Source organism: Silene latifolia, chromosome Y (assembly GCF_048544455.1).
Source record: "Silene latifolia isolate original U9 population chromosome Y, ASM4854445v1, whole genome shotgun sequence".
Classification (NCBI taxonomy): Eukaryota; Viridiplantae; Streptophyta; class Magnoliopsida; order Caryophyllales; family Caryophyllaceae; genus Silene; species Silene latifolia.
This window is the reverse complement of record NC_133538.1, coordinates 17,556,634-17,628,722: the sequence shown is the minus strand read 5'-3', so window position 1 is coordinate 17,628,722 and position 72,089 is coordinate 17,556,634. Positions and strand designations below refer to the sequence as shown.

Here is a 72,089-nt window from a genome sequence, read left to right as displayed (position 1 = left end):
TTCGCGGTAATGTGGAAGAATTGGAGTATTGGTTATGCTAAGGATTGGTGGTATAGGTTAGGTGGTGTGTCGAATGAATTGAGGTATGAGAACTGTTAGAGTAGGACAGCCTTGGATATAGGAATGGTTGTAGGTGTTGAGGTTATAGACGGTTATCTTTGACATGCGGTGGTGATGAGGATAATGAGAAGATATAGCTAAGGATATAATATTAGTGAGTTACGAGGACGTAACATTTATCCTAAGAGGAGTAGGATGCGATAAAGAGAAGTTGATGGTTGTACATGTTGCAGTATATTTGGAAGTTTGAATGTTGATGTAGAATAAAGGATGGATTTGTGTTGTGGTTGATTTTATTAAAGGTCATGGTCGTGCTTGTAGTAGTATGATGTTTAGGAGGGTGAGTAAACTTCGATAGTGTTAACAGTTTGGACGATGATGTTTATGTGTATGAGTAAACTTCGAGAACGAAGTTTATTTTAACGGTGGTAGAATATAACATTCCGTTTGGTGGTTGATCTCGCTAGCTGGATTGTCTTGATATTGGCTTTGCTAGTAAGTAATATGTCAGTGAGACGGAGCCTTGTGTGGCGTTTGTGGATGGTATTCGGTAGTATATGGAGTTAGTGTCGGGAGGCTATAATGTAGTTGATACGATATCGTGAGCTATGTTGTGGAGGTAGGCATAGTTGGTGGAGTTAGTGTTAAGAGTTCATGTTTTATAAGTTGGGTTTGAACTTCGGGGACAGTTCATTTTTAAGAAGGTAAGACTGTAATACTACGGATTTATGAGCTGTTGGGTACTCTATCGAGTAAGGCTTACTCTATCGAGTAAGGCTTACTCTGTCGAGTAAGTGATTTTTGCATACGAAACAGTGTTCTATCTGATGGGTACTCGATCGAGTAGGGGCCACTCGATCGGGTATGGGGCACTCGATCGAGTAAGTCACTTACTCGATCGAGTAAGTCGTTTTACGGGTTGTTTTTTACGGGTTTTGTTAGCAATGCGAGAAATATATATAAACACTTTTTACCCTACTTTAACTTTCACAAAGATTAAAACAAGTTACGTTGCTTCTCTCTTTCGCATTGCTATGAAATCCCAAGGCTTGTGTCGTCGGATTTCTAAGATCTTTACGCCGTTGAGAGCGTCGCATTGTGGGTAAGATCCTAGTATGATTTTTATGTCGTTTCGTTGATTTTGACTGAAACCCTAATTGGGTATTTTGGGAGTTTTGGGAATATTGTGATTGTTAGATGGTAATTGTATGATTGTGTGATTGATAGGAGCTGATTTCGTATAGGAACGTTTCTGATTAGCTGATTTTGGCGATCTTGGTGATTGCTTTTCCAGGTAGGGTTTCCCTACTCAGTTATTGATTACATTGTATTAGATGATTGGTTGATTGTTAATGGTTGTTTAATGTTGTTGATCTATATTGTATTGTAATTGGTGATTGTTGGTGTATAGTTGGTTGTTTGTGTTTGTCTGTGGTTTGCGAGGTGCGTCCTCGGCTGAGTGGAGTCACTTGCGAGAGTGGCTTCACGCCCTTGATTCGCCCTTTGTGGAACCCGCCACAAAGGGGATGTGCACATTAAGGAACTTGGGTTTTCGCTCGGTATTGATGAGCGAGGCTTAGGTGGGAACGGCTGCAGTCCCCCACTGGCGGTGAGGATTGCTCGTTGCGGCGACTAGACCTTCAGGCTAGTCAGGTGATTGGTGATGTGATGGAGTTGGGAGTTTGTATGTATTGTTGACATTGCTTTATCTTATATTGTGTAATCAGGAACTGACCCCGTTTAAATGTTTTAAAAACTGTGGTGATCCATTCGGGGGTGGTGAGCAGTTGTCTAACAACAACAATCGTAGTCTTGTCCAATTAGCCATCATAGTCCCAAGTAGAGGCCGTTATTGCAACGGGCGGGGGTGCGTGTTTTATTAACGAACTTCCCATCGCGTACTTTCAACAACGAACTCAAATCTCATTTTTCAAAATGATTCCCAAATTTCCTTAAATTTGGTGGCGACTCCAAAACGATTTTCAACCCCGTGGATTATCAAATTCCCACATCCACACACGGAGATCCGCATTTTAGTTCAAGCTTATTCTAATCATGCACCGAAATGAGTTTGACCTGTTTCAAATCGATATGGGTTCAAATCAATTTAGTATTAAATCAAGTTAGATACGAGTTGGGCCATCACTGAATTAGATATAGCTAATTTCTCATTGGTGTCCGTATTTAGAACTTTTTCCGTCTAAAATATACTAATACAACATTTAAAATATTCCAAAGAAATGTGGTCGAAACGAGCAACACTCATGCAACTCAGACAATGAAGGGGTATTTATGAGAGAAAAAAGGACTATTGATTTAAGTATTTTTAAATTATTTTACTTCAGTTTCGTTATAATTTGGTTTGTTTGATATCAGTTTACTCCCTCTATTCCAGTGATATGTTTATACTTTCTTTATTTTGTTTAGACTTCAGACTTAAGTTTATTTTACCGGATCTCCTTGTACCTTCGGTAATCTTAGCTTTTCCTCTACCAATATTCAATAGTCTACTCTCCTTCAAAACGTGCGTCAGACTCTACCAACATTATGTCATGGATTACGTTAGGATAAATAGGGATTAATGGAAATTGATTATGCACTATCTGCATCCACCTCGTCATTGATTTTACCCATTAAGTGGTGCATTTTAGTTGTCAATGGTTGTTATCCGTGAGAAATTAAGAGGGCGGGTTTAGTAGGGACGGTTGTCACTCGAACTTATACACCTCCTGAACTGTATTTACGTAATAAATAATAACTAGTTTTTTTAAACTCGTGAAATTCACGGTCTATTTTAAACTTTGTTGATATTAACTCTATTTTTGTAGCTTCTCATTCGCTTTTTGAAAGCCAAAGTTTCTGAACTTTGATTGTAAATATGTTGAAAAATAAAAAATAAAATTTATAAAATAAAATATTTACGCTAATCATCAAAATATCTGTTGCTAAATATTTTTTTTGACGAAAAATATAATAATATAGAAGTCGAAAAATATGGTCAAACTTCTGTCTTAGAAACCATAATAAAACAAATGGGAAAATAAAAAAAATGAGGAAGTATTAAATAACATTAACAGTTTTGGAATTTATGGTGTACTTTGTACAATAAATATTAAAATTATAAAGCTAATGTATTCTATGAATGAGGTTTTTTTTAATATTAAAACAAAATAAAATTAGTTACGACTGATCTTCTCCTTATTAACAAAAAAATTTAAATGTTATTGGTCTACATAGTATTAGATAGTAGATGTGCCAACTTCATCCGAATTGCAATCTCTTTGGTCTAAACGGTTTTTTAATGGTCATAAACCCTTAAATCTTGACCTGTTACCCTAGACTACATTATAACAAAACGACCTGGTAATTTAGGAACAACACCTATACATGTCAAATTCTGACCAGGCTCGAAAACCAGACCCACGTGACCTCTTTTTTTCGAGGCTCAAGAGTCAATATCCGGAAAATCTCGAGCAACGATCCGTTCGACCTAAACCCAAAATGGCCAGCTAATTTAGGGTCGAAACCCGGCCTGAACCGGTAGACCTGTTGGGTCAAATACAATTCAAGAATTTTACTAATATATATATATATATATATATATATATATATATATAGAAGAAGGATCAAGTGAGTCCACCTTAAGTCATTAAGTCCATAAGTCCCATTTAGAGCCCTTAGATTGTGAGGATGAATGGCTAAGATTACACCAAAAAGCAACTTATAACATTATAATAATATGTAGACTAATTACCTCTCTCCTTAGGCTGTTAGACTTACTGTTACATTCTGCATGTATGTTCCTCCATCAGTCACTTGCACGTTATTCAACTTCCCTCCACTATCTCATACAACCTCCTCATAATTTCAAAAAACCGTCCTTCCTTACTCCTGTCTTTCATCTCACATTTCTTCATTTCTTTTCTACATATCCTCTTCCTTACCAAATACAACAAATCCATTTTCTTCTCTATATTTTATCGCATTCAAACCCTTGTAGTTCCTATCTTTGTTTCTTTACCTCACTTTGAATGTAATTCATTGATCATCCTTTATTCTTTTCTTTGTTGTAATTTTTTAATTTTGCAAATTATCCTAGAGTCGTAATTGTTATATTGGGGTTATTTCATTTTTGTATTTTGTTATTTATGAGTTTATGATTTTATTGCGTGTTTCAATTTATGTGATTTTTATTGCGTCTTTGAATTTTTAATTAAATTCATAGTGTAAATCTGAATTGATGGGTAGTGTCAATGTATTTGTTAGGGTTTTAATCGAGCCTGTTATTGGGGATTGTAAATGTGATGTAATTGGGACTGTGAATGTGAGAACAACCCAAGTGTAAATGTGAACCAAAAAAAAGTGTAAATGTGAACAAATAGAAAGTGTAAATGTGAATATAGGAGAAGTTTAAATGTGAATAAATAAAGTGTAAATCTGACTCAATTGGAAGTGTAAATGTGAAGATATTCAAAGTGTAAATGTGAGGATAGAGTAAGTGTAAATGTGAACACTAAAACTGTAAATCTGACTAAAATGGAACTGTAGATGTGAAGATAATAGAAGTGTAAATGTGAGTGTAGGAGAAGTGTAAATGTGAACAAATAAAGGGTAAATGTGAAGATACTGGAAGTGTAAATGTGAGGATAGGAGAAGTATAAATGTGATCAAATAAAGTGTAAATCTGTCTAAACTGGAAGTGCAAATGTGAAGATAATGGAAGTGTAAATGTGAGGGTAGGAAAATAGTAAATGTGAACAAATAAAAGGTAAATCTGACTAAATTGGAAGTGTAAATGTGAAGATACTGGAAGTGTAAATGTGAGGATAGGAGAAGTGTAAATGTGAACAAATAAAGTGTAAATCTGACTAAAATGGAAGTGTAAATGTGAAGATACTGGAAGTGTAAATGTGAGGATAGAGTAAGTGTAAATGTGAGCAGAGAATCAGAATCGACTAAATTGGAAGTGTAAATGTGAAGATAATGGAAGTGTAAATGTGAGTGTAGGAGAAGTGTAAATGTGAATAAATAAAGGGTAAATCTGACTAAATTAGAAGTGTAAATGTGAAGATAATGGAAGTGTAAATGTGAGTGTAGGAGAAGTGTAAATGTGAACAAATAAAGGGTAAATCTGACTAAATTGGAAGTGTAAATGTGCAGATAATGGAAGTGTAAATGTGAGTGTAGGAGAAGTGTAAATGTGAACAAAAAAAGGGTAAAACTGACTAAATTGGAAGTGAAATGTGAAGATATTGGAAGTGTAAATGTGAGGATAGGAGAAGTGTAAATGTGAACAAAAAAGTGTAAATCTGACTAAATTAGATGTGTAAATGTGAATATACTGGAAGTGTAAATGTGAGGATAGAGTAAGTGTAAATGTAAATGTGTAGACTGTTATAGGTTGACTGATATTGTGCATTTCTTATGTACTTTTTTTTCCTGATTCAGATGGTATCCGATGGAGAACACGAAAGCGAAGAACAACCACAAGTTACCCCTACTGTTTCCGTTAAGTGTCGCCCCAACAGGCTTCACAAGCTTATTAGTAAGCTTAACATTGACCAACGAGCCGTTGTACAGAGGATTGGATTTGGGGGGCTGCTTCATCTTAAACTCAGAACTTTCCCGCTTTCACATGTTCCTGAATTTCTTGAGGCTTTCAGCGATGGTTCTTATGTTTTCAGGGCGTCGGAGTTGAAGGAGTTTATGGTTACTAAGTATGATGTCTATGACTGTTTCATGTTACCTGTTGGTGAGAGAGAGATGGAAATAGTACCTACTGGACATATGTCTGGTGCTAAAGATGAAAAATATGTGCGCATAAAACAACTGTGGCTCAAAAAGTTCAAAGTGAAATCAAATTCTGATTCTATTCCTTTAGGAGACGTCTTCAATTATATTGAGTCAGAGCAATTGAAAGATGAAGGTGATGAATTCTGCCGCCTGTTTGTGCTTCTTAGTATTTCATCATTCCTTGCGCCGACATTGAACAACGGCATTGAAATCAAACTTTTGAAAGTGGTTGAAGATGTGAGTGCCATGCCGGAGTATGACTGGTGCTCGTATGTATTAGAATGTTTAGCTAATGCTGCAGCCGAGGCTCGCGGCGTGCAGTCACATCTGCTTGGTTGTATCCTTTTCCTTATGATTACTTATTTTCAGCGGTATGATTACCGTGGCAAGAGTTGCCCAGATGGCCTTCCACTTATTCAGCATTGGGATCTGAAAACTCTATCGAAGAGGTTAAAGGATGAGCTGGACGTGGGTCCACTGGATTGACTAACTTTATCGAAGGTGAAGTACCCGCGATGCCAAAACAAGACCCCTGATGAGAAGGACACTGGTAATACGATGTTGGCTATAGCTGGCGCGCTCAAGGCGCCATTGGCAAGCCCTACGCCTCTTCTGATTTCAACATCGGGTACATCACCCGATAAGAAGTTTATTCAGATTGAACTCCCTCCCGGTGTTGAAGATGACGATGAGTTGAAAGCTAGGGCTGTAGATGTAAGATTTATGTTATGAATGTTTAATTAATCGCATATTTTTTTTTTAATATATATATATATATATATATATATATATATATATATATATATATATATATATATATATATATATATATATATATATTGAGCAGGTATATTTTGTGTATCTAGACTCTTAAATCTTTTTTTGTTACCAACTGTAGGGGTGTACACGAGTTTGTACTTGAAGATTCAAAGGAACGCCGTGGCCTTCTATTCCTGGTATACGGATGCAGCTTCAATGCTTAAGAATTTAACAACAGGTGCTATTTCTTCAATCGATCTTGTTCCGTCACAAGCGAAGCAAGCTTTTTGAAGGTGCAAAGGTGAAGGAATATGTTGAAGAAGTTGGAAATTTAGCTTCCCAAATGAAGAAGTATAATGATAACGCTCCCTCATTGTTAGATGTTGGGAAAGTGGCCAAAAAAAACAAAGGCAAGCAAGAAAAAAAGACCAAGGTTCCTAAGTTCGAGTTTACGCCTACTGTAGAGCCTGTATCACTTGCGAGAAGATTCGATTTGGGTGATAAAGCGGGTGATGCGGCGATGTCACGAGTAATGGAGACCGCTGATTTCTACAACACCGAACTTAACGAAGCCCTGTCGACGAGAGAAAGAGGAATGCGGGCTAGATTTAACCGACGACTTGACTCAATTAATCGATCGACGATTCTAGAGAAAATTTATAGCCGGATGAAGTTGAAGAAGCTTACACAAAGCTCTCATTGAACGAGGAGCGGGGAAAGTTTGGGAGGGGAAGTGCGACACTAGTGGTGCCCCGAGAAAGCCGAACATGTTGTTGAGAAGTGTAAGTCGGAAAGCAACGAATAAGGTTGATGCGGATGTGGTAGGTCATCAATCGAAGATGGTTCATCTTGATTCAACTAAAATTTATTTCGATTTCGATATTGAGAACGTCTTTGCAAGGTTTTGAGATATTGGTCATGGTGGTGGTGAAGCGAGAGGGTTGCGTCTGAGATAGGTGAGGATGAGATTGTGCGGGGTATGGATATGGAGGGCTCAAGAACAGGGCCTGTTTCGGTGAAGGGGAGGCGTCTTTTTCAAAAGTAGCGAACAAGGTGGATGCGGATGTGGTAGTCCCGTCAATTGAAGATGGTTCATCTTCATTTCAATTGAAATTTATAGGGACAGCTGATATTGATAACGCGTTGAAAAAGTTGTCAGACAGCGGTGACAGTGAAGTGGCACAGGGTGGTGCACCGAGAGAACAGGACGAGGCTGTGCAGGAAATGGATATGGAGCCGCCTCAAGATCAGGGGACCCGCCGTGGGCCTCAATAAGTGGTGGTTGGACTAGTGCCTGGTGTGGATGTGGATGTTAGTGGTGCACCGAAAGACCAGGATAAGGCTGTGCAGGGCATGGACATGGAGCAGCCCCAAGATCAGGGGCCCTGCCGTGGGCCCGAACCACTGGTGGTTGGACTAGTGCCTGGTGAGGCTGTGGATGTTAGCGGTGCACCGGGAGTGGAACAGCCTGTTGACCGACGCCAAGGTTGTGGTACGAAAGTACCGGATGGTGAGCCTGGTGTTGTTTCGACCACAGTCCGTGAAGATGCATCGCAAAAAGGGTTAGAGATTGGTAGTGGCATGATCAACGAGCAAGGTGAGCGCCCTATTGCACAACCCGGTTGTCCTCGTTCATTTCAGAATGATGACAAGCCCATGGATGTTGTAGAGGGAGCAGATAAGGTGGTTGTTGAAGCACCCTCCTCTGAGTTTAAGTTGCCGGAATTTCAGTGTACGTTTATATCTACTGCAGAGCTAGCTGAGGCATTTAAGGGGGTTCCAGGTGAGGATTTTGGAACGATTGATGCGGCAGGCCCTTCTGAACCAGCCGTTCCTGCGGATGGCCGGTAAATTTATGTCCCCCGGAGTAATATGGATCACCACCCTTTCCTATTTCATTCACCTAAGCCCTTACAGTGCATAGAAGTGGTCCCTGAGAATCTGACTTGCACCATGAATTGTGGGGAACCCGTGCCCGAGCAGGGCTTTGTTACTGTAGACCTGCAGCTGAATAAGAAATTATTTAGGGGTGTTTTTAAGGAAAGGAAATACGTCGTGGACTACGTATTTAACAAATCAGAAGCTTGGTTGAAAGGGTGAGTCGATTAATTTCTATGTCAAACATATTAATACTTATATGTTGTCGTAACCATGTTCGCCTTATATAATTTTTTCTTTTTTTGTAAGGAAGAATTGACAGTTTTTTCAGACTTTTTCATCGTGTCACGGGAAGACATGTTAACCCTTGAACCTGGACAGGAAGTTATGAATTCTGTAATTGATTGTTGGTGCCTACTAATCAATAAGATGATGTATGACCAAACTGCACCAGTTGCATCCTCTCGTTGTTTCTTCGGGCTTAGTCACACCGTACTTGTCCTATCCTCACTCAATGCAATTTTTATAGTTCCAATTTAATTGTAACGTAAGTGTCTAAATTTAAGAGTGCTGCCCTTCGTTTGAACAGTCTTTCACTTTTGGATATTTGGAAAGCCAAGAAGAAAGGAATTGTTCTTGACAAAAAGGACGAAATCTGGGCTGGGTGGGATGCTTGGATTCAATCCTGTTTGTCTCCATTTCAACTTGGATTTGATATGGTAAGTGTTAATGTGACCTATTGTGAAGTGTAAATGTCATCACACCGAAAGTGTATATGTGTTTTTCACAGAAAGTGTAAATGCCTGGATGTGATTAAGAAGAAAGTGTAAATGTCATGAAATATGAAGTGTAAATGTCATGAAATATGAAGTGTAAATGTGATACATAGTGAAGTGTAAATGTCATGATGTATAGTGTAAATGTGATTATATAGAAAGTGTAAATGTGATGACATAGGGAGTGTAAAGGTGACTAAATAGGAAGTGTAAATGTCAGCACATATAAAGTGTAAATGTGAATATATGTAAAGTGTAAATGTCATGACATATGAAGTGTAAACGTGAGACATAGTGAACTGTAAATGTCGTGAGATATTGTGAAGTGTAAATGTAATGAAATATGAAGTGTAAATGTGATACATAGTGAAGTGTAAATGCCATGATGTATAGTGGAAATGTGATTATATAGAAAGTATAAATGTGATGACATAGGGAGTGTAAATGTGATACATAGTGAAGTGTAAATGCCATGATGTATAGTGGAAATGTGATTATATAGAAAGTGTAAATGTGATGACATAGGGAGTGTAAAGGTGACTAAATAGGAAGTGTAAATGTCAGCACATATAAAGTGTAAATGTGAAGATATGGAAAGTGTAAATGTCATCACATAGGAAGTGTAAATGTGAGACATAGTGAAGTGTAAATGTTATGACATAGGAAGTGTAAAGGTGACTAAATATGAAGTGTAAATGTCATGACATATACAGTGTAAATGTGAATATATGGAAAGTGTAAATGTCATGACACAGGGACTGTAAATGTGACGAATTATTGAAAGTGTAAATGTGAAATTTTACTGAGTATATCTTTTATGTCTTTGTTGTCACATCCGCCAGGTCTTCATCTCGATCTTATCTGGCAATAATGATCATTACAGTTGTGCATGCATAAACTTCGTTTCCGAGCAGATAGAGTATTTGGACAACCGTCGCTACGACAATGATTTTGAGAAGCTTCCATATTTTGGAATTTCCCGTATTGCGGTAATAATTATAAATAGCATACCTTAATTTGTTCTTTAGTGTATATGTATTCTGGAATTGTAAACACTGTTTTTAAATTGACTTTTTTTTTAAATTCCATTTACAGTGTGATTTAATGGGTGAGTATCTGGAGTCTAAAGGGTTTATCAGAAGTTCAAAGGTTGCCGGGTTCAAATTTGTCAATATCGAATTTAAATGGCAAGGTACGGGGTATTCTGCGTTTGATTGCGGGGTGTACATGATGATACACATGCTGCTTTTCAATGGGAAGCTATTTGACTGCGCCTTAGGTGAGATGGACGTTATCAACCTCGTCCGGGCTGAAGTGGTGTCGATCCTTATCCTGAGTGACCATAACAAAGTGAGGGAGAGCGTTCGCGCAAGGATAACCCAATTCAGGGAAAAGTATGGTCAAGGTCTGAATCCGGTCTCCAATGTTGCACAGAAGCGGAGTCTGGACGATGGGGAAGAGATTACGTACAGTAAACGTCCCCGTGTTGCAGTTCCACCCCCTACACGCGTAGAAGGAAGCCATGTGGTCAATCCTGTAGCCATATAGGCGGAAAGCAGCCCCGTTGTTGTTCAAGCGTCAGCGCAATCGTCAGGTAGCCAACCTTTGTCAGCCGTAAGGAGCTGTCCCCGGGGCGGGGGGGATGACTTGGGTTGCTCAATTGACTGTGGGGCTGCTGGTACGCAGACTCTTGTTGTCTCGACCTTCTTACGGAACAATCAAAGCTTGGTCAGGGGTGTTCGATCACGTCGAAAGCATGCGGTGGAATATTGCTTGTTAGACGACTACAACTTTGAAAATTCGTTAGTACCTGCCAGACTCTTATAACAGGGCCAATTAGTTACGATATTTAATTTGTAACTACTTCTCAATTTCTTACTATTATACGTGTGTTTCATTGCAGCGAATCAATCTCTTGGTACAGTAGGCATGCCGCTCTGCGCCGGTCCGACATCATGACCATGCTTCCTGAGGTTATAATGTCGCCTGTTGTCATTGAGTCGTGGGATGTTTTGCTGAACCATTTGGAGTCTGTTGAATACTTACTTCCTAGGATGGCCTTCTTTGGGATACGGCATATGGTACCCCCCCCCCCCCCCGCACAAAGCCTAAAAGTTATACATTAGTTTTTACTTTTATTATGTGGCTCACTCACTTCTCTGAACAGGAATGTATCATGCAGCTTTTAGATATACGTGAAGCAGGCTCATCCAGGACAGTGATAAAACTTTCAACCTGAATGCCGAGTTTATCTTCGTACCTGTCAACATTGGTGGGCACTTTGCATGCGTATGTATAAATTTTGGACAACAAACTGTTGATCTCCTTGACTACCAACATCATGCCAACTGGGATCAGTCTGAAATGTGCAATGTTACTCGCCAAGTGGCATCAGCTGTTAGCGATTATTTGGATGTCAGAACGGACAGGGGATATGAGATTACTAGCTTTGAGCATCGGCAAATTCCATTTAGGCGCCAAACACCCCTTCCTAACATAACAGAATCAGGGATTTTCTGTATGATGTATATGCTTATGTACGAGGGTCAACCTTTTGAGCATCCAGACTTGGAGAGGAAGAGGAATTGACGGTACTTGGTAGTCTAGTTGGTGGCGACGCTTGTTCTAGCTGACATAAATGTCAACAGAGACATTTTTGAAGCAAAGTTGAATGGGTTTATCGCTGGAAAAGAAGATTTATGGGCCAAGTTACAAAAGAAGCGCAAAATTAAGGCTGTGTTATCGAAAAAGTGAACAATTTGTGGACATATTTTTTTTTTGAAATGTATTTTGTTTGGCAATCTTGAACTTAGAAAAGAATGTTTTGTACTTTGGTTGGCAATGTTTGCAAGTGTAAGCTTTACAGTAATGAAGTGTAATGGTAAATTACACTAATGAAGTGTAATGGTTGACTATTTTTTGGCAGTTATAATCATAGTTTTTTCAAAGTGTAAATGTGACTAAATTGCAAGTGTAACTGTTATCACACTTGTAATTTAGTCACATTTACACTTAAAGTGTAAATGTTAACACACTTAAAGTGTAAATGTTAACACTGTCAGTGTCAACTTTATCATACTGAAAGTGTGAATGTAAACACACTGAAATTAAATTGAATGCAGTGTAAATGTGGTGACATGGGAAGTGTAAATGTGGTGACAGCCCAAGTGTAAATGTGAACAAAAAAAAGTGTAAATGTGAACAAATAAGAAGTGTAAATGTGAATATAGGAGAAGTATAAATGTGAACAAATAAAGTGTAAAACTGACTAAATTGGAAGTGTAAATGTGAAGATATTCAAAGTGTAAATGTGAGGATATAGTATGTGTAAATGTGAAGATACTGGAAGTGTAAATATGCTGACATGGTAAGTGTAAATGTTAACACCAGTTATTTAAAAATAAGTGTAACTGTTACTTGAAATAACATAAGTACTCCAAAATAAGTTCAAGTAACACAATGTTTGGCTATCTAATAAAACAGAGAGATTTTGGTCTTATGACAGTGTAACTCTAACGTTGGTGTTACTAAAAGTTACACCAACTGCAGTTCAAAGTTACGATGCCATGAGACCAATTCCTAATCGCCCGCTCCAGTTATAGCACATCAAAGTTTTAAGTTACACACTCAAAATATTTAGAGCAACACTTGACACTGATCTGACGTCTATTCTTGTTTTGACTCCAGCTCTTCCTCCTCCTCTCCTTCATCCTCTTCTGGTTCAGACGCCCCTTCGCACAATGGCGTGTGTGCTGAGAAGGGGTTAGGGCAGTTTCTCTTGTCGTGATTTGTCATTCTCTTGCCATTCTTACACTTACGTTTGGGTTTCCTAGCCAACACCATTGCTTTTGTTTTGGTGACAATCTTTTCCGGTCCCCTTGTTTTTCGAATTCTTTGGTGGCAATATCGTCACTACCTCACATGCCGTACAATTCAGAAATTTCTCCATTTGTTGATTTTTATTCAACACTTCCCCTAATTGTGACAGGGAGTGTTTAAATGATCTAATTACAGCGGAAAAGCTGTCAACATCAGCTACTCCTTTGTCTCGAAGGAGCCCTACAGCTTCATGAACTTCTCACCTCATTATTGACATTGCAATTTGTTTTTCATCGATGACTTGCATGTTTTCTGTCCCTTCACCATTATTATTGAAAATCCTTAATCGGAGATACTCTTTCATCCATCTATTTACAACATAATCTTCTGGTATAGTCTTTATCCCACTTGCTGAAAAAATCCATATTATATTGCGGCATAGGATTCCGGTTCTTTCAAACATCGTACAACTGCAGCTTGCTTTACGTGTACCTGTGTCATCAGATAAATCTATCATGTAAGTGTGAACGTTAAAAATAGTGTCACTGATATAAAGTGTAAATGTCAAGAATTGTAAAGTGTAAATGTTAAGTTATTAGAAGTGTAAATGTAAACTAATAGGAAGTGTAAATGTCATGAACTGTAAAGTGTAAATGTTAAGTTATTAGAAGTGTAAAAGTTAAGTTATAGGAATTTAAATGAGATAAAAACAGAAAGTGTAAATGTCATATGATGTAAAGTGTAAATGTCATGAATTGTAAAGTGTAAATGCTAAGTAATTAGAAGTGTAAATGTAAACTAATAGGAAGTGTAAATGATATGAACTGTAAAGTGTAAATGTTAAGGTATTAGAAGTGTAAATATTAACTTATAGGGATTTAAATGAGATAAAAACAGAAAGTGTAAATGTCATATGATGTAAAGTGTAAATGTCATGAATTGTAAAGTGTAAATGCTAAGTAATTAGAAGTATAAATGTAAACTAATAGGAAGTGTAAATGATATGAACTGTAAAGTGTAAATGTTAAGGTATTAGAAGTGTAAATGTCATGAAAGTGTAAATGTTAAGGTATTAGAAGTGTAAATGATATGAACTGTAAAGTGTAAATGTAAAGTGTAAATGTCATGAAATGTAGTGTAAATGTCATTAAGTGGAAAAGTGTAAATGTTAAGGTATAGGAAGTGTAAATGTCATATGATGTAAAGTGTAAATGTCATCAATTGTAAAGTGTAAATGTTAAGTTATTAGAAGTGTAAATGTAAACTAATAGGAAGTGTAAATGTCATGAACTGTAAAGTGTAAATGTTAAGTTATTAGAAGTGTAAATGTTAAGTTATAGGAATTTAAATGGGATAAAAACAGAAAGTGTAAATGTCATAGGAAGTGTAAACTACCTGGACTGTATGCAACTTCAAAATTCTTCTTTCTGGATGAATCTTTGACAGTAGTTACCTCTAGCTCGCCTCTCTCAGTGAAACCTCCTGTTCTGCATGTATCAATTGAGAAGATGGCTTCTTGTTTGAATTTGTGGAAAGCTGAATAGGTGTACACCTTTGCAGCATGAATCTCTAATGCCAGATGTGTTGACGCCGTTGCGGACGAGTGCTTATCCATGTTGTCAAGCTACTTCTGTGTATGTCTTTGTTGGTCCATAGCGCTCTCAAAACGCATCCAAAACTCAACCAATGTTCCTGACTTGTGCTCAAACCTCTTGAAAAAGCTATTTTCGCTCTCTGATCTTTGAGTTGTCCTCATAATCGACGCCATCCTCAAGTCTCTGCAATGCGCCATCACCCACTGTCCCCTTATATCATATGTATCTGCAAACCAATCATTTACGCCAACACCATGATCTTCAATTATTTGCTCCCAGATACCATCAAATTCTGCTGCCTCAAGCTCATCGTCCCATATAATGTCATTAATTTTACACATGAACTCATTATAATCACTCCTCGAGACGCCAAACTTACTGGGCATTTTGTTCATTATATGCCACATACAGAACCGATGGTGCGCTGTCTTGAAAACAAGAGGGACAGATTTGATAATACCTGGGTCCTGATCTGTAATTATGTACTCGGGTTCCTTACCCCCCATTGCTTGTAAAAACCGGCTGAAAACCCAATTAAGTGACTCATAATCTTCCCTTGCAATTAGAGCCCCACAGAAGGTCACAGATCGTTTATGGTGGTCAACACCTGTGAATGGTGTGAATACCATAGAATACTTATTGGTGGAGTAAGTTGGGTCGAATGACACCGCATCACCAAAAATTTTGTAATTATCTCGGGCGGTACCGTCCGCCCGTATGGCCCTACGTAGGCTGCCATCATCGTCAAGGTCATAGTTAAAGTAGAAACCTATTCTTGTTTCAGTCATTTCCTTGAAATGGTCAACAAGCAACTGACCATCCCATTCGTGAATGAAACATTTAACATCCCTATGGAAGTTCTTAAAATCATTTAATCTTGCTCCAATGTTTTCGTATCCATTCACTTGTTCTTTGCGGTTCGTATGTTTTTGTTGCTCCTATCTTCACCGCCAATCAATCATTAATGAGATACGTCATATAAATATAACATGAATGGAATTATTTATTTAGTATAGAGAGTGATTATGTATTACAAACCCTTGAGTTTGAAACGATTATCATCTTGTGATAATGTTATGTTCTGCGAAAATTTACGGAACTCTCTGCCCTTAAGTGAGATAAGCTCGTGATTGTGACCCTCGTGGAACCGGTCAATTAATAAAAGACCATTCTTCATATAGTCGTATCCTTGCTTTACACCCCACTCTAGTGACCCTGAATATCCTCAGTGACTTCTCCCCAACCAGTCCGTCATCCTGATCTTTACTGGGCGTCTTGTGAGCGAAACCTTCTCGATTGCAGACGACGAGCTTTGACTTGATCTCACCGCCACGCCATTTTTTTGTTGTGTACCTACGTACATCAAACCCACAAGCAATGGCGTATATCTTATAAAAAGTCACCGCATCGTCAACGCCCCAAAACTCCTGGCCGATGTACGATGTAAACCTCTTCTCGACCTCCCTACACAGCTCCTGCCTGTCAGGTTGAACTCCATTCTGTTTTAGCAAGTCTGTAAATGTGCACAGAGTGTAAGTGTAAATGTAAAGTGAATGTTCCATAAATGTAAATATTCCAAAAGTGTAAATGTGCAAATTATGATGTCCCAAAAGTGTAAGTGTAAATGTAAATATCCAAAAGTGTAAGTGTAAATGTCGTGAAACGAAGTGTAAATGTCTTTGATTACGAAAGTGTAAATGTCAGCAAAAGTGTAAATGTCAGCAGAAATGCAGTCTAAATGTGATGCTTTAAAAGTGTAAATGTCAACAAAAAGTGTAAATGTGCAAATTATGATGTCCCAAAAGTGTAAGTGTAAATGTAAACATCCAAAAGTGTAAGTGTAAATGTCGTGAAACGAAGTGTAAATGTCTTTGATTACGAAAGTGTGTAAATGTCAGCAAAAGTGTAAATGTCATCAGAAATGCAGTGTAAATGTGAACAAATAAAGTGTAAATGTTTTCAGAATGCTAACTCAAATTAAAACTATAATATTAGCAATTAAAAGGTGACTATAACAAATAAAAAGTGTAAATGTAAAACTATAGGAAAAAGAGTAAACATCCAAATGTGTAGCAGAAACGAAGTGTAAATGTGATTGTCTTAAAGTGTAAATGTTAACAAAAGTGTAAAAGTACACCAAAAGTGTAAATGTGAGCAGGAATGCTGTGTAAATATGATGCTTTAAAAGTGTAAATGTCAACAAAAGTGTAAATGTTGTCAGAATGCTAACTCACATAAAAAATATAACAATAAAAAGTGTAAATGTAAATCTATAGCAAAAGTGTTAATGTAAATGTTGTCAGAATGCGTTCATGCTACTCAAAACTCAAATTCATGAAAACTCAGCATGAAGATTTACTTCTAACAATAATAAAAACAAGAATGAACAAATAATAAAAACAAGAATGGACAAATTCGATGACATGCAAAATTTATCATTACCTTCATCCATCCTATTCAACTGAAAATATTAAAACGTGACTGAAAACAATGAATAAAATGAAGAAATACCATTGATGCTGATACCCGTCGTTGTGAGTACCAAAAATCATATTTATAAACCTATTAAAACTAACAGAAGCTAGTGGTAACAGGGTCGAACCACAGAGAGGCAGATGTAATTATTAGTTGTCTAAATTCAGTCCAAGGTAACAATGATGTGGGGGTTTGATTGAATTGGTCTATAACTAATGAGTAATGAACTAAAGAAATGTATAAAATCAAATATAAAAGAGGTACTAAGATGGTCGGTTCACTGTAGTTTCGGCAGCAGCATACTAAGTAGGTCTGAAATAAACACATGAGGCAGGAAAACAAGAGGTTCTCTCGGTCCACTCTCAACAAGTAGCGTCTTTCGATCTCGCTACGGGTCCCTAATATCACTAGTACTGACTCTCGTCCTGAAAAGTGACTAAAAATCTAAACTTTACCTATCTTTCGATCTTAGCATAGTTTAGTCATTTTAATTGGTAGTCTGACAACCTTCCCTATCTTTCGATCTAATGGGTCAGTCAATTACTAAACATTTAACTAGTCGCGTGCACTCGATTCGTCAAATATAGAATTTAAAACAATTAAAACGAAACAAAACCTCACGTGGCCAGTCGATCGACCAGGGTGTGCAGTCGATCGACCGGCATGCGACTCAGGTCGTACTATTCTACATGACTCCTCAGTTAGTGCGACAGTATGCACAGTTTCAAGTGACTTCTTTTTAGACAGTAATTGCTTCATAAATTTCATATAAGCATGCACTTGATTAACTAATTCTAGGAAAAGTACTTGTACGTTTAAGCTACGAACAACATTTTCAAATTTATTAAAAGATACATGTTCCTTTGTCGGCACCAATCTCTCTGGATAGGGGGCTGAAAGTAGCAACTTAGCCCTCTCCTCTAAATCTCTCATGCCGACATCGGTGGATTTAGGCTGAAAATCCACCACCTTCTCCTTGTAGCTTGACCCTTCTTCAGACCGTCTCAAATGTGAACCATTAATCGACAAAGGGTCGTACTTCGGAACCGGAACGGACCCATCAGCAGTCGGGTCTGTCCTCAATATTTTCGGGGCAGTAGTACCCCGAAACAAGTGATCCCTCAAGTTATCGGGCATCGGAGGACGAAAAGAATCACTATCAGCAGCGCTGTCAGTCAATCGACCAGGTTGGTCAATCGATCGACTGACTTCTACAGGAACAGTAGCTTCTGGTTGTCGCGGACCAGTCGATCGACTGGGCATGTCAGTCGATCGACTGACATACCTGTTGATCGTCTTTTTCTTGTTTTTGTTCGTCACAGCCTTCTCCTTGCTTGGTTCCGCCTCATCCTTTTCAGTGACATCCTCAACCATAACGGGCCCATCAAGGGTAGACCCACTCCTCAAGGTGATAGCATTAAGGGTCTCCTTTTGGTCCGTTTGAGTTGGTAAATGTCCCGGAGCTCGAGTTGTATTCTTGCTAGCCAATTGGGCAATTTGGCTCTCTAACATCTTCATCTCGGCCTCTCTAGCTTGGAACTCCTTCAGCAACAAGTTCTTCAATTCGACAAATTCAGAATTTTAGGATTGTTGTTGCTACTGAGGGACATACGAGGGCTTTTGCACTACAACAAATCATCACTTGCGCCACGAATTATGCCACGGGAACTCATAATTCGTGGCTAAATTTTGCTTAGCCACGGGAAAAACTTATTCATTATTTTGGAAAAAAATTTATGCCACGGGATAACTTTTCCCATGGCAAAAAGTCACTTCCGCCACGAATTAGGCTACACCCGTGGCAAATAATCATTTTAGCCACGGCCTATGTCACACCCGTGGCGAAATTTTAGTTAGTCACGAATTGTTCCGTGGCAAATATTTTTTTAGCCACGAACAAACAAACACCCGTGGCGAGTATCTTTTCCGACTTAAATCTGAATGAAATTTAATCAAATATAATAATATGAAAATACATTTGAATATAAAAATTTAAAAACACTTTGATTAATTTAATTAATAGTTTTTATTATTTTATTTACTTTAATAAGAAATTTTAAAATTTTATCAACTTATATGCAAGCAAAGAAAAGTTTATCGTCTATTTTTTGATTTTTTACAGATCAAATTTATGTTTTGTAGGTTTTTCAAAATATTGATAATTTAAAAAAATTGTTTTAATATATACTCTGTTTATTAAAGTCGTGAATTTCTTTTACTTTTTTAAATTAAACTTTATAATCTTGAATAACAATCTTAAATGATCATATCACATTTAAAGATATAGCATATCAAATTGACTAAAAAAGTTATTTACCATCTATCTTTGAAAATCCAAAATTAATATATTGTTAAACTATTTCATTCAAAATTTTATTTCCAACTTTATTTGTAGGATATTTATAGAAATATTTGAATTTGATATAAAATTTACGGAAATTTCCCATGGTACCCTCGAACTTTGCCAGATTACGCATGGTACCCCTTATTTTAAGTTTCTACATATGTTGCCCTTGTGTTTACCTTTTTCATTCCCAGAATACTCTTTGGGGAAATTTCGTCATAACGTCGTTACTCCTATAAGTAATTTGATGAGTAATTGTGTATGTTATGTTGTTATTGTTATATTATTTAGGTACTAAATGTTAGTTTATTAGACAAAATAAGGATTTAGGTATTATTAGATGATGAATTGATAGTGTATTAGATAACAAAAAAAGGCGTCACAAGGCATATGAGTAGCAGCGTTATGACGGAAGTTTGTCAAAGGGTATTCTGGGACTGAAAAACGTAAATACAGGGGTACCATATGTAAAAACTTTAAAAAAAGGGTACCATATGTAATCTGTCAAAATTCGAGGGTACCGTGAAAAATTTACGTAAAATTTAACTTGCTGAGAAAAAAAATTGGGAATTTTTTTTTCATTGAAAATGAGCGCATCACACGGAAAAATATATAAATTATAATAATTTAAAGTCACATGTGCAAATAATGTGAAAATTTTAAGAAAAGAAACGATAAATCATAACAAAGAGAAATCAGTTTAGGAAAATAAGCGATTCTTATGTACAATAATCTTTTTCGTGGTTTTTGGATAAAAAAGTGACTATTTTTTGGTTAATAGTGATCACTTTGGGGAAAAAAGACCTTTAATTATAAAAAGCGGTCATAATTTTACCAAAAAATGGTCTCATTTTTCATATCGCAGATACAACGGTTATACAATAGAATTTGCGAAGAAAAATATACGAAAAAATGAGTACATGAGAAATGAAAATAAGTATGTCGATAAACAAAAGAAATAAAAAAATGTTAGGAAAACACAATTAATTTTACTTTTTGGAGAAAATGGTTTACTGACTTGGGCAAAAAAATGATGTCAAAATCATTAATCAGGAGGTTAATGTCGAAAATTTAATTGTTTCGGCCAAAATAATGTTTTTCCCGCAAAAATTGTAAAACATGTAACATTTATGTAATTAAATAGTACTAAAGGTAAGATTTGAAAGGAAAAAAATAAACTTAAAAGGATTCAAAGTGCTAATTATATCAACAAAGGTAACATTCAATTTCGGTGGCACATCAAAATAACTCTACGGTTAAGCGTGCTCAGGTGAGAGTAGTGTTGGGATGGGTGACCTCCTGGGAAGCCTCTCCGATGCTCACAAATGCATGACTCGTGAAACGAAATAACGTTCAAATGAATCAAGTTAACTAGCGAAACAATTACCTAGATTGTCACGGTTCCGTATATGATATAATACCCATTGTGAAAAATAAATAAATTATTTTACGTTTTATTTATTTAATTTTCATATATATTATTTGCCACGGGAATTATTTTTTCGCCACGGGAAATTTCTTTGGCCACGGGAGTTATTAGCCACGAGAGAATCTGTGGCCAAAAATTCAATAATAGCCACGTTCTTGTTTTTCCCGTGGCTATCCCTTTGCCACGGCCACTTGCGCCACGGAAGGTATTCCCGTGGCAAAATGATTTAGCCACGGAAATTTAGTACTTGCGCCACGAATTTAGCCGTGGCCCAAGTGCTCATTTGTAGTAGTGTTGGTATTGTTGTTGCTTATGAGGGGGCACATAGTTCTGCTGCTGCTGCTGTTGCTGTGGAGGTTGAGTCGGATTCAAGACATTTTGGCTGCTCCACCTCAGATTCGGATGGACATTCGGCTCATAGTAAGTGTTTGTCTGCCTATAATGTTGAAAGGCAGCACAGGACTCAAAGGGATTAGGACAGTTGTCTGAAACTTGTCCCTTAGCTCCACATCTTTTGCAGATGAAAGGACCGTCTGAAACAGTGTTTACATGGTAGATCCCTCCTTTTGAAGCTCCACCCAACTCATACTTGTCAAATCTCGCCGTGAGAGCTTCTAATGCAGCTACAGAAGGAGATTCAGCAGCTCTCCTTTGATTTCCCCTGGAATTTCCATACTCAGCTTTGTGGGTGGCCAAATCATCAATGATCTTCCACCCCTTAGTCTCCTCCGTATTCTCCTGGAATCTGCCATTAGCTGTCGCGTCCAAGATAGCCCTCTGATCGTCATAGAGCCCATTGTAGAACTGATTGCATAGGCTCTAATTCTCAAACCCATGATGCGGAATGGTTCGCACCAGCTTCTTAAAACGGACCCATGCTTCGTGAAAGTTCTCATCATGACCCTGTTTAAAGCTCGTGATCTGAGCTCTAATGGCATTTGTCTTCAAGGCAGAGAAGTATTTCTTGTAGAATGCCAAGGCCAAAGAATTCCAGTCAGTGATCCCATTAGTAGCTCGGTCCAGGTCTCTGTACCACTCCCTTGCAGCATCGCGGAGTGAGAATATAAACATAGTCTCCTTTATCTGGTCCTGGGTCACGCCGGTTGGTGGGGGTATGGAACTGCAATAATCGATAAATATCTCCATATGCTTGTCTGCATCTTCATTTGCAGCTCCCCCGAATTGGTTTCTCTCAACCAAGTTGATATAAGAAGGCTTCGGTTCGAATTTCCTATCAGCCCCTGGTAATTCGAACCCCTTGTAAGATTTGCAGCTGTCGGCTCAGAAGTGACTTGCTATAGTTGCTTCTTCAGCCATCTCTAGAAAATCTGGAGAAGTGACGGTCTCAGCTGATGAAGTAGAAATAGGTGATGAAGGTGGGTCCTCCTCGAACAGCTCGTTCTCGTAGTAACTAGACAGAGTACTCCGCTCTTCCTCTGTCGGCAATATCCTAGATGATCGTCTCAACTCGCGCAAAGTCTTCTTAATCTCAGGATTGAACGGTACTAATTCACCACCCTGTGACCTGCGCATAAGAGGAAACTACAAAAAGAATATGAGAATAGTTTAAGGAACAAATGTCCCTTAAACTAAGAAGCAGACTAAAATAAAACAACTAAAAATTAGAACAATTGCCTCCCCGGCAACGGCGCCAAAATTTGATACCCGTCGTTGTGAGTACCAAAAATAATATTTATAAACCTATTAAAACTAACAGAAGCTAGTGGTAATAGGGTCGAACCACAGAGAGGCAGATGTAATTATTAGTTGTCTAAATTCAGTCCAAGGTAACAATGATGTGGGGGTTTGATTGAATTGGTCTATAACTAATGAGTAATGAACTAAAGAAATGTATAAAATCAATATAAAAGGGGTACTAAGATGGTCGGTTCACTGTAGTTTCGGCAGCAGCATACTAAGTAGGTCTGAAATAAACATATGAGGCGGGAAAACAAGAGGTCCTCTCGGTCCACTCTCAACAAGTAGCGTCTTTCGATCTCGCTACGGGTCCCTAATATCACTAGTCGACTCTCGTCTGAAAAGTGACTAATAATCTAAACTTTACCTATCTTTCGATCTTAGCATAGTTTAGTCGTTTTAATTGGTAGTCTGACAACCTTCCCTATCTTTCGATCTAATGGGTCAGTCAATTACTAAACATTTAACTAGTCGCGTGCACTCGATTCGTCAAATATACAATTTAAAACAATTAAAACGAAACAAAACCTCACGTGGCCAGTCGATCGATCAGGGTGTGCAGTCGATCGACCGGCATGCGACTCAGTCATACTATTTCTCCGCCTAATCTACAGTTCCCCTACATCCTAGCACGAGGTATTTAGCTACTCATGATATTGGTAAAAACAACAACAAGATTAACGAAATAGACTACTGAATTCATGCTTAAAATATTTAAATAACAATAAACGATAATCGGCTTCGGGAAACTAACTAGCAATTCTGTACTATGAATAAAATAGACAATGAAACTGAATAGAAGAATACCGAAAAGGAATTGCAGAGCGAGATCCAAACCGAAAGCGAAGGGAACTTTATTAATCGAAGAACAATAATCACGAACCCTGATTATGAAAAGTCGAACTATAACTAGATTAAAGCTTGATAAAAACTGGATGCTTATTCTCCAAACCTAGCTTACGTTATATAGAATACAACGTAGTTCTTATTTCCAAAACCTAACTACCCTGGGCTTGCTTATTCTCGATCTTTTAATTCACGTCAAAGTAGCGGTGTGGTCGATCGACCACTGAAGCCGGTCGATCGACTGGTAAAACCTGAACAGTGGCTCCTGGAACTCGTGGGTTGGTCGATCGACTATGGGCACCGGTCGATCGACTGAAGTAGCTGATATTTGACTTCTAACTTCTCGTGGATTTGTCTTTTGAGCCTCGAAATGCGCACCAAGCTCGTTCCTTGAGTAAATACTTCACGTCAAATGAAATGCAAGATACTCGGGGACGGATTTGGCTCAATATCTACTCATTTCCGCATAAATCTGCAATATTACATAAAAATACGAAAGTAGACGAAATGGGGCAAATAGTAGCCTTAAACTACATAAATGAGCTCTGAAATGCGTGTAAAATAGGGTGTAAAACATCATATAAATGACACACATCAGAGGCCATCTATTATTTGCATGTTTACGCTGATTTGGAGGATTTAGAGAGAAGTTTAGCTTCGTTTTCAGATGAAAGAACCCAGTTTTAGAGAGAAGAAAGAAAGAATAAAGTTGGAATAAGTGTGTTAAGGAAGGAAGAATGTGGGGAGTGTAAACATAGTACAAAGGATATATCCTTTTGTCCGCAGGAAATGATCATTGGTAAGGGCAATTTGCAGGAAATGTTGTCTTCTTTCATAGCCAAGCTTTTCCCTTTTTTTTTGCCTATATTTTGTAAAAAATCTCCACCATAGATGTTGTCCATCTAAGGGTCCTTATAAGGACTTAAGGACTCAAATGAGGTAAGGGACTCATTAGATCTCCTATATATATATATATATATATATATATATATATATATATATATATATATATATATATATATATATATATATATATATATATATATATATATATATATATATATATAAAATATATATATATATATATATAGTATTAGGATCAAGTAAGTCCTCCTCTTACATGTGAGTCCATAAATCCTCTTTAGGACCATTGGATGGGAAGGTTGGAGGGCTGAGATTGGAAGCAAAAAATAAGGGATTATGGCCTAATTAAACCCTTTCCCTCTCTACTTTTCTAATCCACCTTAATCTAACACTAATTTACTATATAACATTTTTTCTTCCACTAACTTCTCACTCATCGCTCACAATTTCAGTCCCCTCTCTTTCTCTAAAGCCCAATTAATTCAAATATCTCAAATAATTCCCCCAATTAATTCACCCAAAAAATCCAAAATAAATCACTCAAGAAATCCTTCCACCACAAACTGCCACCACCACCCACTGCCGCCACCACCACCCTAACAATACCCGACATCAACACCACCACCACCCTAACACACCCGACACCACACCACACCACACGACCCCCAGATCGCCTCCACCCACCACCACGATCGACAACACCATCCCACCCACCACCACCGAAACCACCCTACCACCCTTCCCCATCCTAGAGCTGTCGCCTGCTGCCACCCTCCCTCAACCTCTCCGCCTCACTGCCTCGCACCACCCTCGCCACCTCCCACCACCAACACCAACGGCCTTTTAATCTCTTATTTTCAAATCTGAAATACCGCCTCACAACACCTCACGACGGCAACATCATCACCACCGACTCCTTTTCTCTCCGACCACACCCCACGACAACCTCATATCAGATCTGTGTTTTGTCGCAGATCTCGGTTTTGGTGGGGGATTTGCAGCGCCGATGGGGAAGGAGGAAAAGGAAGAGCGTTGGTGGTTGTCGTTGTTGGCGTTTCAAAACATTTTTCAAACGAGATTTTTAAAAATTTTGTGACTTGTTTTGTGTTTGCTTTTTTTAATATTGTTGTGACTTGTTTTGTGTTTGCTTTTTTTTTTAATATTGTCATTGTTGGTGTTTCAAGTCATGGTTTTAATATTGTTGTGAGATCTTTTTAGTCATGGTTTTAATATTGTTGTGAGATCTTTTTAGTCTTAGATCTGCTTTTTTTGTTTTAATATTGTCTTAGTTCTTATTTTTATTTTATGAGATCTTTTTATTTTAGTCTTAGATCTACTAAATAGATCTAAGATTATTTGTTGATTTTAATCTTAGATATATTTAAAATATAGTCTTATTTTTAAGGTATTACACTTTTTCCATTAAAATTACACGTTTTTTAATTAAAATTACACTTTTTTCTATTAAGGTTACACTTTTTCTATTAAAGTTACACTTTTCTCTATTATTAAAATTACACTTTTCTCTATTAAAATTACAACTTTTTCTATTAAAATTACACTTTCTTCTGTTAAAATTACACTTTTCTCCATTACAATTACACTTTTTTCTGTTAAAATTACACTTTTTTCTATTAAAATTACACTTTTTCCTGTTAAAATTACACTTTTTCATGGTAAAATTACACTTTTTTCTGTTAGAAATTACACTTCTTCCGCTAAAATTACACTAATTCATTATCATACACAATTAACACCACTATTTATCTTATACTTCAAAGTTTATGAAAATTTTGTTAACACTTAACCAGTTTCAGTTTTTTTCCGTTTTTTTTTTAGACAAGTTTTCGACATTTTAGGATTTTACGAGTGTAATTCTAACAGCAAAAAGTGTAACTTTAATCTACGAAGCGGTTTTGACGGATATTATTTTGAAATTTGTAATTTTAAGGAATGTTTACGAGAATTTTGCGTCTTACGAGTTTAAGTCTTTTTTGACTGATTTTGACGAATAATATTTTAAATTTTTGTAATTTTATCACAACTTATTATAATTTTAGCATTTTTCGAGTGTTATTTTAACGACAAAAAGTGTTATTTTAGTCAAGGAAAGTGTAATTTTAGTCCAATGAGAGTGTTATTTTAGTCCAGGAAAGTATTTTTTTAGTCCAGACAAATGTAATTTCAGTCCAATGAGAGTGTTATTTTAGTCCAGAAAAGTGTAATTTTAGTCCAGAAAAGTATAATTTCAGTCCACTGAGAATGTAATTTTAGTCCATTGAGAGTGTAACATTAGTCCAATGAGAATATGACCAAGTCCATGGAGAGTGTAACATTAGTCCAATAGTAGTAAGTGTAATTCTAGCAGAAAAAGTGTAATTTTAGCCGAAAAAAGTGTTATTCTAGCAGAAAAAAGTATAATTTTAACAGAAAAAGGTGTAATTTTAGCGGAGAAAAGTGTAATTTTAACAGAAAAAAGTGTAATTCTAACAACAACAAAAAGTGTAATTTTAGCAGAAAAAGTGTTATTCTAGCAGAAAAAAGTATAATTTTAACAGAAAAAAGTGTAATTTTAATGAAGAAAAGTGTAATTTTAACAGAAAAAAGTGACAAAAAGTGTAATTTTAGCCGAAAAAGTGTTATTCGAGCAGAAAAAAGTATAATTTTAACAGAAAAAAGTGTAATTTTAATGAAGAAAAGTGTAATTTTAACAGAAAAAAAGTGTAATTCTAACAGAAAAAAGTGTAATTCTAACAACAAAAAGTGTAATTTTAGCCGAAAAAAGTGTTATTCTAGCAGAAAAAAGTATAATTTTAACAGAAAAAAGTGTAATTCTAATAGAAAAAAATGTAATTCTAACAACAAAAAGTGTAATTTTGGCCGAAAAAAGTGCAATTTTAATGGAGAAAAGTGTAATTTTAAAAGAAAAAGGTGTAAGTAACACCCATCTCTACACATAAAAAACCAAGACAAAATGAAAGGAGAGGAGGCATGCGTATTTCATCTTCATTTGTTGAAGATCTACACATAAACACCAATATACTCATATTTTAGTATTTATCTTCATTTGTTGAAGATCTATAAACTAAAATAACCAAAAAAAATAAAAAAAATTTAAAAACATTGAGGAACACCGATCTCTAGCACCCGATAATATATACCTAACATAATAATAACACCCGATTTTTTTTAAAGGAAAAGAAAAGGGAAGAGGACTACTAAAAAACGAAAAAAAAATGAATATTACACTCAAATCTGAAAAAGAGAGACCAACAAAAAAAGTAAAATAAAATAAAAGGAGTATAAAAGGAGAAAAGGAGAAAGAAGAAAAAAGACAAAACAAAGGAGACAGAGATTTGAAAAGCAAGCCGGAAAAAAGAAACAAAGATTTGAAAGAAGAGGAGAAAGAAGAAAAAGGTTGGATCTGAAAATAAAGATAAAAACTGAAAAACGATATTTGAAAAGCAAAACGGAAAAACGAAACTAAGGAGGACGTGTTCTTGTTGTTGGTGGTAGGCGGAGAGCGGGTGCAGATCTGATGGTTGGTCAGTGAGGTGGTGGTTGGCGCGGGTAGGGGCGTGTGAGGGGTGGTTTCGGTGTGTGTGCGGTGTATGTGCGGTGGTTTTGGTGTGGGGTGAGGGTGTGGTCGTGAGCGGCAGTGGTGGCCGTGAGTGGTGGGTTTGACAACGGTGGAGGTCGGGGTTGTGGAGAGGACGATGGTGTTGTTGGTGTGGTTGTTGTAGGTGGCGGTGGTGTTACATATTGTTGTTGTTGTTGATGTCGGTGGTCGAGATCTCGATTTTTTGAGGAGTCGGTGGTGGTGGTGGTGTTGTTGATGTCGTAAGGTGTTGTTGTTGATGTCGTGAGGTGTTGTGGTGGTGTGTGGCGGTTTTTGCGACGGGAGTGGAGTAGGTGTGGGGTAGTTTCGGTGGTGGTGGGTGTGGGTATGCGGTGGTGGTGGTGGTGGGTTATTGGCGGTGGGAAGGGAAACAGTGGCAGCGGGGTGGGAGGTGGTGGTAGCCGGTGGGTTGGGTTGGAGAGAAAAGGGGGGAAATTTTTTGATTTTTTGTTTTTGAATTTTTTTGGATTTTGAGAGATGAGAGGTTTTTTAGATAAAATATGAGGGAAATTGTGTGGATGATAGATAAGTAGGTGGGAGGAAAATGTATATATATTGAATTAGTGATTAATTAGAATTAATTAGTATGGGTAGTGAGAGAGTGGTTTAATTAGCTTTAATCTCCTTTTTTCTTGTGTAAATCTCAGCCATCCTTTTCCCTCATCCAAGGGCTCTAAGGAGAACTTATGGACTCACATGTAAGATGTGGACTCATATGATCCTAGTACTATATATATATATATATATATATATATATATATAGTAAGGTTCAAATGAGTCCCTTCCATCTATTGAGTTCCTAAGTCCTCTTATAGGCCTTTGGATGGAGTGGATAAAGGGCTGAGATTTGATCTAAATGGAGGGTCACAAATGAATTTCCTCTAATTATTTCTTTAACTCAATCACTTTCACTTAATCATCCCCTCCTTTCATTATCACACCCTCATCATCTCTCTATATTTCTCACCCCTCTCTCTATCTCATTACTCTTCCACATTCATCCCCCAGATTTCTCAAAACCCAATTAAATCACAATAAAAAAAACCCAAGCCTCAAAATCCATATTTCTCAAAACCCGATACAAACAACCACCCACCACGATCCCAAACCACCGCACCAAATTCATCACCGCAGCCCATCCTTCCTCCGGCCGCCCTCGACACACCACGACAGCCACCTCCCTTCCCGTCATTCTCCGGCTTCCGCTCTCCTGCCACCACCCACAACAACACCATACAACCTCTCCCTCCTTAACCTCACGCATCTCCTCCGTCGGCCACCACAACACCGACCACCAACACCCCAACGCTGCTGCCGCCTTGCGTTCCTACCTCCTCTCGTCTCAGATATGAATTGATGGCACGACCGTCTCAGAAGCCTTGATTGTCTCAGATCTGAATGTTGGTTACATTTATTTTTATTTTTATTTTTGAATTTCTTTTTAAATGGTCCGACATTTTTTTAATGTTGGTGTTTGTAAAAGATCTAATGGTCTGACATCTTTTTGAATACTCTTAACAAATGTTCTAACTTTTTTTTCTTTGTGGTGTTTCGCATTTCTTGATTTAATTTTTTTCTTTTTTTAAAATATCATCTTGTTTTATATGTATTCAAATCTTGCATTGTCGAAAATGGTCTTGTTATATTTTTTTTTTTTTCAGATTTTGTATTCAAATTTGTTGGTTTCAGATCAAGTTTTTTTAGTTCGTTTTTTTAGTTCTTTTAAAGTTACACTCGTATTGTATTAAAGTTACACTCATTTTCTATTAAGGATACACGTTATTCTATTAAAATTACATTTTGCTCTATTATGGTACTTTTTTCTTTTAGGTCTTGTTTTTTATTGGGTTAATTTTTCAAATCTGTGTTTTTTTTGTAAATCTATTTTTTTTAACTTTAGATCTTGGTTGAGACTAAAGTTATACATATTGTCTATTAAAGTTACAAATATTTCTATTAAAGTTACAGTTTCTTAAAGTTATACTTTTCTCTATTAAAGTTACACTTATCTATATTAAAGTTACACTCTCAATGGCTAAAGTTATACTCTCAATGGACTAAAGCTATAATTTTAATATGTACAAAATTTATAGTCTCCTCTTAATGGACTAAGGTTACACTTAATATGGACTAAAGATTGCACAGTGGACTAAAATTAACTCTCAAAAGACTAAAATTACACTCTCAAAACATTAAAGTTATATTTCTAAAAGAATACAGTTACACTTATAAGTCAATTAATCTACAATAAGTTAGGTTAAAATTACCAAAATTTCATAAGTGGTTAGTTTACAAGAAGTCTTTTATGAGTGTAATTTTAGTCTCTTATAAGTGTAATTTTAGTCTATTAAAGTGTAACTTTAGTCCATTGAAACTTGAAAGTGTAACTTTAGTCTCTTATAAGTGTAATTTTAGTCTATTAAAGTGTAACTTTAGTCCATTGAAACTTGAAAGTGTAACTTTAGTCTCTTACAAGATGTCTAATTTCAAATTAATATATAAATTGTATGAATTTATATATTCAAAATCATGTAATTTTAATTCTTTAAGGGTGTAACTTTAGTCCTTGATACTATAACTTCAACTGTATAGTCTGTTTTATACATTATTTTGATTTTATGTAAATCTAGCTTTTTCTGATTGTAACTTTAGTTCACTGACAATGTAACTTTAGTCCATAATATTGTAACTTTAATTGATTTTGATTAATTAATTGAAATTTATTTAATTTTAGAGCAATTTAATAAAACTTTAGTCCATAATAATATATCGTGTGTGTAACTTTAATATAGACGGTGTGTAACTTTAATAGAGAACGTGTGTAACTTTAATCTTAACCACCGACAACAATCACCACCAACTACCACTACCAATTACCACCACCAAGGAGGTAATGCGATTATTTTGTTCATAAATTTATTTTTTATCTAGTAGATCTAACATTAAAATCAACAAATTATATGAGATCTATTTTATTAGATCTAAAATTAAAATAAAAGGATCTCACAAAACAATAGTGAGATTTTAAAACACGAAATTTGAAAAAGATAAAAATGAATAACAAGACGATATTTGAGGGAAAAAAAGTATAGTACATATATAAATAAACTAAAACCAACAAAAATAAACAAATAGAAAAAAATGACACCAAATATCAAAGTTAACACAAAAAAAAAAAGAAAAAAAAAAGATCATGGTAATTTTGTGGTGGTTGAGTTGGCGGCGGTGGTGGTGGTGTCGGGTGGGTGGTGGTTGGTGGTGAATGAAGAAGAGAAGAGTATATGAATTATTTGGGTTTTTGATTTTTTGGATTTTTTTTGGGTGGTGGTGGTGGTTGGTGGTAAATGAAGAAGAGAAGAGTAGATGAATTATTTGGGTTTTTGATTTTTTGGGGTTTTTTTTTGGGTGGTGGTGGTGGTTGGTGGTGAATGAAGAAGAGAAAAGTGGATGAATTTTTTGGGTTTTTTTTTTTTTGGTTTTTGGGTTTTGGGTTTTTTATTTATAGGGGTTTTTGTTAGGATGGTAGAGAAATGAGAGAAGAGAGGAGAGTATTTTTTTGTTAGGGTAAGAGAGAAGTAAGCTTGAAAAGAATAAGGTAAGAAAGAGAGAGGGGAGGGGAGGGTAGTGGGATTAGTGTTTAATTAGGGAGTAGATGAGGGAGAGTCTTAATCACCCCTCATAATCATCATTTTGCCTTTCAATCTAAGCCCTTCATTTCTCAAGATCCAAGGGCCTCTAAGAGGATTTATGGACTCAATATGAATAGGAGGACTTGCTTGATCCTTATACTATATATATATATATATATATATATATATATATAGGGTCGGGATCCAGTGAGAACCACCCATATATTGAGAACCATGAAAACATATAAGGACCGCTGGATCATACACAATTCCGATATTTAGATTTGTCGGGAACATATAAAAGTTTAGACACTCTGTAGTCTTTATCATCACAAACCACACATTTATTTCTCCTCTTTCTCTGGCTCCTTATTCGATCACCGTACATCACCAGGTTCTCCTTCGCCAACCACCGCACATCACCAGATTCTCCGTCGCCGATCACTGCACATCACCGGATTCTCCACCGCTGACCACCGCATTTCTCCTTCTTCACTGTCATCGACCACCGTCACACTCCTACTTCACCGCCATTGACAAAGGTAAGTTTCCTGTTAAAATTTATTTAATTTTGTAATTAGAAGATATTATTTCCGTCTTATAACAATAGAACAAGGATTTTATATAAAACTTGTATGATTGATTCGATTTTAACCTAAATTGAAGCAACAATGAATTAGTTTAATTATAATAGAAGTAAATTACGGTTCATAAATAGTACAATCCAGAAGTACTTTGACTGTAATATCAGTAAAATAATTCAATTGAAATTAGTATATTAGGCTTTTTTTGGATTAGGTTTGTAGCTTTTTCCGAAGTAGCTGCTGGAAAGGTCCGTGCCTAAAGGATAGATTCATATTCTACCTATATAATGTTGGACCTTTGTTTCCATTATCATCAATAGCTTCGATTGCAACACCAGCAATTTCCACGTCTTCTAGACCTTATTCTGAAGAAGCTCCCTTTTCTTTTTGGTTTTTCTTGGCGACTACTTATTATTGTTGTTATTGTTCCAGAATAGATGCTTCACAAAGAGTAAGCATCCGTGGGTTCAGGAATGATAATTGATGAAACGCTATTTCTTTTTGTTTTTTTTATCATGATCAGGCTTCTTTATTCTATATTTGTCTTCTTCAAAAGTATCTTTCCAGGGATTGTCCATTAGACAGACTATTATAGAGAAATATTCCGCGAAAGTCAGATAATGTGAGGACTAAAGATTTGTTTCCACGGTTAGCTTACCATCTGGATTTTGTTCCTTTTAAAGTAGGTGCCCTGGATGATACCATTCACCGGTTCCCTTGCTTCACCCAGAGCTGGTTCCCTTGCTTCACCCGCAGCTGAACCAGAAGAACAAGTGTGAAACTGTGAACACATCATACATGTCAAGCTGAGTTTAATCCGTAAATACGTCTATGTAGATGTAGAAAGGTTCTTGTCAAATGGTGTGATTCAAAGTGGGTGAATTGCTCTCAATTTTTGCAGGCGTACATGAGGCCTATTCTCTTTAGTAACTTTTTGTTATTGTGAATTGAGCATCATTGAGAATTGACTTCCAGGTGTACTCTCTGGCTTGCAGGCAAAGAAAGAAGAATTGCATGCTATAATGTCGCCCTTAGGCTTGGAGAAATCACAATACCAAGATTTTATAACAAGGCCAAAAGTGATTGCTAATGCAGCTATGAGGTTCATGACTCGACGGGGTAAAAGGAAACCATCCAGGATCAGTTTAAGGTATATGAAGTGATCAACTATACTATTGTACTACTTTTTAGCATAAAGAAGAGCAAAGTGCACAAAATATCAGCTTTAATTGTCCTGAAACTTGATATGCTACAACATTGACTTAGAAAGCGCATCATTTGGGTCCAACTCTGAAAGCCAATTAGCTCAAATGGAAGAGCATTGTGCAATGTACAATATATGGGTTCGATTCCCATATTGGCTCTGAAACAACATTCTTTCTTTTACTTTTTTTTTTTTTTTGCAGTCAAAAAAATTTCCTATTAGCCCTTCTAAGTTCTAACTAAGGTTTAAAAAGTCCCAAATACAAGTTTCCTACAAAAACTAACAAGCTAGGATATGTAGCCTAATTACTTGAATGCACTAACTGATGATTACTATCTCATGCTCTCCCTGTGACAAAGAGTTACAGCTCATAAACTGACATAACAATATAACCACTGTAGATAATCTTACTGTGATGGAAAGAAAAGTTTCACAGTATAATAGTTATACCTTGTATGGGTATTGCACTTTGAACCCCTTCTCCAGCTGTTCTCTTGATTATTTTTTTTGCTGCCAGTACAACTATCTTCTAAAAATCCTCTTTGTGGGAATTCTTCTATTTCAAGTATGGCATGTGTGGGATGCAATCATGGAATTTGTTGTTTAATAGGCTATATAGGATTTGAACCCATATCTTTGTGCAAAATTAGCACCTCGCTCTACCATTGAGCTAATAGCCTTTAATATACGCTACACAAAGATGAAATGTGGGTTGTACATAACACAATTGCTCCAAAGAGATAAATCAAAACAAATAATTAATGTCCTTATAGGATGGCTCATAATCTAGCTCGTAATGCTACGTTTTGAGCTCATCTACGCACACTGTCAAAACTAATAATAATAATAATAATAATAATAATAATAATAATAATAATAATAATAATAATAATAATAATAATAATAATAATAATAATAATAATAATAATAATAATAATAATAATAATAATAATAATAATAATAATAATAATAATAATAATAATAATAATAATAATAATAATAATAATAATAATAATAATAATAATAATAATAATGTCCGTAATGGAAGTGGAAAACATTTTAATGCACGTGTAACCTTATTTCATGCACATATAATCTTATTTCATGCACATATAATCTTATTTCATGCCCATATAACACACTTATTTCATGCATGTACACGGTTATTTGATGCACATCTATTTGCTTTTTCATGCATCTACTAGGCTACTTCATGTATTGATAAGTCTATTGTACCCCAAACCCTAACCATTATTATTGGGACAACAACAATAGTCAATTAACATAATAGGGGATATGAGAGTTCTTTCTGATAGAGTACCTCAGTGAGAAGTAAACTCCCAGATTCCACTGCTTCATGAAGTCAATATATACAGCCTCTGATCTGAGCTTCGCAACGGCATATCGGTATGTGCAGTACCCTTGACAACAAAAGAATTACAAATTCAGGACGATACACTCTTGCAAAGGTGAAAAGTTTTTCAGAAGTAGCATTTTGACCAAATGTTACAAAGCACCAGCTTATTAAACTCTCAGGTCAAAGAATCTTACCTTCTAATTGAGACATAAAATCTAACCATGATTTGTAATTTCTTAAGTACTCAGTGGGTCGTCCAGGTGAGAGAGCCCTAGGTTTTCCTTTCCGAATTGCCAAGAGAACCTCTTTGAGAATCGGATTTGCTCAAAATTAAAATACAAGAAAGCCCGAATTCTCTGCTAAAAAATACTCCCTCCGATCCAGACAAATGGTAACATATGGAAAAAGTGGTTATTTGAGAAAAGGTGGAAAAGTGAAGGGTAAAGTAGGAATGTTTGATTGGGGCCACATGAGTTTAGGTGGATTAAATAAGTAGTTGGTGAGTGGGTGAGTGGATGGTAAAGTTGTAAATAGGTAGTGGATGTAAGGGTAATTTAGTTATTTTTTATGCCAAATATAGTATGTTACCATTGGTGTGATTCATCCATTTTAGGTAAGTGTTACCATCTGTCTGGATCGGAGGGAGTACATCATAATTAGAACGGATCAGCATCGAGATAACCCAAGGAAGTAAGGAACCAACAAAGACATAGTGCTCAATATTGATTGAGAAAAAATGACTTAATACCAAGTACAAAATCAAAAATAGCTGAAATGAATAGACTACATGACTAAGGGTAAAAAAGACTGAAAATTTAGAACATTCATATAACACCAACAACTACATCAGTACCTTAAGAGGTCCACACAACGGGTTCATTCAGCCTAAAGAAATATGAACTTGATTCCCCATACAACAAACAAAAAAAGATTCATACATACAGAACAAATAAACAAACAAATTTGAAGCCCTAAAGGGCAGAGTGAACCCTTTCCCTTAAGCCTTAAAATTCGAATTGACGACCTAATCTCATTTAATATGTCATGCATACACATGGTTATTTCATGCACATACAAGGTTACTTCATGCACAGATAAGACAAGTATTAAGAAACCTGAAAATGTGATTAATTTAATTATTGTTTCTCGAAATTCTGTAATTAAAGCTAAAATGAAAATAGTCCAACACTAAAATGTGATTAATTTAATCATTGTTTCTCCAAATTTGAACCGGTCCGCCTAATCCAACCCTAAATCCTTTCCCATCCTAAATTTTAGGATACCCATCCCCTACTTTTAATCCCGTCCTATATTTTAGGATACCCATCCCCTTTCACTTTTTAATGCACATATAATCTTATTTTATGCACATAGAACCTTATTTTATGCACATAGAACCTTATTTCATGCATGTACGTGGTGGTTTAATGCACATATATTGTTTTTTCATACATCTACAAGGCTTTTTCATGCACTGATAAGTCTATTGCACCCTAAACCCCTGCCATTATTTTTGGGAAGGGATCAAAGACAAAAACTATGCAGATATTCATACTCGGATTACTTTGCTCAAGTCATTCTTGCTTGCAGTTTTTGATTTTGGTGGAAAATAATCTTTACGTGACCCAACTCCTATTACAGGTGGTTTTTTCTTTAGTACAACAGTGTTTCGCCACAAATTTGTCAATGATTTGAGTGATATTTTCAGACACTTAAAAGACAAACGCAAACTGCATAGAAATGTAAACAATTTCAGCAGCAAGTTGATAAAATCCAGCTTAGTAACAACTCGAAATGTAAATAATTTCAGCAGCAAGTCAACAAAATCCAGCTTAATTAACGACAAAACATCGATTCCAAGGAAAAAAACACAATAAGCGACAGATTGAAGAATTTGCTATTAATAACCGAATTTTCAGACTATAAACTGTAGAAAAGTGAGGTAATCAAAACTTCAACAATTTCCGAGCATAAAACTTATCAGCAACAACTAACTCTAAACAAAAATTTATAAAATAAATAATCAAAATAGATTGTAATGTGAAAAGGAGTTTTATACCAGAAACAGTGGTAGGTGATTTCAGTTGAATTCACTATTTTGCGTTGCTACCTGCTAATTTCATAAAGAACAATTCATAAATAATCGAAGCTTGATGACAATTTACACGATCGACAAACTAAAATGAAGAATTTCGTAGGTTAGATTATTGTTTAATTGGGACAGAAACTTAATTTCCACATATGTTGAACAATGAAGTAGCTAAATTACGGAAACTTCTGGAAATTCAATATCTAATTTCATGATTTCAACCAATTTAGCAAATTTCTCAGCTTCCCCAACCCTAATTTCTAACTTTCCCCAATCTAATTCACAAAACCCTAATTTCATAATCATAATTCCTCATTACGACTTTAACACATAATCAAGGCCTAAATTCAAGTAATTTAATCGCCAAATAAAAAAATTACAAAGAGGAAAATATATAAACCTTAATTTCGCAAAAATTAATCATCACTATCGAAAGTTTACCTCATTGAAGTACCAAGATCCATTGCTAGAAGAAGGTGAAAGATTTTGATCGATCGTCGAAGTTTGATCAGAATGTTTCTAACGATCGAAGTAGAGAAAGCAGATGCGTTAAAAGATTTGATAATCGAAGAGAGAGAAAAATTAAGAGAGAGAAAGGATATTTGGTAAAATGATAGAGTCTTGAATTTGGGGTGCGACGTTTTTTTGACAAAATTGAAATATGTTTAATCATTGTTCATCTCACCGTCAAATTGCAGTTTGATCTAAGGGCTGTGAGTGGTTCTCATGGTTCTCATTATCTTGTTGGTTCTCATAGGATCCCGAATATATATATATATATATATATATATATATATATATATATATATATATATATATATATATATATATATATATATATATATATGAAATAATAATTAAAAGTAATTGTTTAATATGATTAAATATGTTCTAATTTTTTAAAAAATATTTTCTCAATTTAAAACATACTCCCTCCATTCAATTGTTTTCTTCTAACTTCAATAAATTACTCCTCACTATATTAGATAAGTTAGAAGAAAACAATTGAATGGAAGGAATAGTAGAAAAAAAGGGTTGGACACTATTTTTTTAACCAGTATTCCGACCTTAACCTGGTCTGTAACCCGTAAAATTCGACCCATTTTCTGACTTGACCTGACCCATCTGACTCGTTTGACAGGTCTACCAACACCAATATGAAATGTGAGTTTAATATTATATAAAAGGATTAGTGAAAAAAATAATTATTTGACGTATATAAAATTAATTTAAAGTGATCATAGTACCCGGGATTTGACACGGGAATCATAATTTTAATAAAAAGGCATTTATTTGACAATATTAATTAAGATTGGTCTTCCCATATGGTTTACATCTTTGCATATTATGTATTTAATTTAAAAAGGGATGGTTTATCCAATCAATTATGTCATTATGTAAATATCAATAATAATTACGTATATTAAGGGAGCAATAAAATCACAATAAGAAGGGATCTTTTGTGAACCATGTTCTTATAAAAAAATAACAATCATATAATATTAGTATGTATTTTAAAAGGCAAGTTTGTATTGTGATATGATTGATATATAGTCAATAGTAAAGTAATGACTTTGTTATTAATGAAATAGTGAAACTGAAGTTTTTTTTAAGGTGGATCGATATATTCATGCCATGTTATCCTAAGTGTGTTATACTATTGTCATGTCAACTATTATGTTACAAGATTAATATATAGATAGATAGATATGTGACCCATAGTCTCTTACTCTCTCATGACTAGTCATGACTACAAATTCAGAGCAATCAATCATCAATAAATCAATATATATATATATATATATATATATATATATATATATATATATATATATATATATATATATATATATATATATATATATATATAAGTGAGCATCCCATGAGTCTAGCATCTTAGATGAGTCTAGCATATCAATAAGAACCATTGGATCAACAAGATCCAATAACCCTCATTCTTCCACGTCACCCTAAACAAATCCTCATAAGAAAACCCATACCAGTGATTTTTCTCATTCACGTTTTCTAAATTTCTCGGAACTTTTTTTCTCTCTCTCCCAAAACCCTAAAAAAAGCTAAAAAAATCCCCAAATTCAAGAAGGAATATGCAAATATCAATCGAAAATCGATTGAAGATGTAAGAATATAATCAAAATCTCTCAAAATCAAACATGCTTCTTATCTTGAAGAAGTAAATCAATCGAAAATCTGCAAAAATTAATCAAATATGCTTCTTATCAAGAATCGCGTTTCTTACACACAAATGAAGAGGTAAGAATCAACGTTCTTTCCGCTATTTTAATTCTTATTTTCTATATATTCGATCTGATATTTTATGTGTTCTTATTGTTATCGTCGATTGTTCATATTATTATTGTCGATTGTATGTATTCATAGTGTTTGTGCGAAAAGTTAGGGTTATGAGATGGTGAAATTGAGCAATAATTTTAATTTGTAGTTATTATTGAGGAATATCAGTTGTTATTATTGAGGAATATCAGTTGTTATTGAATTGAATCTGAAATATTGGTATAAAATTGTTAGAAACTCATAGTTTTAATTTGTTTTTTTGGTTAATTTACGATTAAATTATGTAATGATTACGATTTTATGAGTTGTTAAATCGTGTTATAATATCATTTTTACTGTTAATTGTCAATTCTAAGTATAAATAGTATTTGACAAAAATTTAGGGTTATGACATTGTGAGATTCATATCTGGATAATTTTCATGAAAATTGGGGCTAAGCAGTGACGATTAAATTATGTTTTGTAAAATTCTCGGCACATGTTACTGTAATACTGTTTGTAACATTGTTATTGTGGTATTGTTACTCTAACAATATTACTGTAATATTGTTACTGCATTACATAATATAATGGATATTGAGGAATGGTCAATCATTATTGAACTGAACTTGAAATAGTGTTAAAACATTGTATCTTTGATGTTGTGAGATTTAACTCAATTAAATTTGATGGTATAACATTATTGTTGATCACTAATAGAGGGCCACGGCTTTTTGCATATTTTTTATTATTAATGATCCAATGCTTTGTTTTGAATGTCAGGAAATTTGAAGAAGAAGTTTGAGAAATCAAATTCTGAAAAAAAAGTCACCAAAAAGATGGTATATAAAAAAAAAGTACCACACTCACAAATCAGTCATGAAGATAGGCGTGAAGAAAACAACGTTATTGAAATTGAAATACTAGTAGAGACTTTTATTATGTATGATTATGATATATACTTGTTGTAGGCTTTTCACATACATTTTAGCATATCAGGACGAATCAGTATTCACTTGCTTTTTATTATTGTAATAATTAAAGTTTGATCGTTTAACATAGTATATGTGTTACTTTGATAAATGAATGATATTACAGTAACACAATTACTGTATCAGTGTTATTTTGTTGCGTAAATGTAATGATGTTACAGTAACACAATTACTATATCATTGTTACTTTGTTGCGTAAATGATGTTACAGTAACACCGTCACTTTAAAAATGCAAAAAAATCTTTATCATTACACTTCAGAACTACATTATACACCGTCTTATATAATACACGAACTAAATAATAATTATTGTAACATTGTTGTCATGTTAGTTTAATGAATTAATGTTTTCTGATAACATTATTCTGATAATATTGATATACCATTGATGAATTAAATATAACGAAGATGTTCTGATAACTTTGTGTAACTTTGATTAATGACTGATATTCTTTGTAGCACTATTCTTTGTGACGTGGTAGAATAAGGATTGGTTGTATTGGAATTAGGAGGAAAGTACAAGGTTATCTAATAAATTAAAACAATAAAGTGGTGTTAACCATACAACAAACAACACAACAATGGTAAAAGTGTCCACTAGCATTCCCACTTCAATAACATTGCTTTCTTCATGCCTATCTCCGTGATTGATTATTCAACGTCTTGCTTTTTTTTGTATATATTGTATCCATGTGCGCCTTTTTTTTTATGTTGGTTGATTTCTCAAACCTTCTTCTTTCTTCAATTCTGCTGACAACAAAAACAAAACATTCGACAATTACTAGATAAACCATATGCGAAATTCAGTGGTCCATTATTAATGATAATTTCACAGTAACAATATTACAGTAACATCATTACAGTAACATCATTGTGAGTTTGTGACAATGTTAAACCATATTTATTTGAAAAAAATCACATAACATCAAATATACAATGTTGTAAGAATATTTTAAGTTCAATTATGTCATGCAGTTTTAATGTTACTGTAACGCTATTACAGTAACAGGTGTCGTTGATTATTTTACGAAAACTAATTGAATCCTCACATTTACCGCAATCATATTTTTACGCTATTAAGTTATACCTTCTATTCATGCCTTGACAAGAAGGAATATGATTTGTCAAACCTGAATATTCCATGAAGTAATAATGTTACAGTAATAATATTACAGTCCGCAATGAAATCCGCAACGAACTTGATGAACATGTAAGTAACAGCGCTAAAACTAGTTTTAAAAAATGACACATCAAACAAAACGCGAACAATCAGTAGCATGATTCAAATTCAATAACATAAAGAATGTGCGTATTGTAAACACATTCTAGAGGTTTCAAATTTAATGAAAAAATCGGGACAATCAGAACTAGCGAGAAGTTATATAAAATCACAAAAATTAGAAGTTTCAAGTTTCGATGTAATCGTCATTGAAAACGCGATCCCTGAAAAATTTATACACATATTTAAAACGCATTCTAAGAACCTCAAAAGTAAAATCAATAATAAAATTATTTGTACGCATGTTGTTCTCAGTATCATGCATAACAATACAAGTAATGAAAATAAAATACGAGAAACAAAAAGCATCATCGAAAATACGTATCGTAAAAATTATAAGTTGAACATCAATTACGAAAATTAAAAATTCAATAACCAAATCGAGTTCTTTGTAATTGAATAAAAATTTAAAAGCAACTACAAAGGTGTAGATCTAGAAAAAAACCTAAAAATCAGGTGAAGGTATGCGATCTAAATATGCGATTTTAATTAAAGGATATGAAATCGGAAATTGATTAAATTGTTTAAATTATTGAACCGATTCAATCTTGGATTGCTTGAATCATAAATTGCTTGAATTGATTAAACTAATAGAATCACGAATTGCTTGAATTCATAAAATCGACATTCTAAGTTGAACATCAATTAAAAAAATTGAAATTCAATAATAAATCGATTTGTTGTAATTGAATAAGAATTTCGAAAGCAAATATAACTAACACGAAAATCGATCGATTGAAGATGCGCGATCGAAGGATGCGAAATCAGAGTTTAACTAATCTACTCTGAATTATTGAATCGTAAATTGCAAAAATCGTGGATGAACTGTGAAACACGTGTGAATGTAAAAATCTTTAAAGTTGCAGCGTTAATGGTTGAGATTAATTTTGCTGGAATTGTGAAGGAGATGAATTAATTTACAGAGGAATAATGAGATTTAGAGAGATGTGCTTATAGAGAGAGAAAGTAATCTTTAATTATGACGGTAGAAAATGATGATTTGGGGTTTATATAGGTGAGCTAGAATTAATCTCAGCCATTCATTAGGAGTAGATCTAATGGATGAGATTAAAATGCTAGACTCACCTAAGATACCTAGACTCACTTGATGCAATTTATATATATATATATATATATATATATATATATATATATATATATATATATATATATATATATATATATATATATATATATATATATATATATATATATATATATATATACTCCCTCCTATTCTCCATTTTCTTCCCTATTTCCTAAAACGGATTATTCAGGTTTTCTTCCCCTTTCCTTTTTTGGAAACTTTTAATCTTATTTTATTCATTCCTCTCTCCTATCACCAAACCCCACTCAACTCACAATTCCTTATTTAATTCCTAATTATTCATTCCTCTCTCCTATCATCAAACCCCACCCAACTCACAATTCCTTATTTTATTCATTCTTCTCTCCTATTATCAAACTCCACCCAACCCACAATTCATACTTTATTACCCTCCTTAATTCTTGTGCCCCCAACAAAGGGGAAGAATATGGAGAATAGGAGGAGTATATATATATATATATATATATATATATATATATATATATATATATATATATATATATATATATATATATATATATATATATAGAATCAGGATCTCGTACGAACTAAATTACGGTACGGACCGTACGAACTAACAAAAACAACTATATTACGTCATTGTTGAGCCAAATCACATATCCACTCACTTTATACTAATCTACTTTTGCCCGACATCTCTCCTTTCTTTACCAAGTACCACGCAACAGTGAACTACAATTCCCCAGCTCTTCATCAAAGACACCACCACTGGAGCTCCGGCAACCATCGTCGTTGGCCGTGCACTCTCTTTACAGCGTTTCAATTTGCCTCTCTCACATGAATCACTCACCTTCCACGAGACTCTCACCGGAGATCGACACCATCTCGCCGTTAGTCTCCGGCCTCAAAATCTTCACAAACCATTTTCTTTCTTTACCTGCCAAGATTTTAATTCCTATTAAATACGATATCAATGAGGACTCACAAAAGCCTCGACATGGACGTTAACATCATAGAAATCCTTCCAAGGTTACCTGCCAAAATCTTCAAATCCGCTACAATTCCCCAGATCTGGTCTCCCTCCATCTCTTTTCGAGCAGATCTGGTCTTGGAAGTTAGCTTGGTGGTGATAAAGGAGTGGGTCGAGTGGTATAGTGTTGTCAGTGGTATGTTGTTGTTGACAGAGGTCGGGGTGGCCGATTTTTGCGCAGGGTTAAGGAATTTGAGAGAGGAAAGAAGAAGATTGGGAAACGAGATAGGCGACGACGGTGATTTGTTGTTCTCCGACAACATTTGCTATGCTCTGATATGTCCCTGGTTGAGTTGTGGTGATCTCCGGTGACGGTGGGTGTGGGGGTGGTCGTGAGTTGTGTCACTGGTGTAATACCTTGTATCTGACTAGGTACATGTATGAATACTTGTACATTTATGGCGTGATTGTGTTGTTGGTGGTGGTAGTGGTGGTTGCGGTGGTGGCGGTGGTGGTTGTAGCGGTGGTGGTAGTGAATACATAGACTACAAGCCTCGATACATACGGTATAACTACTAGATACATGTGGTATTACTACTAGATACATGTGTATCCGGTAGTATGAACTTGTGTATCCATAAGTATTAGTACGGGATACATGTGTATCCACTAGTAATACCATGTGTATCCAGAAGTATTATATTGCGTATCCGCAAAAAATATAAAATGTATCCGCAAAAAGTGTAAAAGTGCATTTAAAATTTTAGTGTGGAAAAAGTGTATCTACTTATGTTATAAGATGTATCTGAATAAGAATGTATCTAGTAAGCTAATAAAATGTATCTGAAAAAAAAAAAAAAAAAAAAAAAAAAAAAAAAAAAAGTTCAAAATAAGCTAGTTCGTACGGTTCGTATGTTAAGGCAGTTCGTACCTGAACCCGCCCCTATATATATATATATATATATATATATATATATATATATATATATATACTTAAAAGAGGAACTTTTGAAACGATTTCATTGGCTATTGTTTTTTATGCGATTTTATTGGTTATTGTTTTTGTTGAATAAATTATGTGTAAAAGATCATTTGTATAATAAATTGTGTACATTAAAATAATTGTTAAGTCTACTACAAATTATATATAAAAAAAATAGAGATATATATCATTAGAATCATACATAAGTCAAACTACTCTGTATATCTGAGATACATTAAGCTCTGCTAGCTATAAATTGAAAACTAGCTTCTTTAAGGAGAAGTTAATTTATTATTTTGCACATCCCCCCTTTTCCAGTTATCCTTCATCTTATTGTTAGTTTTAGGCCCTGTTCTTTCTGGCTTTTTAGAGCTGAGCTAAAGCGAATCGAATGGAGCCGAATCGAATCGAGCCGAATCGAATGGAGCGAGCCGAACTGAATGGAGCTGGACTGAATCGAATGGAGCGGGGGTGAATTGAATCGAATGGGAATGGAGTGAATGAATCGAATCGAATAGAGCTGAACTGAACTAAGCTGATTGGAGCTGAACTGAAATAATAATAATAATAATAATAATAATAATAATAATAATAATAATAATAATTATTATTATTATTATTATTATTATTATTATTACTACTACTTGATGGGGCATATTCTGCACCCGCTGACCGAGTCAACATATTGAGCAAGGTCAAAGATATCCACAGCAAGTCAACGACTTAGACTGACCTAACCGACGCGCGACTGTCGGCTGTCTCTTGTGCCTCTACTGGGACAACTAGGGTAGGGGCATATGTCCACGTACTCATATCCAAGCCCCCTCGGCATGGAGTCAACGGGGCCCGCCGGCCTGCCATGGGTCCCTCGGCCGAGGGTAGATCAGTCTTTCCACCTGCTAGCCACTTGGCCACTTGGCCACTACGTGACAAAAGGTGAAAGTCTATAAATACTCCTCAACTCTCATTGAGGAAAGGATCCACAATTTAACCTAAACACCTCATAATCTGGTAATATCTTCCTTATCTCTCTACAACATATACTTCGCCAAGTAACACACAACTTATCTCTTTAAGTTCACTGACTTGAGCGTCGGAGTGAGTACGCTCGGCCAAAGCCGAGCCCTCAGTTCGTTCATTGTTTCAGGAGAGGCCGAAAGAAGGGTTCAACCAAAGACGTCACTCTACGAGCCACGAGTGGTAACAAATAACTGCTTCGGAATTACACCCGGAACAATTGGCGCCGTCTGTGGGGAAGAGATACTAGAAGCTAGTCACATTCATTCCCAAACAAAGAAAAACACAAAACAAAACCCATTCGCCGAGCTAAGAAGATGTCGAAACGAAACTTAAACCGGAAACGGTGCTTGTGGAAACCGATTCGCCAAGATGACACATTCCAACAACTCGAAATCGGGCAGTCCCCCACCGGCCGTATCACTGATACGACGTACGGGATGCCAATAATACAAGATACACCACTGCCCGCCGACCAAGTCACTATCATGGGACATGTGGTTGATGCAGCTAAACTGAAGCTACTCCTGGAACTAATGGGCGCACGCCGGCTCACACTTTGTCACAACGACAAGAGCGGCGGCACCCCCATTGAGGAGATCGGGGTCCCAAAAGTGACTCGAGAAACTTGAACGAAGCATTGGAAGAAGCGACCATGTCAAGACGCCTGGGAGCCCAAAGTGCAAGTGGTAGACGAGTCCATCCCGCACCCGCGGAAGGACGGTGTCTCCACAAAGACCGACGAGGCTGCCCCTGCAGGAGGAGTGAAAGAAGTCCGACTCACCGAGTCGGAGAAGAAGTCCGACTCACCGAGTCGGAGAAGAAGCCCGACTCACCGAGTCGGAGAAGAAGCCCTTCCCGCCACGGGGGGAGAGGAGCCGGACTAAGGACGCGAGGAGCCGATCGCCGCGTGTCATTCGACACGTGGTCGACATGACCCCTCGATGCCTATGTCCTAGAGATCCCGGTCGACTAAGCTAAAGTTGCCACCCATATCATACAAAGGAGAAGGCGACCCAACCGACCACGCCGAGGCTTTCGAGTCTTACATGTCGGTATGGGAGCAACTTGATGAGGTTTGGTGCCGAGTCTTCCCAACGACTCTGCATGGGATGGCACAAAGTTGGTACAAGGGGCTACCCGATGGGTCGGTATCTTGTTATCTTGACCTAAGGGACACATTTTGGTGATATTCTTGCAATAAGAGGAGGGCCGTCGAGACATCGGACTTCCCGACTATCGGACGGGGAGGGAGGCGAGTCTCTCTCCGGAGTTATGTGAAGAGGTTCGACGCCAAGGTTCGCAGATTCGTGAGTGAGCAATGAATGGCGGCGGCCTTCGATCGATGAAAGGCCTCCCGAGAGGAGACTTAAAAAACGAGCTCATCAAGTGCGGCGGCCTGAACCTAGACTCCGCCAGGAAGATGGCCGACCAAGCCATAAAGGTGGAGGACTATCACAAAACCTCGGGTAGGCCCAGGCCGAGGCGGGCACTCAGAGAGAAAGAGCGCGGGAGGACAACCCGGATGAAGGACGTCGTGACAATAATAGGCCACGGTCTGACAAATCCGCCAGGAAACAGAACTCGGAGGGCGCCGGGGGGAGTTCAGGACCGTACTACCAAAAGCGGTTCGGCGGTCACACCCCCTTGGTCGTATCTGCTGCCGAGATCTTTGCCCTGAGCAAGAACGAGGGTCAGAAGTGGGAAAGGCCTCCCAAGGCGAGGGGGGACGATGACATGAGCCGATCTTGAGTACCACGGCCACACCGGCCACTTAATCGACAACTCGGCATCGAAGAATGTCATTGAAGAGCGATCCGGAAGGGGAGCCTCAGCAAGTATGTTGCCGGAGGCCAAAAGAAGGATACCGGCGGCTCAAATAAAAAATCCGTCTTTGAACGGATAGGAGTAATCCATGTTGTCATCGGGGGCAACGAGAACGGTGGGTCCGCTCATGGGCACAAACGGCACCTGAACGAACTATATCAGGCCTTCAACTTTGTACCCAAAACAGCATCCCCGCTTCCAACATCCCCGACATAACTATTGGGAAGAAGGACTACGAAGGAGTCATCGCCCCGCACAGCGACCCACTAGTAGTCCACTTGGACATATCCAACCACCTGGTCAAGAGGTGCCTGATTGACACAGGCGCCTACACGAACATCATGTTCAGGGAGTGCTTTCTCAACCTCGGTCGAAAGTTGAGGACTTGAGCCCCCGCACCAATCCGTTGTACTGATTTTTCCGGCGGCCTGGTACCCCCCGGGGTCAATCAGTGCCGGTGATGTTCGGCGAGGGAATGCGGCTAAGAACGTCCTGTCTCGAGTTCGTGGTCATTGATGGCTCGTCCGCCTACAACGTTCTCATAGGCCGAGTCACCCGAGCGAGGCCGATGCAGTAATGTCCATCCGGCCCCGACGATGCGATGTATGTCTCGGACCGGGGGAAGTGCATAAACTCGTCTCAAAGGACGAAAAAGACGAACTAGTCAACGTCCGGATATCCGCGAGGGTGCAACATGCAATCCCTCAAAGTGGCGAAGAAGTCGAAGAAGGGGAAAAGCCCATCCTTACAACGGGAGGGCGACCTCATGGATGCAACTGTCGGCATGGTCGAAGGAGCGGAGATGGAAGAAGTGGAAATTGACCCGGGCGCACCGAATCGCTTTCGGTGTCAACCTGGAGCCAAAATTCGGGGCCGCTCTCCTAGACCTGCTGAGGAAGAACAAAGACGTCTTCGCTTACTCAGCAGCCGAGATGCCAGGCGTGAGCCGGGAGGTAATTGTTCACAAGTTGAACGTGCTCTCCACCGCTCGCCTGTCAAGCGGAAGATGAGGAACTCCTCCGAGAAAGATGAGGCCATCAAAGCCGAGGTAGATAAATTACTAGCGGCGGGCTTTATCATGCCTTGTACTTATCCTGAGTGGTTAGCTAATGTTGTAATGGTGAAGAAATCATCGGGGGCGTGGAGGATGTGTGTAGATTTTACCAACCTTGATAAAGCGTGCCCCAAAGATTGTTATCCATTGCCTCGAATAGATAGCTTAATCGACGCCACGGCAGGCTACACTATGCTGAGCCTGCTGGACGCCTTCTCAGGGTATCATCAGGTATTCATGGCCGAAGAAGACATGCCTAAATGCGCATTCATCACCGTTAACGGCACATACAAGTATAAAATGATGCCGTTCGGTTTGAAGAACGCCGGCGCGACTTACACAAGACTGGTGGACAAAGTGTTCCAAAATCAAAAAGGGCGAAACATTGAGGCTTACGTTGACGATGCTATCGTAAAAAGCAAGTCTGACAGCGAGCACTTAGCCGATTTACACGAGACATTTTGTTCACTAAGGAAATACAAGATGAAACTTAACCCAATGAAATGCAACATCGGTGTCCGGTCAGGTAAGTTCCTCGGCGTGCTTGTCAGCGCCAGGGGAATTGATGCCAATCCAGAGAAAGTCCAAGCAATCCTGGACCTGCCGGAGCCGAGGAATCGAAAAGAGGTTATGATGTTGGCCGGGAGAATGGCGGCTCGGCCCGTTTTATCTCTCGGTCGGCCGACAAGAGCACCCCATTCTTCAAAGTGTTGAAGGGAAATAAGGACTTGGTGGGGGGAGGAACGAGCACGACTTTCAAGCAACCGAAAGCTCATCTTCGAACTCTCCCAACCCCGTCGGCCGATCTTTGGGGAGACGCTATATCTATACATAGCGATTACCTCGGCCACGGTCGATCCGTGATCATCGAGAGAAGAAGACAAACAAGAACACCCAATCTATTTCGTCACCCATACATTGTTGCCCGCCGAAAGAAATTACCCCGATTGAAAAAGCGCCTTTTCTTTGTCGTCGTTGCCGCAAGGAAACTCAAGCCTTACTTCGACGCACACCCCGTGACGGTCTTAACCGACCAACCATTGGAGAAAGCATTGGAAAAATTTGAGCAATCCGGCGAAGCTCATCAAATGGGCAAGAGAGCTATCCGGCCGGCATTCAATACAAGCCGAGGCCCTCGATAAGGGGACAGGCACTTGCAGATTTTTCCGCCGAGTGCACATATCAAGAAGAGCAAAACCCCGGAGTATGGGAAGTATACACCGACGGGTCCTCCACGGCAAACGGCTCAGAGCGGCATACTTATCATCAGCCCAAACGGGGACGAGTTTGAGTACGCCTTGAAATTTACCTTCTCGGCCTCAAACAACGAATCCGAATACGAGGCGGTGATAACCGGGGTCGAGCTAGCTAGAGCTGCCGGGGCGTAGCACATCATTTTGAAAACAGATTCACTTTTAGTGGCTAATCAAATCAGAGGAGAGTACGAGACTCGAGACGACGGGATGGTAAGATACCTGGAAAAGGTAAAAGCCGACACTTCAAAATTGAAATCTTTCCAGATACAATGCATTCCCAGGTCTGAGAACAACCGAGCCGACGCTCTCTCAAAGCTTGCCAGTTCAACCATCAAAAATGTCGGTCGGACCGTCTTTGGTGGACATCGGGAATGCCAAAAGCACATCGAGACCGTCGGCATGGTGGGCGACGTAGAGGCCGAGACAACGTGGATGACTCCGATAATGAAGTACAAACCGATGAATGAATTAGGAGGACCGCAGTCTCTCACGAGAAGATAAAGAGGATCGCAGCAAGGTACTTGGTGTTTGAAGGAGAATTATACAGGAGGTCCGTGATAAGGCCACTCTTGAAATGTGTCGGCCCGACGCGAGCTAATATCGACGAAATTCACGAAGGCATCTGTGGTCATCACATGGGGGCAAGAACACTAGCCCACAAGGCTCTCCGAGCCGGCTACTTCTGGCCCACCATGCTTGAGGATTCCAGAGCCAAAACCAAAAAGTGCAACAACTGTCAAATGCATGCTCCGGTGATACATGCACCTTCCCGAGACTCGGCAGTAGGTACTTAGTCCCCTTCCTTTTGCACGTGTGGGGATGGATCTACTAGGACCATTTCCAACGGCATTCGGAGGAAGAAAGTAATTGATTGTCGCCGTTGACTACTTCACCAAATGGGTTGAAGTCGTCAGTGATGCCGGCCAAGACGACGGCGGCCGTAAGAAAGGTAATCTGGGAAAATGTCATAACTCGTTTTGGGCTACCCAGTGTCATGGTATTTGACCACGGCCGAGAGTTTTGGAGTGACACAATAATGAACTGGTTGGAGGAACTTGGTATCAAATTTGCATACTTCTCCGTCTGCCACCCACAGAGCAACGGACAAAGTGAGGCGGCCTAATAAAACAATCCTCAACGGTTTGAAGAAGACAGTTGAAGACCTAAAGGGAAGATGGGTCGATGAACTACCCGGTCCCGTGGTCCATCCGGACCACGGAGAAAGAAGCAACGGGGCATCCATTCCACTTAGTCTACGGATCCGGCGATCCCGCTAATCGAAGCGGCCGGTGCCGCATTGAGAACGGCCACCTTCAACCCGGTTGAAAATGCGGAAGGTCTGAAAGCCTCCCTAGACCTGGTCGAAGAAAGCCGAGACACAAGACGCCTCAACTTGGCAAAGATACCAAAACCGAATGAGAAGAGCCTACAACCGAAGAGTCCACAAAACGGACTTAAAAGTAGGAGATCTAGTCCTAAGAAAGTCAGCCGCCACTAACAAAGGGAACATTCATGGTAAATTGACGGCTAACTGGGAAGGTCCCTACAAAGTGGTTGAAGAAATGAGGCCGGGTACATACCGGGCCGACGGACATGGAGGGTGTGCCTTTGATGAGCCATTGGAACACTGACAATCTCAGGAAATACTTTGTATAGCGGCGGAGGTGTCCAAGACAACTGTTGGCACCCCGACGCGTGTTTATATCTAATAAAGAATCATCCAAGTTTTCCATCAAAGTGTTTATCCCCTCCGTAGTCATATCGAGGTAGACGCCACGGCCTAAGCCGGGCAAATCACCCCAAGAAGTAGACGCCACGGCGTCACAACAACCAACCGCTAGATTGATACTTGCGAAAGCGACCAACATGCCTTAGGAACGTATAAGTACAGTTGAGACGCAATTCTAGCCGCCTCGGCCAACCGAAGGCTGGCAGAGGAAACGATCAATATGTCTACAGATACGAACGCTGTCGAGCCGTAACCTCTAGCCGCCTCGGCCAACCGAAGGGCTGGCAGGGGACACAACGGTCGATACGCTAACATGTTTACAACGGCGGTTGGAAACGCAAATCGGACGCCTCGGCCAGACCGAGAGTGAAAGAGGAAGCGACCAACATGCTAACATGTTTAAAGAAAAAAGACGTTAAACACAGTTGAGATACGCATTCTATTTTGCCTCGGCCAGGCCGAAGGTAAAAACGAAAAAGCGCTCAATTAATAACGCAAGAAGACAAGTGAAGGATTGTGATCAAAACCCCGGCCAAGCCGGGGGCCAATAAACAAGCTTTATTAAAAAATGATTACAAGTAAGGAGAATACAGACGACGGCCGTCCCCATAGGGATAAGCCAAAACACAACCTACCAATGTTTTACGAAAAACAAGGAAAAGAAAAGCAAAAGGTTACAGACATATCATTTGAAGCGCCAAAAGATGGCAGGGAGGAAAGGCTTAATAGTTGGCCCCCGAACAGCTGAAACTATCCGAGATGCCGGGTGAACCTGGTGACGACCGCCCGTCTCCCTATGCCTGTTGCTGCTTGCCATCAGCAACGTTAGCAGCATCATCTTTGGTAGGCGACCCAGAAGCTGTCTTGGCAGCCTCAGCCTCAGCTGCCTTCATTCTCTCAGCTTCCTCCTTGGCCGCCCTAGCCTTCTCAGCAAGGGCCGCCTTCTCCGCGGCCTCCTCTTCCTCCTTCTTCACCCTCGCCTCCTCAGCGGCCTTCGCCTCCGCGGCCTTCTCCTTAGCTTCGAGCTTGTCATCAAGCAACTCGTCAAATTTTTGCCACGGAAAGGAGCCATCAAGAGGAAAGAGCTCCCCAATCACTTCCCTGGCAGCTTCTTCGGCCAGGTCCCGGTATTGGGCGCACATGTTAGGAAGAATCTCGCGTTGGAGCGTCTCAATGTCCTCCTCCCTCTGGGCGATGATAGCATCCTTATTCCGAACCACCTTCCCCTGGGCCTGAAACATGCCCCTCCATTCGTCCCTCTGCTTAGCGTGAAAGTCGGCGACTTTCTGAAGGTGGTCACGCCCCTCCAAAGCGACTTAGCGGCTTCAGCCGCCCGCAGCCTCGGCCTTGGCTCTCTCGGCGAGGATCGCCTTTCGGCGTCCTCCCTAAGTTTTCTCTCAGCACGGACTGCCTCTTCAGCCTCAACCTTGGCCCTCTCAGCTTCCTTGTTCGCAGCGTCGAGTTCAAGCCTTAGCCGCTCGAGCTGTGGGGCAGCTTCAGCAATGGCCTTCTCTTGCTCCACAATAAGAGCACCGGCCGTATCAGCCCACTTCGACAGCATCCTGGCCAAACTTAGGCCCTCCGACCTAATCTGGATGGGGGTAGGCTGAGGGAAGGAGGTGACGACGGTGGCATCTTGACCACTTGCCTGCGCAGTTTTCTTCTCAGCACGCCGTTCAACAGCGTGCCCGGTAGACGACGGCGGTTGATCTACAAAAAATTCAATTAAAGCATCCGTGTCAACATACATGGACATACCAGAGAGCCTGTCATCAGGAACGCCTAATGAACCGGCTAAGTCTGAGCCACAGGATAGATCTGTACCATGCTTGGCCTTCTTGGTCGGAGGTCGCATTTCTTTGCCGGCACCGGCATCAGTAGCAGCAGAAGCATCAGCGGCAGCGGTAGGCTCTTTCCTCTTGCGGAAGAGAGGAGATTCCACTTCCAAGGTGACCACCTCCTCGGCGGTAATATCAACGACCTCCACCGTCTCCTTTTCGACTGAAGGGAGTGGAGGTGGAACTGATGTTGACGCCGTCGCCGCCGAAGACTTTGTTTTCCGCGTTCGGCGCGGTATGTTACCAGCAACCTTCGCCTGGGCCGCCGTCGTATTTAAGCCCTTCAGCTGCTGATCCATGAGATCATTCGGCGCCGGTCTGCGATCACGAGCCTGGGCCTTAGGATGCAAATCAACAACTTGCTTATTCTTATCAAGTCCCATTCTCCCAAGGATATATTCAGACAGATCCGAGCCAAAATGGTCTGCAATGGAAACGAAGCAAGGGTTAAGTAGAAGAAATAAATCAAAGTTCAAATAACATAAACATTAAAAGCAGGGATGGGCCTCACACCGACCCCACTCACCCCGTTCGAGGGCCGGTATGAGGCCGACGTGGCAGAGCGGCGCATCCTGAAGAATGATCTGCGTCGGAGGAATCCATTCCTTCGGCATCCCATTATTCTCCACCTCAAAAAGGCTCATAGCCCGCTTCTCATCCGCATTAAGAGGGACCTTGCTGGCATCCATCTTAAGCTTACTCCGGAGACCCATTTGTCATGCTCCGCCTTACTCTCACCCCGCAAATTGACTTGGTGCTTTGGAAGGACCGGGCGGTGGATAATCCTCAGGAACCTCAACGTACACCCACCGATCTTTCCAGTCCTTGCAGGAAGAAAGCTTATCAACGGAGACGTAACCCGGCTTCGTCTGCACGCTGTACCACCCAACGCGACCAGGGGCCGACGGCCGAAGGTGATGGAGCCGGCGGAATAAGTTCACCGTCGGGACCTCCCCCTTGAAAAGGCATAGCCACACAAAGCCGACTATAGTCCTAATGGCCAACGGTGCGGTTGGGCCACGGCGCGTTCATGGCTTTAATTATGGCCATAACGTGTTCATTCGGAGGAAACCGGAGCCCATACTCCGGTGTCCGATGTATACGCCGATGCAGCCGGAGGAGGGCAACAGAGACCGCTGACCTTCCTCGGGAATTACAATACTATACTCCCCCCGAAGGAGAAGTGACGTTCGAAAAAACGTCGGGACCAGGTAACAACCGGCAAACTTGTGGGTCCAAGCACGGTCAGGGCAGACCTTACAGGCATCGCCGTGATCCATGATGTACGGCCTCTCCTTATTATGATGAGCCCTTTCCTCATCATCACCGTCATCATCATCATCATCATCCTCCCAATCCTCCAGAGCTTTTGGATCAACTTCAGGAGAAGGAGACCTAGGGCCCCCAGACCTTATCGGAACGGCGGCTAGTGCCTCCTCTTCATCAAGACGCGACGGGGAACCCCCCGGCGCACGGTTACTAGGACCAAGCATCGCGAGAAGACATGTTCACAACAAAAAACTTAACAATTAAAAGTTGAAAATTTGTTTGTTTACCTTGAAGAAAAAGTGCTACGCCGGAGTAACGCTTCGAAGACTAGAGAGAAGTTTCGTCAAAGAAAGTTAAGCAAGAAGAAATTTTTTTTTTGAAAAAATGAATTTGGAAGGCCAAATTGAGGGGCTAACTCTCCTATTGATAGGGCAAAGCCCACTCAAATCCAACCAATCAGGGCAAAGCCATGAAGCGTCAACCAATCAACAACGAGACACATGTCAAGCATGCAGCCATGGAATGTCAATCGACAAACAGTTACAAAACTTCTTCAACACGCTCCTTGACAAAATGCCAATCGACGTATCTTCTTCAACACACCCCTTGGTATCTACTTGCCAAACGGCCCGCTGATTCAACCAAGCTTGGCAGCACCGGCTGGGGGCAATCAAAAGCACACGGCACTCACAACCTCGGTCTCGGCCAGCGCCACTTTCTTTTCCACATCTGATGTCCATTACACATCCATGTGGAGGGGGGATATGGTACGGCATAGACTACGCCGAGGTAGAAGAAGCCGGGGCAGAAAATTTCAACTTGCGCAGAATACGCTCAACACTCATCGAAGGTCCATACCACGGCATAGACTACGCTGGGGGCAAATTAATGGGGCATATTCTGCACCCGCTGACCGAGTCAACATATTGAGCAAGGTCAAAGATATCCACAGCAAGTCAACGACTTAGACAGCCTAACAACGCACTGTCGGCTGTCTCTTGTGCCTCTGGGACAACTAGCCCAGTAGGGGCATATGTCCACGTACTCATATCCAAGCCCCCTCGGCATGGAGTCAACGGGGCCCGCCGGCCTGCCATGGGTCCCTCGGCCGAGGGTAGATCAGTCTTTCCACCTGCTAGCCACTTGGTCACTTGGCCACTACGTGACAAAAGGTGAAAGTCTATAAATACTCCTCAACTCTCATTGAGGAAATGATCCACAATTTAACCTAAACACCTCATAATCTGGTAATATCTTCCTTATCTCTCTACAACATATACTTCGCCAAGTAACACACAACTTATCTCTTTAAGTTCACTGACTTGAGCGTCGGAGTGAGTACGCTCGGCCAAAGCCGAGCCCTCAGTTCGTTCATTGTTTCAGAAGAGGCCGAAAGAAGGATTCAACCAAAGACGTCACTCTACGAGCCACGAGTGGTAACAAATAACTGCTTCGGAATTACACCCGGAACAACTACTACTACTACTACCACTACTACCACTATTATTATTATTATTATTATTATTATTATTATTATTATTATTATTATTATTATTATTATTATTATTATTATTATTATTATTATTATTATTATTATTATTACTACAACTACTACAACAACAACAACTACTACTACTACTACTACTACTACTACTATAAGAAGAAGAAGAAGAAGAAGAAGAAGAAGAAGAAGAAGAAGAAGAAGAAGAAGAAGAAGAAGAAGAAGAAGATTAGTAATAATAATAATAATAATAATAATAATAATAATAATAATAATAATAATAATAATAATAATAATAATAATAATAATAATAATAATAATAATAATAATAATAATAATAATAATAATAATAATAATAATTTGAGTGATTAATTAGGTAGCCACCGTGAACCACGGTTCACCATCATTCTAATTAGGTGAAATAATGGAGTACCGATTTGCTAGATTGATGTTCAAAGTCTAGCCGTTTATCATCCTAAATCCTAATTTGACTAATTAGCTAGCCACCACGAAGCACGAACAATTCTAATTTAATTAATTAGATAAATAAAAATCGACATACCCTAATTTCATCTTTAACAAATAAATAAAATTTTGTTGATTAATTAAAACTCAACAAATAATATTAATAATTGATAACAAGTAAATTAATTTATTATTTGATAAATTAGAATCCATCTTGTAAGTTTCAAGTCATTTGAACAATTAAATTATGTTTTAGGGAACAATATTGATTTAAGAGTTCACTTGGTTTAGTTTTAGGTGAAAAAGGTACAAAATATAACGTTATAAAAAAATGTATGTGAAAGAGTAAAGTACGTATATGAAAAAATAATTAGGTATTAATAATAGTAATATTAAAGTTAACAATGTTATTAATAATATTATTTGTTAATATTCATATTCATATTAATAATAATAATAGTAATAATATTAATTATATTAATATGAATATTATTGATTTTAGTAACCATAATATTCATAATAATAACAATAATGAGGATGATTTATTAATAATAAATTAATGATGATGATAATAATAATAATAATAATAATAATAATAATAATAATAATAATAATAATAAATAATAAATAATAAATAATAATAATAATAATAATAATAATAATAATAATAATAATAATAATAATAATAATAATAATAATAATAATAATAATAATAATAATAATAATAATAATAATAATAATAATAATAATAATAATAATAATAAAATAATAAAATAATAATATTAATATTAATAATGATAAATATATAATCATAATAATAATAATATAATAATATTAATAAAAAATATTAAGTTTAAGATTCGCGAAATTAAAATTAGCTGAATTTAGTGGAGTCGAATCAAGTGAAATTTGAATCGAAATGAATTGAAATTGAATGAATCGAATAAATAGAGCTGAATGAAATTAATCGAATCAATAGAGTAGTTTGAAATCGAATCAAGTGAGCTAAAAATAAGCCAGAAATAACAGGGCTTTAATTTGCTCTTAATTGGTCTATTCTTAATTGATTTGTCATACTTGCTACTCTAATATTTTTATTTTCTTTATAATTAACACGCAAATATATTGTTTTCTAAATCTAAACACTAATTTCCTTTCTGCCCTTTTTCCAGGAAAGTCCGAGCCGATCCTAACTGGGGTACTCATCAACAAAAATATTTTTATCGCACCAAAAAAAAATCAACAAAAATATTTTTTAACGAACATACGAGGATCTCATACAAGATGATCAGACTATAAAATGTGTAGATATTTTGTGGGTTATGTATTTTTATGAGCTTTTAGGAATATACTTTTTATTTTATATTTTATATAATATGAGCAATGTAATTCTTTCATTGCAAAACAATGCGTACTGGACATATGATTATGACGTATTTGATCAAATCTTATAACTACTTAATACATGATAGATATGAATTATGAACTTTTTATCGTTCCACCAAAAATTTAATTATTTCACGTTTGGTTTCCTTTGCCAAGTTTTTCTAAGATATACTCCGCAATGACTCCTTTCATGGTAGATAGCTTTTCTTTCGCCAAATGCGTTAGATATAACTTTTGCATAAATACAACTTCACATATGTTTATATATAAGTTTTATTTTTCGCATTATGTAGGAGTGTGTGTGCACATGAATCTTATGAGGTATTGTGAATGTGAGTAAATAACTATGTTGTACATAATTCAGTTTTTGTGCTCAAGTTTCATAAAAGGTGTTTTGCGTTAGAAGCCAGATATTATCGACCCAAATATCTTCTTTACTCTGCTAATTTAAATTGATAAATCTAAAAAATTAATGACGATTATTCTTTCTTTAGTGTCGGATGCTAGATTAGTTTTTTATATGTCATATATAGAAATAGTGTATAAGCTTCAAAGTTGGGTATTAATATGGTTTTGCTCACCCCTACTACATATGACATAAGCTGCTAAATTTTAAAAAAATAGTTACAAAAATTAATTAAATTAAAAGAGAATTTATTTCATGGAGTATCATTATAATGGAACTCAAACTAGCCTATTTTAATCAAACTCAAACTGTGATGGTGGATATGTATATATACAAAATATGTATATGTACCTTAGGACTTAGGTTATACTCCGTATGAAACATGTCCAGCAAATATAAAAGTAGCCTAATATTTTTGCCACTTTTTTTCCCTTTTCTATAATGTATGCATGCTAACTCTTATTGTAAATGTCACCAAAGTACCATGTCCAGCAAATATAAAAGTACATATAGCAATTATAATTAGAAAATCTAGCGTGGTTTTTAGTCATTCTAACCTCATTCGAATGAGGTAATAAACTTTAATTTAGGATTTCAGTCGTTAAATTTAGCGATCAAGTGAAACTCATACTTCTTTCTTTCATAGTTTCATATTTCCGTGAAATTCCATGCATCTCAAAACCAGTGTTTAGTGTTCCTCTTAGCTTGATTATATGCTTTTAGATTTGTATTCTCATGTTTGAATTCTTTAAACATTTTAACTTTTTTGCGACTGATTAATTTTTATAAACTACTTCGTACTTACTATAGGATTATATGGTGCTATTCCTCTTATCCATGTCCCGCATTTATATAGTCCAAAATTTGTAAACTACGTAGATATAAAAATTAATATAATAAAAAGAAAACTATAAATTATACATAAGATATTAAAATCAAATATAGATAAATAAAAGAACAAAATAAGAGATTAAACAGCTAATTATATTAACTATCAATAACTAAGTAAGAGTTAAGGTGCATTTTCCATGTTTGGCATGAGAGTAATTATTCACCACCTGAATCTATTACCCTCATAAAAGGGTAATACATTACCCACCATCCCCCTGAGTAATGATTAAGGGAGTAAAATATCTACTCAGTAATCATTACCCTTATGTCAAACCTATCATTAATGAACTCATTACCCAAGTAATTAATTTCTCCCGTAACTATCACCCAATTAAAATTTACCTCTAAATTATTCCGTGGATTCCAGACAAGCCCTAAAAGTTATTAATCAAACGTATAATGTCAAATTCCTTTTACTTTCATCCTATTTCTTTCTCTCTTAACTTTTTTTTTCTTTTTTCTTTCCTTGATGTTGTATAAACTATTTTGTGATATTGGATTATTAATGTGTTAGCATTGGTTTGTTATTATATTGTTACTATTCCCTGATTCGTTCCATTCATTTGTTGGCCTTTGATTAAAATACTCTTCACAAAGAATTAAAAAAAAATCAAACAAATAATTGAGACAAAGGGAGTATATATTTAAGTAAAAAACATTTCTCTAACATTTACAAGATGTACTATTTCTCTAATAAAAAATATTTCTCTAATATTCAAGCAAAAAGTCTATGGTATGATACAAGATGTTGAATATAATGTCATTACAATTTTAATCTGAATCATATATGTAAAAAATCTTTACCGATCACGATCATAGCTCTAATTTCTGTGAGTTTAATCAACGGTTATGCATTAAACCCAGAGATATCTGGTTTTATCAATCAACACTACCATAAATAAATTGTCTATCCAAAAGAGAAATCAACACCATGGTGTTCTTTGGAGAGTCTATAATGCTCAGAAACTATAAAACTGGTGTTAGTACATCGGTTGTATGGTCTACTTACTGAACAATCTCAAGATAAATATCAGAAAATTATTTTTTGATATTACCCGGCCGTTCATGAAATCTAGTATCTATCTATCTATATTAATAAAAGAAACTTTTTTCGAGCGATTACAGAGAGTCCAAGTTTTACGAACATCCGAGCGATTAAAGATAAAATTTTAATCCATAATTTCTATCCCACCATCAATATCGACAACCAAGCGACTAAAGATAAAATTTTAATCCAGAATTTCTATCCTACCGTCAATATCTCATGTAAGTATAAAATATAATAATAACAAAAAAAAAAACAAAATTAAGAGAGTCCAACTATACCGCAAATAACTTTGCAATTGGCATGTGAAACGTAATATACTAAGGAGTACTATATAAATACATTACTGATTTCAAAATTTTAAATGTGTGTTACATTTGATGATTTGTATAGTTTGTAATGGCTAGAAGTAGATTCCAACCTTTCTTAAATTATAGCACTGATCTTTAGTAATTGATACGCATGTTTTTTTATAGGGACGGAGTTGTGAAGACTTGCACGAAGTCTTAATTACCGGTGAGATTTGTTTTTTTTTTTTTTTTAAAGTTTGAGTTTATTATCACCTTTATCAAATTTTTAACCCTCTTTTTGTTTCCCGGAAGGGTGAATTGATTGTAGGACCTATTTAAAAACGAGAAAAAACGTTTATTACTGGTTGAAATTTGTTTCCGAAGTTTGAGCTTATTATTAATTGATATGGCAACAACATAGAAAGAAGAAACTGGAAAAAAAACTCCATCGTTGTGATTGATCAAATTGAATGAGGAAACTGGAAAAAAAATACATCGTTGTGATTGATCAAATTGAATGAGGAAAGATGTTATGGTATTGCAATGGTCTAATTAAATTTGAACAAATAAAGATTATGTGCATTAAGAAATTATTAGAAACCTATTTCAATTGTTTTTATGCTGCCTATCACTTTTATGTAGTACAAGTACAACAAGATCAACTTGATTAATAACGTGCATCAACTATAATCAGTAAGTTAAGATGTAAACATAAGTGCACTATAAGCTCTCAAATATGGGGTTGTTTGGTTCACAATGGTAGATACGGTACTATAGTCATTTAAAAGAGTTGTAACTGACTAAAAATAAAAATGTAAAATATCAAATGAAACGGCCCGAAGAAAAATACGTAAAGAATTCAATAAAACGGAGGAAAGTTCATTCTTATAACTTCACTTCAGTTTAGTTCAGCTGTTATAAGCTCATTTGAGAAAAAAATAAGCTCTTATAAATTCAGTTTAGAAAAGTTAACCCCCTATAAGTTTAGCTCAACTCTTACAAGTTCAGTTCAGAAAAATTAAGCTCGATTCATACCCATTTTTCTATAAGTTAAGCACATTTCAATTCACCTCCTATAAGTTCAGTTCAGAAAAGTTGAGCTCTTATAAGTCCAATAAAGCTTCTATATGTCCTGTTCAACAAAATTACGTCCAAGAGAACAAGGCCTTAAAGTATCATTTCATAATAATCATAGGATATTACAAGTTGGCCCGGGCATCGCACGGGCATTAAATCTAGTATATATATATATATATATATATATATATATAGAGAGAGAGAGAGAGAGAGAGAGAGAGAGAGAGATAGGATCTTGTGAGTTTTGTTTCTTATGGTGAGTTGTGAGTTTTGGGCTTTGAAATCTCAGCCACTAGATTATATTAGAGATGAATGGCCAAGATCTAATCTTTACTTATTTTCTCTTTTTTCTAGTGCTACTCTTTTTTTTTTACTTTAATTATTTTTATCTTTTTTTTACCTCGTGTTATTATGCTTTTTTTTACAACTTTGATTTTTTTTTTCTCTTATGTTTTTCTCTAATTTTCTCATTATGTTACCTTTTTATCTTTTTCTTTTTGTACCAATTTTTTTTTTACTTGAATTCTTTTTTACTCTTATTTTTTTTACTTCGTGTTATTGTGCTGTTATTGTGCTTTTTTTTTTACTTTGATTTTTAAACGACTTTGATTTTTTTTCTTTTTTTTTTTACCATATGTTATTGTGCTGTTATTGTTATTCCGCTGTTATTGTGATGTTATTCTGCTATTACTTTGATTTTTTTACGACTTTGATTTTTTTTTCTTTTTTTTACAACGTGTTATTGTGCTGTTATTCTACTGTTATTCTGCTGTTATTGTGATGTTATTCCGGTGTCACTTTGATTTTTTTACTACTTTGATTTTTTTTACTACTTTGATTTTTTTACCCTTTTTTTACCGCGTGTTATTGTGCTGTTATTCTGGTGTTATTGTGATGTTATTCCGGTGCCACTTTGATTTTTTTTACTACTTTGATTTTTTTTCTTTTTTTTACCACGTGTTATTGTGCTGTTATTCTACTGTTATTCTGCTGTTATTGTGATGTTATTCCGGTGTCACTTTGATTTTTTTTACTACTTTGATTTTTTTTACTCTTTTTTTTCCCCGTGTTATTGTTCTGTTATTCTGGTGTTATTGTGATGTTATTCCTGCCAAATCAACCACCACAATTCGTACGATATTTGCATCGTCCCTCATCACAGAGTGAGCATGCATTCAAATAAAAGGAGAAAATTACGCAGTAGATATCAAAGAAGTAACAAAAACTTTATAATGATAAGAACATTAACAGATACGGAGTAATAGATACATTAATCTGAAAATTAGAAATTATCAAATAATACTAAGATTAAGAGAATTAATTAACATCATCCTACCTTACTTAACATGCAGCAATGCAATAATAATCTAAAGAACATAGTAATAAAGATAGCTGAATTACCAAACCATAACTAGAGCCTAAAAAAAAACTCAGATGAGACGAAGTCGACCGAAACCGTCATTTCAGTACTTGGCGAATTCGGTACCGACTGTAAGTCATTCACCTTCTTATTTTCCCCAAATTAAGAAACTCAGCATCATGATCTAGCCCAAGTAAACTCTTCTTTCCTCCTCTTACCTCTCCCACCACCACTACCGCCACCACCTCTTCCCCTGCCCTTCAATTTTAAAGATTGTAATCCAACATCAGCTCGACCCCAACCCAAACTCCAATCTAATCGTTGTTGCTCCGTTGTACGTTGGTTTGCCAGGTCGAACTCGGAATAATAAAACATTAATCTACAAATAAATTAATCTAAATGCTGCTACGTAGATTTCTATCTCCTTCTAGATTCTACAAAATTGATAATTAACTTCCTAATGACATGGCATCGACATTTGCTCTCTGACTAGAATCTGCATACTCCACAAATAATGGCTACCAAAAAGATATGAACAGTATGTGTTGAAGCTCAATAACTAGATTATGAACATGCTTTTGCTTTTTGACTGTTTTCCTCAATAATTCGCTGAAATTAAATGAGCGATTTTCAAGGGTTTCTAGAGTTTTGGGGGTTTCTTTTCTAAAGGGAGGTTAGAGACAGATGTATATTTTATTTTAATGGGCGAGAGTTAATTGCGGTGCTTCGTTTGATCAACGCGAATTTTTTGTTAAATCAATTGTTTTACGGGATTAAATCTCAGCCCTTCAATTTTTCTTTTTTAATGGCTGAGATTTTAAAGTGCAAAACTCACCATAAGAATCAAACTCACGAGATCCCGCCTCTATATATATATATATATATATATATATATATATATATATATATATATATATATATATAAATAGGATCCTGTGCGAACCTAAAGTTCGGTGCGAACTTACGAACTAACTAAGATTAGCCTTATCACATATACTGCATATCCAGACAACAAGACTGACACTCCTTATCTCCTCTCTCCTCCCATTTTCACTTAGAAACCATTCATCATCCACTTATATCCCAACGTCACCGCCGTGGCGGACGTTTCACGGCGAACCATCTCCGACAAGAGCCCCACCAACTCGCGGCGACCGTACGTTTATAGCCACGACACCTCACAACCACCCACGGACAAACGACCCTCTTTTCAACGCCTTCAAAACCGCCCCACATACTCGCCCCCATCGCATTTGTTTCCCATTTTCGACACCAGCATTCACCTTATTCTCCGTCTTAATCACGACCAATGTCGCCTTTTTCATAACCTGTCCATTACTTGGCAACTCCAATTCTTTCACATACCACATTTCATCACCAAATTCCCGACATTTTGGAAATTTTCCGGCTACAAAACATTTAGATTCAATTTTAGGCTCCAAAATCCCCGATGACGTCGCTGGGTCAGTTAGATTTTTGAAATTTTACTTCGTTTTTGGTAGATCTAACATTTAGATCGAATTCTAAGAAGTATAAAACCGAAACATAACTAGTTCTGGTTGTGAGTGCAGATGAGATGTGTTGTGTGGAGGTGTGTCGCGATGAGGAAGGCGTGTGAGCAACAACGAATAGAGTGTCGACCTGTATGGTCGCTGTGGTGACGGGTCATCGACGGTAAGGGGATTCGCGTGGGAGAAAGGTCGTTGGAAGGTGTAATACATGTATCCAGCGACCTTAAACCCACAATATGACCACAACCTTCATCATTCCAGCGACCTTAAAATTGGCAATGAACACTTTCCGGGGGTACTCATTGAATTTTGCCATAAAAACAACTCACTGCAGTTTGAGGTGGTATCGGCCTTAATACAGGATCATGAGGGGAAATTCGGGATTAAGCCGCGATGACTAATTTTGGGACCATGAGAGATACTGGTACTTAATACCATGCTTAAAACTTATAAGGTCTCATCAAGAAATAATGAAAAATTATTTGCTCAAAACAATAAAAGGTTCAGTTTCAAAATCCGGTAAGCGGGCTGAGTGATTCAAGACTAGTGACTATTCAATACAGAAGCTACTTCTCAAAATCCTACGGCATTCCCTTGTTGCTTGCTTTTCCTAGCGTATAATTATACTCTCTTTAAAATTAGGACATAAACAAACACAATATCAAACAAAGTAGAAAAGAATTTACCCAAGAAACAAGAACACCTTCGCCATGAGGTCTCTTCATGTCAACGGGTACCCTTCCTGTAAGCAGTTCCAGAAGAACAACTCCATAGCTGTATACGTCTGATTTTGTCGTTAGATGTCCTGTTAAGGCATACCTGGTAATTCAATTCATAAGGCAGACAAAATAATAAATACTGTAAATTATCAATGCTTTTTTAAGAAAAACAAATAACTACATTAACGAGTTGGGTGATATACTGATATACATTAAGTGGGGCGCTAGCTAAACACTCACGTCAGGGGAATGGGTGGTGGTGTTAAGGTGCTGGATACATGTATTACACCTTCGAGATACAAATATCAATGCTTCTAGATACACAACTCGAATGTATATCTAGACTTTCTGAAGTTCAGCTTTTAGAAGTTGCTGAATTTTCGATAACTGTCATTAACTGTTTAAGACAATGATTCATGTCCGTCGATCCAAAGCTCTGGTTTCGAGTTCTTGTTGTAATTAATTAAGTTCCGAAATGGTGTACTACATCTACCGTCTAATGTACTGGTGCTTTGTTTGTTGTATGATTAAGAACTGCCACTAACATCATCTGATATTTAAAAGAAAACAAGGAATAGTGAAGTGTGAAAGAGTGGAGCCTCAATTCGTTCCGAAATGTGAATAAGCAGAAGAAAACAGAGGTGTAGTAAATATGCGTGTGGGTGCTACTTGCTAGTTAGTGTGTTACTATGAGTCCTAGATATCCCAAATATCTAATACTCAACAGTCCGCATTGTTTGTAATGGTCACAAGTTTATAACTTCTCACAACTCTCTCTCTCACTTGTCTTTCCACTTGCATTTTTATCTCACGGCATAAGTTTGTCACGGCTTTTGTCCGTCACAAAATGATAATTTGTTAATATTAAATAATAATTTATTGGGTACTATGATTTGCGACGGAGTAAAAATGACTATTTTATACTAATAATAATGATCATTTTATATTAAAGTGATTGTTTTACAAAAGTAGTCATTTTATAATAATAAATAACGATCAATTTTTAACTAAAATGATCCTTATTAGTATAAAATAGTCATTTTTAGCTAGTTAGATACACTCATTTAATTCATTTTATAATAATAAATAGTCATTTTTAGCTAGCTAGATACATATCTCTAATTAGCTAGATACATAGTCTTTTAATTTTTTAGATACATACATATAGCTTGTTATATACATTTTTTAAGTTCTTTGAGATACATACCTCGTTTGATCACATTAACTTGTTAGAGACACTCCTTTAATTTTTAATTTGCTAGATACATGTCTCTAGCTAGCTAGATACACTTTTTTAAGTTACTAGATACATACCTTTAGCTAGCTAGATACACTCATTTAAATTACTAGATACATATCTCCAGTTGGCTAGATAGATACTCCTTTAATTTTTTTAGATACATACCTCGAGCTTGCTATATACATTTATTTAAGTTACTAGATACATACCTCGTTTGGTCACATTTTTTTTTTGGTACGCTCATTTGGTCATATTAAGTTCTTAGATCACTCATTTTAATTTTTTAGATCGTGTTTCTAGCAAAGCTAGATCACTTCTTTAAGTTCTTAGATCATCCTTTAGCTATTAGATACACTCATTTAAATTCTTTGATCATCATAATAACTAATAGATACACTTCTTTTAGCTTACTAGGCTTCAATTAGTTAGATCACTTCTTTAAATTATTAGATACAACCATTTCTCCCCTTTTTTTTATTAGACTCTCATATAATTTCACATATGTTTATTAGAATAGAAATATACATGTGTCACTCTTTCAGTAGTAAACTTGAAACATAATCATCATTTATTCAAATTTCAATCATAATAATCAACCGAGTGATTAGTTGACCAATTGACCAAACAAGGCAGATTACTCATTACTGTACAATAAAGAAATTTATACCATGTTCACTATATTGCTCCAAAATATGGTGGGTGGACTTCAGGTCAAGAATGATGGTAAATGGACCAATCTCAAACCTGTTCATAGTGCTCTAGTTATCAACATTGGTGACTTATTCCAGAAAAAAAGGGAAAACACGAAGGTACAACCGTAGCACTACATTAAAATATGCACATTAATTCTGTCAACGTTGATCGATTCTCAGATTCTTAGCTCCACTGCACCGGCGCCACCCACGGCGACAAAACTTAACGACTAACTCTCTCTCTCTCTCTCTCTCTCTCTTCCGAACTCGTCATCATTTCCTTTTTCACCAATCTCAGCTCGCCGTCCAATCAAAAGCACCGACTCGTCGAACCTTCGCGCCACCATGGACGACCACCAAGATGGAGCCCACATTAGAGCCAACATCGCTCTATTTTATCCGACAATCAGCAGCCCGGATTCCATAGCGATGGTGAGGTGAAGTCGGGGTAGGTGGTGGGTTGGGCGGAGTCCGGGTGTGATGTGAGACGACGGTGGTGGAGAAGTTACCACAAGGGCATCTGGGTGGTTGTCGAGGCGCCGGAATTGGTGCCAAATTAAGGGCGTTTCAAGTGGTGGTAACGTGGTTGTTGGTACTCGACGGGGATGGGCGGTGTGATGTGAGCTATCCGGCGATTCCGACAGTGGTTTTTGAGTGGATGAAGGTGGTGGTCGGTGGTAGGTCCGGCAGGGGCGATATGTCGGTGGTAGTTTGATAATTTGAGGAGAGAGAAGCTTATATTATATTGTGGGTTTGTTTCTTATTTAGTATATCTGACGGCTATAAAGCTGAGTTCGTAAGTTTGCACTGTACTTTAGTTAGTTCGACCTTTTTAATTCTATATATATATATATATATATATATATATATATATATATATATATATATATATATATATATATATATATAGGGTTATTTAATGAGAATACTCAACTATCGCACCCCTTCTCAAAATACTACATACTTTCATTTAACTACGAATACTACCAACTAATACACCCATTTCCATATAATAGAACGGACGGAAGGGTTACCTGTTCTAGCGGTTACCTTTGTTTAAAACACATAATTTTCCTTTTTTTTTAAATTTTTTTCCTACCTATCTTTATTAGTTTATTACCTTCATTTCTCACTTTTCCCCCAAAATCAAGACTTCATCTTTGTAAAAAAAACGCAGTTTCGTACTCTTGCATTTACCCAACTTTTCCCCTAAAATCCCAATTAAAACCCAAACCCTAACTATCCGAAAAACAACAATTATCATCTAAGTTTTACCAAATTCAATCAATTACTTCTCTATCAACCTCAATTCATCCTAAATTCATCTCAAGGTACTAATGTGTGATTCGTTTGTTATTCAATGGTTTGTGCGACTTTTGTGACTTAATTTGGAATGACATGGAAATTGTTGGTTGGTATGTTTTTGTGTAATTTGGAATGACATGGACTGTGTAAAGTGAGGAACTACAATTAATTTGGCATGGATTGTGTATTGTGACTTGCACTAGGCAGGGAAGGAAGCCGCTTATTGAGCTAGCGGTTTATGGCAATGCAGAAATACAGAAATGGCAGAAGTCTGAGGGAGGAGGTGAAGCCATTTGGTTAAGTCGCGTTTTGCCTAGAATCGAAAAGAAAATTAAAACCGATTACGTGGACCCATTGGCTCTAAATAGTTTGAAACCGACACCAAAACTCAAATTAGTTTGCCAAATAACCCCATTTTGCCAAAACATTCCACTTAGTTATGCAGTTTTTCCGACCACGTCGTCGATGCCGTCCATGACAATTTCCTTAACCCCTCATATACCTCGCTCTTGCCGCCTGGAATCGCGGCCGTGGAGATGAATAGCCAACGCCAGGTACGATGCGTCAGGTTCCGGAGATGAACACGAAGGCTACTTCCACCCAGCATTTTGCGACTAAAGTGTGCTACTTGCAGGCCCGGAAGGGATTATTATTGGAATTTGGAAGCTAACTAAAACAATTCGTTAGTGTTGTAAGTATAAAGGGAAGAACTAAGAAGATGTTTAATAATGAAAAAAATGGGTCCCGCCTAGCACTTAACCTGCTGCATCAGGTCATACACAGAGCAATTCTATTCTTTGGGAACGGGTGTATTAGTTGGTAATATTCGTAGTTAAATGAAAGTATAGAGTATTTTAAGAAGGGGTGCAATAGTTCATAGTATTCTCATTAAATAACCCATATATATATATAAAGTAGGAACTTTGAGCGATATTAGAGAGTCCAACTTTTTTAGAAATCCTATAATTTAAAAAAAAATTTAGTAAATTATCATAACAAGATTAGATTTCTAAAAAATTTTATTAAAATTATCCTAATGAGGGTAGATTTCTTAAAAATAAAACAAATTTAAGGGACAACAACTAAAGATGAAGTTCTGCTACTCCATTACTGCTGCCTGAACTTAAAAGGATAACAATAACTAAGCCTGAGTAAATGACATCAATATACGTGTGCTCTGGTGGTAAACCACTTACATTCCTTGCCGTCAACCTGCCTTCGATTTCTACAAGTAGTAACAAATTTTAATTATGAGTTTTTCTATATGGTACCCTCGTATTTTTGCATTTTCTACTTAGTACCCCTGCATTTTAAGAAATATACATGGTACCCTTTAGTTTACGTAGTAACCTTCCGTCGTGCCCAATTGTTAAATCCTCGTTAGTTTCTCTGTTAATTCACAACTTTTTAACCCCCATATCTCTTTATCAAACAATCTTCATCTTCTTCCCCCAACTCTTCATCTTTTCATCCACCAATATTCATCTTTTTGTACAACCTTAACTCATAAAGACCAATTACAAAGACATCTACCTTTTTTCTTTCTAGCACACCTCATTTTCTCTCTTCATTTTTTAAGAAATCAGGGGATGCTACCTAGAAATGACTTAAAATATCTATTTTATTATTATATAATTATAGCTTTATGATAGATAAAAACTTTGTTCTTGATAGCTATTTTGGTGACCTTAATCATGTTCTCAATTGCCCATTAAAATCCCTAAATGATTCTCACTTAAGTCTGAGGTATTCTTTATTTATTACTTCAATACTAATTAAATTTAATTAATTCTCATTTTGGGTGTTTCTCTTCGCATCTAATTATGATTTTTATAATAAATAGTAAAGATTGAATCTTTTGGATGTTAATTAAAAAAACATTGTTTGTTCCCAAAATCAAAGATGGTGATTGAGACATAGAAATAGGGATTTAAAGAAAAACAAAGATGTGGAAATCTATTAAAGGAGACTATGTAGGAGAAACTGGATAATAGGTGAAGATGGTGACTGATTAATGTAAAGAAGAAAAGTATATGGGTAAAAATGATGAAGATGTGAGTGAAAACTATGAATATTGGTAGATGAAGGTATAAAAATGGTGAAAAGTTGAAACTTAACGGAAACATTAATGGAGATTTAACAATTGGGCACGGCGGAGGATTACTAAGTAAACTAAAGGGTACTATATATGTTTTTTTTAAATGCAGGGTACTATGTAGAAAATACAAAAACACGAAGATACTACGTAGAATAAATAATGTAATTCAAATAATTAGTTAATGACATTTATAATAATTGCAAATAAGACGTTAATTAAATAATAAAGTAAGTAAGCAAGTCGGGAATTGGACTTAAAGCCAATAAAGACTTGGGCCGTGTGTTATGGATAAGTGGGCCGATTTTATTGGCTTAGCATGAGTGTTGGTCGGGATTTGTATCGGGATTTAATAATAATAATAATAATAATAATAATAATAATAATAATAATAATAATAATAATAATAATAATAATAATAATAATAATAATAATAATAATAATAATAATAATAATAATAATAATAATAATAATAATAATGGTAAATCCTATAACAATTGGAATAAGGCAATATTTTCCTAATTGGCTTCATATACTTTCTAAACCTAGACTATAATACAAGATAATCTGAAAAATAATTCACAAAGATAGAAGAAAGAGATTTAAGAGACGGAAGAAGCAATTATCGATAAAAGGTAAATCGTCTTAACTCGGTTTATTTTATAAGCTTGTAACTGTGTATCATGACCACCGTATAACACCTTGTGACTCGACCTTAAGACCGTGACTTTGACCATAGCTAGGCCGGACCACCGGGAATTCGCCTGACCTATCTATGACCTCCGACGACCGACTTAGGGTAGTGATTGGGGTGGTTTACCGTGGTGGCCTAAAGGGGTACCGGGTTGATTGAACACGGGTTTCGAACCCCCTACTGGACGAGTCTTGACCTGGGTATAGTGGGGTTGTGATGTGGTGGAGTAGTCGACCACAGTGGAGGCGTCGGGGTGGTGGTTGGTGACGGTGGTGGTGGTAAAAAAAGGGGAAAACAAGGGAAGGGTGTGACCATCTTAAGATGAGAACCGTGGCCATGTTGGTGGCTGCACCGGGGAAAGAGGACCACCCCTAGAATCACCGTGGGACAGTGGAGTCAACGGTGTGTGGCCAAAGGTGGTATTGGTGGTTGTGGTAGTCGTGGTGTTGGGTTTTATACACGGTGGAGGGTGGTGGTTTGGTTGTTGATGCCGGGTAGAGAAGGGAGTTAGGGCGAGGGTTTCTGGGCTGTTGGTGGTGGTTTGATGGGTGGTCAATGGGTGTTTGGGTGCGTCAGGTTGCGGGATGTTGGTGACGGGGTTGGGTGGTGTGAGTGGTGGCTTGTGGTGTCGGGATTTGGCGAGTAAAGGGAGGTGGTGGACACGGTTTCTAAACCGTGTACATGGGGTGATTTGGGGTGCTGTGACGGGTTTTTCTTTGGGTTATTCGGGTTATAATAATCGGGTTTTTCATATCGTAATATTCTAATTATAATAATAAATAATTAAATTAAATAATAAATAATAATTAGAATGTGATAATTAATAATTGAATGAATTATTAATATGTTAGGTAACGGATTGTGAAGAATTTATAAAGGGGTGTCGTCTACTTTATTATTTGGATCACTTTGAGCTGCGTAATTGGAATTGCTTGCCATGTAGGGATAAATCCTACTCAACTCTTGTTTGTTAATGATCGGTATGGTGGATGATATATATTGAAGTGAAATTGTTCATATGT

The 72,089-nt window shown here is 37.0% G+C and overlaps 1 protein-coding gene and 1 non-coding gene across 2 annotated transcripts; one reads left to right on the top strand and one right to left on the bottom strand.

Annotated features, from left to right (window-relative positions):
• Window positions 1-13,344: 13,344 nt before the first annotated feature.
• LOC141627664 (protein FAR1-RELATED SEQUENCE 7-like) lies at window positions 13,345-43,534 on the bottom strand. The gene is made up of 6 exons (XM_074440895.1): window positions 43,483-43,534; window positions 43,299-43,385; window positions 15,848-16,193; window positions 14,885-15,529; window positions 14,481-14,572; window positions 13,345-13,595 (listed from the first exon to the last, which is right to left on the bottom strand). Exons 1-6 carry the CDS (start codon window positions 43,532-43,534, stop codon window positions 13,345-13,347), a joined length of 1,473 nt encoding a protein of 490 aa, XP_074296996.1.
• LOC141636633 (small nucleolar RNA R71) lies at window positions 21,758-21,864 on the top strand. The gene has a single exon (XR_012541236.1). It is a non-coding gene; the product is annotated as a small nucleolar RNA R71 (small nucleolar RNA).
• Window positions 43,535-72,089: the final 28,555 nt, after the last annotated feature.

Excerpts from the sequence above, each read along its gene's own strand:
- LOC141627664 (XM_074440895.1), bottom strand. The coding sequence starts at position 43,534 with ATGGAGGGAGACCAGATCTGGGGAATTGTAGCGGATTTGAAGATTTTG. Across the intron at positions 16,194-43,298 it reads CGGTGAGAGTCTCGTGGAAG|ACTTGCTAAAACAGAATGGA; the intron begins GTGAGTGATTCA and ends GCACATTTACAG. Across the intron at positions 14,573-14,884 it reads ACATATGATATAAGGGGACA|AACAGGAGGTTTCACTGAGA; the intron begins GTGGGTGATGGC and ends TGATACATGCAG.